We start from the raw sequence: 69,972 nt of genomic DNA, 5'->3' as shown, positions 1-69,972 counted from the left end.
AGACCGGGATCCCAGGGAACATCAGGTAGAATATTTGCCCCATAGGTTGGACACGTTACTGCTAACTCATGACTCAAAGGATAGAAGTAGTACTGGGCACAATTACTGCTTCTATTACAGTAGGTCTGGAGAGCTATCTTTCCGGCCACCAACAGCCACCATTTATGTAGCCAAGACTTTTGCCCCAGCTACTTGCAACAACTCAGGGTGACATTGCACTGCACTAGAGGAGGCCTCTTGCTGCAGTTTTTCTTTCTAATCAGAGTTCTCCACAAAGTGTAGATCAAACACATAAAGGAAGTTTCCCCTTTATATATCTTCAGATTCCCACAATTAGTTTGGGGTTTTGGGGGGTTTTTTTCTTTGTTTTTTTGGTTTGTTTTTTTGTTTTGTTTTTTAATTTTAGTGGTGAGCACATTCAGACAATCTCATTAATTTATGATGGGTGGTAGTAGAGCGATTGAGGAATCCTATTTCCAGCTACACAAATTACTATCCATATCATGTTTTAATCTGCCATTTTTTGCAGAAGTAACAGCACACCAGATTTTTCTCTTTATTGTCACATTAGAGTACTTATCCACCAAAAAAAAAAAAAAATACACCAAAAAACAACCCCCTTCCTGCAGATGTCTGTACACGCAAAATCTATTGCAAAACTATTTCCTAGACAGAAAGCTATGAGATTCATAAAATCAACAAAAGAACAAATAAGTTCTTAGTATATGAAAGCAAAAATGTCAGTATCCCTCCTCCATAATAATAGTAATTTCATAAATTGTAGGGTATATGAGTTATACAGACAATTAATACATTTCTGAAAAAATTTTAGCCAGAGGAAGGAAAAAAGAAAATTAAGAGAAAAACCACAAATAAACTGAAAGTCCCTCAACACCACCACTACCTTGCATGCAATAATTATGTTGTCATTTGTGCTCAGGGAGAACAAACAAGAAAAAGACACACATCTCCAACTCCTCCAAAGAAAATGTTTGTTCAAGAAACACCAAGTAGAAAACATTTTCACAAATCTTATTGTGCCCAAGAGAAGCTGTAAGCGGCACGGCAGACATTTACACTTGCCAGAACTCCAATCTAAACGACCTATTCAATACAAATGACTGTCTGGCATCGTAATTGCTGCACTGCTCATGTGCTTGTGTTTATCTTCTTAAAACATATGCATGGCAAACTTTTCAAAATGAAATTATCACAGATAAAGTTTGTTCTTTCTGTCATGTAACTAGTGTCCTGGATACTTTCATGGAGCAAATGAGACTGAAATCCCTAAATTTTACTGCATTTTGCTGAAAAAGTTGAGCGCTTCCTGGTAGCTTAAGGTAAATGACAGATCTTGAAGCCTTGGTATAATTAAACGTGAAAAGAAACAGCATGCTGATGAATCAAGCATATGGTATTTATTTTGTACAGCATTCCTCTCAATCTAATTTTTGCTTCTGAATTAGCAATCTGTTAAAATACATGGGGTTGTTCATACCTACAGCTTATTTCAGCTCCTCTCAAACCCAAAATGGTAATAATGCATCAGTGTAGGTTTGGGGTGATTTTTATGTAGCCATCTCTCTGACTGAGGCTGCTAGATTTAACTTTTTTTTTTTTACTTCTTTTAAATGAAAAGTGAAAAGTTAATGCACAATTGTGCAACAAGCAGGAGGGGAAGTGCTGTAGCAAAATCCATACCCACCAACCCGTGAAATACATGAAGCTTTCTTCACGTCCACTGTTTAAACAGAACCCCCACAACGACTTCACTTAAGAGTCTGCATAAGAACAAATGGCACAATATCTCAAACTTTAAAAGATACAATATGTTTGCAAATTATTTCCATAAGTTAGTAAATGGAAGGAAAAAAAAAAAAAAAAAAAAAGCTTAAATCAAAGCAGAGGAAAGAGTGGGAGTTCTTCACAAAACAGCTTGTCTCCCAGTAGAAATAATGTTTTCAGGTTCATATAAGCAAAAAATCATTTTAAACTCTAAAGCTGTACCCAGTGCTACCAGGTGGATATATCTGGAATGTTATTGCTCATGGGAAACACTTGGATGACAACTAAATTCCAGGGAAGAGCACTGTAGAATTATGTTCTGCTTTCCATTAGAAAAAGCTCCCTCCATATTTCTCACCACCCCTTGCACACTTCCTCCAATACATTGAGAAAACAAGGTCCAAGATAACACTCTGTTTTTTTCCTCAGCCCTCAGTTAAGAAGAAACTATTTGTTTGATTTCAGAGACATGCAGGTGTAAAAATCAGTTGAATTTTCAACACTGGGGCATGTGCTGAATCTTGTCCCTAGGGGTATGGTGGGTAGAAGAATTAAAATTAAGAGGCCTGAACATTTCAAATTGAAGTGCACTGAATTCAGATATGTTAGTAGCCACACTGATTTCAAAAGTTAGATCCTTACTTGCTTTGGGAAAATTGTCACTTCCACAGTAAAAGGGTTTCTTAAGTTAAAAACACCTCTGCACCTCCGGACATGGTCCAAAACAACCTCAGCGGTGCACACATTAGTTGGGAACCCCATAACTCCAGCTCCTAATTGGAGTTGCAGTACTCAGTTGTCCCACCTTGCAAAGTTCACACTTTCACTTGGCTTGTCCTTTATTACTTAATATAAATACATAATTAAATACTTAAAATACTCCTTCTGTTGCTAAAGCCTGACTTAATATCCTCAAAGCTGGTCCCACTTGCTGGGAGCAATGTCAGAGGAACCATACACAGTCTGAGCCTCTTCCCCATGAGCATACTGATGCTACAAGATGGAGTTCTTTGACTTTGTTTTTCTTTAGTGCCGAACCTGATATTTCTTTTAACTAAAATATTTAGGATATAGCTAGATAAACTGAATAATGACTCGTCTGCCTCAAGGCAGAATTTCTGTACTCACGTCATCCCTGTCAGAGGCTCATCTGGCTTCTCCACCATGCATGGAGACCCCAAAAGCTCCCTAGGTCGGTTCCAGCACTCAGCTCTTCTTGCAAGTGGAGACCTCTGCCCCAAATCCCCTTTGCTGCAATTAAGCCCACTCTTCTGCTGTCTACTGTGGAGAAAAAAAAAAAAAACAGTTCAGTCCTCTTCCTTACAAATAATCTTTTATATATTCAGATATTCTTCTAAGCTTTAGTCCTCTCCACACTAGATATTTTTTATGCTATCTTTCCTCACAAATCATGCCCTAGAGCTGTGACCAAACTTACTGCTTTCTTGTACAATTTCCTAATTTAACCTTTATTTATAGCCCAGGTCTACAACTACCTACCAGTAACTTTCCAGCTGTCTCACGTCCCTTAGCAGGAGCATTCAAAATAAAAAAAAAAAAAAAAAAAAAAAAGTGGTGTGCCCTCATATATATAGCCATGGCCCAGACCCACAGGTGATTGAAATTGGCACAGGTCTGTACCTAATTAAATAGTCATGTAAATTCAGAGAAGCTGTGATAGTTTTCTTTGTTGTTGCCTTAGGAAATATGCGGCAGAGAGAAAGACTAGGTCTTCCCTTTTATTTGTTTCTGTATGAGAAGTTTGGGGGGAAGCACTGTTTAGGAGATTTTCGTGTTGTTGAATTAAAGAATCCCTGAGAGGCTCTCCTGGGTGTGCAGAGGACAATTTAGTATTGTCTGCCTGCTCTGATGAGTTTCTTAAAGTAAAACAAACAGCACTGTGTAACGTCCCCCTGGAAAAGGGGCTGCTTTCCCCCGCAGAGAACGGCTTCTTGGCTAAAGGGGGCTGCCCCCGCCCGGCAACATTTAAGGAGGGGGCAGAGGGTCACTCCTGGGAAAAAAAAGCCACTGCAACCGGTGCTGCGCCAGTGCGCTCCAAAAGCCATTAGAAACAAAAAGCCGAATACTGCTTAGCGTGCTTAACTGGTGCTGCTCAGCCCCGAGAGCGCTGGGCGGGCGGGGGGGTGTCTCGCCGCCGGGGCTGCCCGCAGTGTCTCTGCGTGGCCGCGGTGGATCCGCGGTGGATCCGCGGGCAGCCGGCGCGGGAAGGACCGCGATGGGCGAGGATAAAATCCGAGGAAAAGCGCGTGTCTCTCCTCGCTTACAAAAAGTTGACATCAACTCAGTTGAAAAGTAGGTTAATTAGTAGTGTCTGACAGAGCTCCCCAGCAGTGACTTACTTCAGGTACCGCACATTACTGCTACTCTGCTGAAAAAGGCTTTGTTTTCACCTAGCTTTGTAGCCTCGAGTATCTGAATATTGATTAACTCTGGGTATTTGATTTCTTTGAAACACACTCACATTATTCCAATAAACTGCATCCTTTAATCGAGCTACTTTTTTACTGTAATTAAAATATTAACAGCGCTTTGCTACTAGAAAAGTGACCCTTGGCAATGAAGTCATTTCTCCTTTTGCTATCGGAGCTCGAGGATGTCCCTTAGCGAGGGGATGTGGCTGCGGGGAGGGACTGGATGTGGTCAACAAACTCCCGCGCAGGGACTTCCCCCGGGCAGGATTTTTTTTCTCATAGGAACGACTGAAATATTTACATTCCTGAAAGGGTCTTGGCGAGTTCGGCCGAGCCCCAGCCCCAGATCTGGCCGTGCGAAGCCAGAAACCTTCCCTCTTCCGAGGATGGCGGGGGAATCGCCCTGAACCGGAGTACTCTCTAGCCTCCCCCCTTGGCCGCTCTGGCGGGGCCCGACTCGTGTCGCGATAGACGTAGTATGGGGGTGGTGTTGACAGGCGCTGCCAGCGCGGCCGCTGCGTCCCGCGGAGCGCTCCGCGCTGCCCTTCCGCGGGCGCGCCCAGCGGTCGAGCCGCGCCGGCCCCAGCCCGGGCGAGCAACGCGGCGCGAAGCGTTGTGCCTAACGCCAACCCCTGGATGCGCTCAACTTTTCAAAGGCCTCTGGTACAGTTATTTTTTTTTTCTTTTTTTCTTTTTTTTTTTTCTTTTATTAATTGAGTGCGGACACGCAGGGGAAGGCATGCCGGGGTGATTGTAATCGTGGGATTAAGCACGAGAGAAATAAAGCCTAAATTGCTGCGCGTTCATCCCGCTGCTCAGGCGCTGCCGCACAGAGCTACCCAGTACTGAATGTCCTACGCAGCAAGTTTCTCCCTTCTCCTGTGGTTTCTCTGAAAGTCTGCTGAGAAGGGACACCCCTCCTTGTGATCCCCAGCAGCCAGAGAAACCCTGCCCCTTCCAGTCGCCTGTATTTCAACCTGCCGTTATCTCCCCTAACGGGCTCTGCCAGTTTGCCGTTTCGTTCTCCCCTTGTAACGACCCTTGGCAGGGCGCAGCTCCTCTCGGAGGAGGAAACCTCGCGGCGAGGTCCCCCTGCACCAGATGGGATTGCTATTTCGGGGCGAGCAGGCAGGGGCCGGGGCCGGCGGAAACCCCCGCAGAAGTACAACCTTTGAAGCTCCGCGGGAGGGGGCGGAAGAGGGGTCGGGACACAGGGGCCACTCGTGGCCCCCAGAGAGCCGGGGGGGTGAGTGCGCCTCTTTTAGCAAAGAGATCCGCAGCCCGGTCAGAGACCTCCTGCTCCTCCTCCTCTTCCTCCTCCTCCTTCTCCTCCGGTATTGGCATGTGGCGCGAAAGCCAGGAGCAGGGCTGAGCTGTACCTGCCTCTTCTGCTTTGCGTAAGGCACCGCGCTGGCGCGGAGAGAAGCGCTCATCAGCTGCTCACTTCTGAAGCCCTGGGCCCCACCTTGATGCGGTTTTCTCTTCCTAGTGTTCCCTGTAAAGCCAAGCAAAATCAAACCCAGTTGTCTTGATCTGATCCAAAAGATGTACCAGACCAACTCCGATCTCAGCAGAAATGTCCTTGTTTCAATTTCCTCTTAAGTCTATTGCTTTTTCTTCTCAGGCAGGCAGCCGTGCAGCCACTGTTTTAATGTGCGGGGTGAATTGTAAGGTCATCAATGCTTTCCTGTGCTCTAGGAAACTTTTTATTTTTTGTTTGCAAGGGGGTGAACGAAAGAGGTCCCCAGCCAATCCCTCTCCCATTAAAACATTTGTAATTTAGACCCTGCCAGTTGACTTTACCTAGCTGTGATGGGGCGGGGTTACGGGAAAGTGCCTCTCCAAAAAAAAAAAAAAAAAAAAAAAAAATACAAACCCTCGGGGAAGGAAAAAAAAAAAAAGTTTAAAAGAGCTCCAAGCCTCCAAGCCCTCCCTCCCCCGCTCCCGAAAAAAAAAAAAAAAAAAAAAAAAAAAATCCAAATACTCCTTCAAATGGCCAGGTTGGGAGGGCTGGGGTCTGCTCTGCTGCAATTAGAGGCTTGTCCGCGCTATTTATACCGTACTCTCCAAAGCTTGCAGGCTTCATGGATAAGAAGCAGAGTGTTGCTGGAATCGGTTCAGAACGCGTTCTGATGCACAGATAAACTTCTGGAAAGTATCTGATGACTGTGCCCGAGTGCGCTGACCCGCCTCCCATCGATGGGAATAAAGTGATAGCATTCGACTTAAAGAAAGCCGCAGAACTTAATTAATTCGATGCTTTAATGGTTATAGAATCTGCAAAACACTAGTACTAATTTAGACGCTGGCATCTGGTTTCACTGAAGTTCATGTCGAATGCGCAAACTACCCCAGCGCTCCCCGGGCGGGAAGGGGGGAGCGGGCCAAGCGCCAGGGAAGGTCCCTCGCCCCGGCCCGGCCGCGCTCGGGAGTACGAGGCGAGTTCACGACGGGCTGAGCGCGGGTGGGAGCTGACCTCGGCGCCCACGCAGGCGCGCCCCCGCACACGCGGCGGTCCCACGGCCGCCGGATGGGCGGCGGCCGCCCCCGGGGCTCGCCGCTGGGCAGGGCGGGGGGCCCGTACCCCCACCCGGGCCCGCGCCACGCGTGTCTCATCGGCAGGCTTTTGGCGCGAGGTATGCGCACCCCCGGGGCCGCTTGTCCACGCTTCCAAAATCACGCAGCAACGTGACTCGGGTTGGCTTTTTCCGATTGTGAAATCTTTGCTTTAAGACAAAGAGTCTCCTTAAATCACGAGAATGACAGACTTGAGAGAGAAAATTGATAATGTTAATAAATGGAGTTTACTGGGAAGATGACATTTAGAAAAGGGTGAGATGTCCCAAATTTCATTTTCGCTGGTGAAACAAGACAATTCTAAAAGGCCACAGATGAGACGATTTTTATTAAACATTTGTACTATTTTGGAAGCTAAGCCATAACTCATCCACACTAAAATTTAACGACTTCGATTCATCAGAAAAGTTTGCGCTTGGACTCTGCTTCAAAGACAGAACAACAACTCCAGTGACAGGCTATAATGATTTTCCCCCTCTGATTTGCAGTGGGTTGGTGTGTTCTTGTGCCCAGACCTAAGATTCATATTCAAATCCCGAAGTCATAAAATTTAGGCTTTCGCATTTGTCTCTTCCAAACCGAAACTTGACTAAACCAGAGTCCAGGATCAAAAGCGCGCAAGAGCTATCAATTTCTCAGGGAACTGCAAAAGCCAATTGCCGCAAAGTTACTCTGACAGGATTGCGGACGGTTTGGGCAACATTGGGCAACACGTGTTGTCCCTGGGATCTGAGTTATATTGTTTCTCCTGAGGTTTCCCTGTCAGCTCCGGTTTAACAGTTGTGCTCCAAGGTTTCTCGGGAAAGGCGAGCGAGGCTCAATATTGGCCATAGAGGAAGAGCAGAGTTAGGGAGGGGGTGTGTTTGCTCGACCGGGGGCTTTGTTGCTGCTCCCGGCTTGACTTTGTTTCCCCCCCTTTTTAACTTTTTTTTTTTTTTTTCTCCAATGGCATTAAAGCAAACCAGACAAGTGCAGAACTAAAAGCGAGTTCAAGGTGGCGGTGCCGGAGCTTTGCCTGGGTGAGAAGTGCATCATCATTCCCTCGATGTGCACCCTTTCCTTGGAAAGGGGTGGCAGGAGAAAGTGATATTTTTTCACACGACAATATCTGATTTTCCCGAGGGAGAAAAACACCTCGATGATAGCCCCGAGCCCCCAGCCCGACTGACCGGCCGGGGCAGCTCGGCCCTGGCACCTCACCTCGTCCTCCATAAAAAGTTTGGTTTATTTTACTGAGCGGGGTGTTCCCAGCCCCATCCTGCAGCACTCACACCCAGTGCCTGTGTGCGCAGGGGGGGCCGAGCCGGCAGAAAACAGCCCGGCCAATGTTTATTCTCCAGATTTGAAATGAAAAGAAACCGGCTCGTTGCTTCTTGATCTTTTCATTTCCTTTCCTTAGCCTGGGAGGAATCCCCCTGCCCGCCCCGCACGTTTTAAGCCATGTCTGCGGGACTCCGACTAACCCTAGATCTGTTTTTTAAAACGTATTTAAGCTGCAGAATTTGCTGACACATAAATAAGCCATCAAGGCTCTCGGAAGCTCATGAATCTTTGACTGAAGTATGTGTGGGGATTTACACACTTGTTCCACGTCGTGATACTTTAAAAACTTTCACAAAGACGACTCTGGACAAAAAGCACCTCTGTTTAACAAGATAATTCTTGCTTTCAGTTTTATTTCTATTTCCAACTTCCTATTCTTTTGTCCCGTGACATGGCGCTTTTTTCCCCCTCGGGGACTCCTTTCTCTTCTTTCTCCCCTCCTATTCTGAACTGTTTTACAGCCCTGCTTTGTTACTGTCAGGAAAAAAATGTCTGGAGAGCCCTGTCTCCTAAAGAAGGAACAGAAAAGGGAGGACTGGAGCTGCAATGTTGCCTATGCATGCAGAACATCCCAATCTGTTTTTGTGCATTGAGTTGGGGAGAGGGCAGCAGGGAGCGTGCACCCAGCCTCAGCCCGGACAAAGGGAGGCCGGACAGCTGCGCACCCGCCACAAAAGATTCACTCTTCTGTCAACTCTGTTTACTTAGTGTTGTTTCTGACCTCTGTGCTACACTTGTTGCTAACACATATGCTTATCAAACCATTTTAATTGGCTTTCTTCATAACATTAGTCCCAGCGCGCTTTTTTTCCTACATGTGTTTCCAAACAACTTAATTGACTTCTCTAATATTCATCTTCTTGGGCTCTGAACAACGGGTGTCTCCCCCCACGCTTCCCAGGCTCCGGGAGAAAGGCCGCGGGGTGTCTGCACGGAGGGAGCTTCGCCTTTGGGAAGGAGTGGCTGCGCAGGGAGATGGGGACGCGGGGGTAACCCGCGCCCGGAGGGGACAGCCGTGTCGCCGGCGTCGCTCCGGCTGGCACAGCGCACCCGGGCCGAGCGTGATGAAGCGGCTGCTGGTAGATAGGCGAGCTCACTCTCCCCGGCATGTTTTAAATGTGGTTTTGCTTTGTTTTGTGGCGCTCGGTGGACTGGTGCCAGCCCGAGGAGACCCGGCACCACCCTCGGAGCTGCCCATCGATCAAGAGTGCAGCGCCCTGACCGTGAGCGCCGAGTTGAGCGGGCGCGCACGGCCCGCGGAGCCCCTGCGCGGGCAGAGCCTCCCCGCCCGCCGCAGGTAGAGCCGGGGGGGTCGAGGCCACCCCGCTCCGCAGCCCCGCACCGAAACCCCGTGTCCAGGGCAGCCCGGACCCCCGCACCGCGAGAGACAGAGAGCGCGAGGGGGCGCCGGGGGGGGGGGATGCAGGAGGTGGCAGACACCAGCCCCCCCCAAGCCACCGAGCCCCAAGCACTGCCTTTACCATCTATATTAATCGCTTCACTTGAGCCTCTCCCCCCTCCTCCTTTTTTTTTTTTTTTTTTTCACAATTTCGTAATTAATTGTTGCACTCGGGTTTGTAATGGAAACAATCCTGCAAGGCCGGATGGTTGTTATGATTTGCTTTCTTTAGCGTTTCTCCCCCTTCCCGAGCATTGTTCGTGGTGACTGTCTGGGCTCAGATATGATGTTGGGACAGCGCCTCCCTTGAAATGGAAACAGAGGCCTGAATAAAGAAGGGTGGAAAAAAAGTACTTTGTAGTCTGCATCGTCCATCTTTAATTCAGAGACGCATCTATACTCCTGGGAGCGCCGCCTTTGATCTCTTTGATTTTTACACCAGATCTGTTATGGACTAAAATTCCTAGGTTTTCCATAGAAACATCTCCATTCCTTCGGGATATTGATGTTTTCTTCTTCCTAGGGGTTATGATATGGTAAATCAGATTCAGAAAAGCATGGACAATGCCAGCATTCATGGGTCGGGGGGTGGAGGTGGGGGGGCGGGAGCCTCTCTCTCTTCTCCCAATGAATCAAAATATTGTTTATTCTGTTGCTCTTTAAGCCCAGTCACTTCAGCTGCCTTTCAGTGCCTTCAACTCTGGAAGAGGGGCAGCAGCAGCAGCAGCAGCAGGTTGCGTTGCCATGGGGACCCTACTGTATGGCAGCAGCGCCAGCCCCAAAGACAATGCCTCGCAAAGGGGCTTGAAAAGTGAGGTTTCTCCCTTTGCCACGCAGCCACTTCCGATGGAGCAAGCATTCTCCTTTCGGGACCCTCATCTTGTCACTAGAACAATGTCTATCTTCGCCTGCCAATTTTTTTTCTTTTTTTTTCTCTATCCTGCCTTTGATCTATAAAAAATCAAAAGAACAAAGTCAGGGGAGAATAGGGGGCTTTTTTTTTGTTGTTGATGCACAGAACAGGCTTTTATAATTTGGGTCTACTTTTGTGCCTGAGGATTGCAGGGGTAAGGAAGGAGGGTAGTTTATTCGTGTGTTGGGCTCTCTCCAGCCCTGCCGACCCCAGGCACGGCGTGTGCCAAAGGCCCCCCTCCCTTTCCCCTCCTCCTCCTCCCCAAAGCAGCCAGGAATAAGGACGGGTGCTGCCCAGCCCGGGTGTCCCCCACACCCCGGTCTTGGCCCTGAGAGCTCTTATGCAGGCTGGGGCCTTCCCACCTGCAAGGGCCCAGGCCATGGCTGAGGTGGCACTCACCCTTGCCCAGGGCCAAGATACAATCACCCAAGCCTGCTAATTAATGCTGGTGTTAATAACAGAGGTGCGTGCAAATAACAGCATGCCCATCACAGCATATTCTAATGCATGATGCAAAATGATGCTGTTTTCCAAGTCATGATTTTCTGTAAACATTAGAGGAGTGAACGTGAGACTAACACCCTTTTCTTAGAAATCAAACAAATCTGGACAGCGTAAGGCCCTAAGATGCTGAAATTTATGTGCTAGCAAAGAAAAGAAACGGGAATGTCCATGCAAATATGCAAGTGTGCATTTGACTTCTTTGTTTGTAAGTGGCAACAGGCATTGTCATGCATGTGTAGGACAGGCTATAAATAATCCTAGATGGAAAACTGGGTCTAGTTCTGGTTCTTTCCATGAGGACAAGTGGCTGGTTGGGTTCACATGTGACTCTATGCACGTAACCCTCCTGGAATTAACCCTAATCACTCGAGCTCAGCTCAGTTCCTTGCCTCGCTTCGAACAGCGGGAAGTGTTGATTTCTCCAAAAGGATTGCATTACAGCTACTTCCTTTTCATTAAAATGCCAGCAAAGGAAACAAGAGAAATGACTGGTCTGTGCTGTATCGGTTACACTGGCTTTGGTGCCCTGGCTAAAACGTGTTCCCACACGATTCAGTGATTAACTCCATCACAGACTGGTTTCCTTCTTTGGAGGAGTCAATTTCTGGGCAAGAAAATACAGTAGGTTGGGGAGAGAGTGGAATTTAGAGGAAGGCTTATTAGAGAAACTCATACATCCTTGGTGAGAGCTTGTTCTGACTCTGGCTGCCTTTTCTTAGTTATTTTTGAAAAAAAAAAAAATCACCAGTTTCAAAATGCCTAGTTAAAGGCAATTAATTTAGACAAGGGCATTTGACCCCCTGTCTGGGTTTGCACTACTGGGGAACATTTGCTGTGAGCTGCAAATGGAGACAGAGGCACCCTTCACTGAAAGGCTGTGAGCAGGGGCTGGGACTGAGATGGCTTCACGGGGATCAGGGCCCTCGCTCCTGCCTTTATGTCAGACAGACATGAAACAGGGGTGATGCTCAGGCCTTTTCCCAGCATGGGAGACTCGTGGGTGGGCACCAGGGTGTTAGGGCATCACATGTCCCAGCAGCATGCCTTGGCAGTTTCAGGTTTGTCTGTAGGTTACAACTGGGTTGCTCTGGGTGCACCATCCAGTATCTGGAGACAGCCAGGTCTCCACTGATGCATCTGCCTGGCATCACTTCACTCTTACAAATGTCTCCTAGCAATTGCCTATGACTTATATGGGATTTCTGGACCCTGGTCCTATGCCAAGCCCACAAAGATCGTCAGCTCAGTGCCCAGGAGCTGACATTTTACCATCTGAGGCATCCCCATGCCTTAGAGCCTGTGCTCAGGGACTGAAAAGGTGTGCCTATGATAAAAATGGTTATTGAGGCAGCAGGTTTGCATGGCACTGGGAAGGCTTGGGGACCACAGCACCCACTGACAGGCAGTATCTGAGCCCTGGGGAGAAAGAGAAGGGACGGGGGAGGACTGTATTTCACCTGTCTGGAAGATAACTACTGGGAGATGATGTAACAGGCCTGGGGCCCAAGATCAATCCCCCTTCCCTCCTCCTCCTCCTGTCCTCCCTCCCCCCTCCCCCCCCCCCGCCCCCTCCCGATTCCCCGGGGAACTGGCTTCCCACCCTATCTGGTCACATTCTCTTCCCAAGATTAATTGTTGGGTCAGGGCGGATTCACCATTGTGTCAGCCTGCAAGTGCCTTTCTCTTCTTTCCTTTTTTTAAGAGAGCCTTAGTCAAACTTCAAGCCTCCCTCTCTTCCCTCCCCCGCTATCTTTTAGGGCGGGGGACTGCTACCCCGATCCGACCTTCTGGGCTGAGAGGCATCAGCCATGCCTTTTAACTGTACAATTATGCACACTCCCTAAATGTTGTTTTAATAACAGCGTTTGAAAAAAAAGCCGCAGCGGGTTGGTGTTTAGAAAAGCAGTGAGATGCCTGGAGCAGCTCGCTCTTTCCCCGACACACACACTCCGAACAGCTTTGGCGGGGGGGAACGGTGAAAACGCACCTAGCTGTGTGCCCCCTGCTCCAGGTGACCCTCCCCCAGCTCCCCGGGAGCCCCCGGGTCCCCTCCGGGCAGCGGCAGCCCTGGAAGGCGCAGGCGGGAGGAGGGCGCCGGGCGGGGGTCGGGGACAGCGGCGCGGCCGTGGGGCCAGGAGCCAGCGCGGAGAGTCACGCACGGCCCCGAGCGGGACCGGGGGCACAGGGAGGTGGTGTAGCCACGCTTGCTCCGGGGGCAGGGGACGGGACCGCGGAACACGGCTGAGGCCGGCCGGGCTGGAGGCATCGCCCGGCTCTCGGCTCGCCCGCCCCGGGGCTGGCGGAGCCGCGCAGCGCGGGCGGGACGCGGGCACGGGGCTTCCGTGCGGTTCACCCAGCCCCCCGCCGCCGCCCTTCCACTCCACTCCGCTCCGCGGAGCGCGAAGGCGGCGGGGGCAGCTCCCGGCCCCACGCGGGGCAGCAGCGGCCCCCTCGGGAGGTACGCTCCGGAGGGTCCCGCCGCCAGCCGGGGCGGGGGGACCCCCTCGGTGCGCCCCGATCCCGGCGGGTCCCCCGGCCGCGCCGCTCTCGGGGCGCTGCCCCGCGGGAAACTCCCACCCGGTTCTCGCTCCCGTGAGAAACCACGGAGCCCGGCACCCATTTTCCTTCCAAAGCCGCTGTGTAAGAGGTGCTGTAAAGGAGACCCAGACACCTTCATATCTCAATTTTTCTTCTTTGGATAGGAAATGTGCGTGAAGGGAGGGTGTCGAGATCGTAAATTTCTTTGATTACTTGCAGATTGTACAGAGTATATTCAAGCTTTCATGACAGCTTCTGGAGACATAACGACTGGACAATATTGCCCGAACAGTACAAACTCTCTTTAACTACTACAAAGAAATCAGCAGGTAATTATAGGCTTAATTGTATACATAATAGGCATCGGAAATCGGAGAATAACTGTAGGCAGCGATCCTGAACCAGAAGAGGAACTGTCGTGCCTCAAACTCTCATACAATAGCTGCTTATTGTGCTGGGTGTCTTATTCTAATTAGAGATACCTGAGCAGCATAGCAAATATAGAAGAGAGACACATCCTTGATCCTTCTGCCAGTAAAAATCATCCTTTTAAAATTAAAGGTATAAAGGCAAAGCAAGCCATGTGGGTATTCCTGAAACAGGTGACGATGCTGATCTGTGCCCTCTGCCTCTGGAAGAGCGCTTTACTGGGCAGAACGAGCAGAATTTCTGCCCGGAATGGGACTGCTGGCAAAAAAACTTTTCTCAAGGTGCCCAGAGAATTACCTTTTCCACAGAGAAAGCTAATAAATGGACAAGAGTGCCTGGCCAAAATTAACCGGAAACAACAATCACTTCGGGAACATACCAAGCCCTTATTTAATATTGAGCTTACAATATTTTAAATTATCTTTTTCTTGACTCTAGGGGGGAAAAATACAAGCTTACTTTTCTATACCTAAAGGAATATAAATACATATTTCTGATACAGAGATTGTTCCTTTTTTTAACAAATGGGTTTGTTTTTAAATCATTATTGGCACTCCCTGTACAGAATCGTCTGTCCCCCCTTTAACTGGTGATTCCTCCTTCCAACAGACTCTAACTCCCAGCAAAATCACGGAAAACACTCCTAAAAACTCTCCTGGTGTCGATGCCCGTTCCAGTCGAGGGCTTCCTCAATTCCCGTTTCTTTCAGGTGAAGTTTTCCAACGAGTTCCTTCGCGACAAGCCGAGGCGGTGCCTGGCATGTGCCGCTCTGCGTGGGTGAAGCCACGCACCTCCTGTCCCCGCGGGTCTGGTCCCTCTTCTCCCCGGCTGAAACGAGCCCCAGCGGTTTCTACCCAACTTCGCTTTGAATATCATCTGGCCTTAAACTTCACTTCGGTTGTTTTGCCTCTAGGGGTACGTGCTATGTTATTCTAGGTCACTAGTGACCTGGAAGCCTGAGTGAACATGTGTCCACATCAAAAACCAGCCACACAGAAGCAAATAACCCCAGGTATCATTTCAGCCTACGGGGAAGGTTGTTTCCACCAGGTCAAGTTTGACTCTATCAAAAAGGCGAGGCGGAGCCGGGAAGTGCCGAAGCCAGGGCTCCCCACGCGCGGCAGTGCCAGGGAAAGGCGCTCATCGGGGCTCCTACCTGGGCAGGGAATTTGGCTTTGGCACCAGCCGCGGGTGAGCACGGAGCCGCCGCTCCCCGGCAGCTCCCACCAGGAGCGCGGGGCGGGCAGCAGTGGGCACACACCTCACGCGTGTCCGTGTGATCGGAAATAAACCCGCCGGGGAGCAGCCAGGCTCTGAATAAGCTAGATTTGGATTCCTTTCATTTACAAATATCTTATCTGTGAGATCCGATCGCTATTTTTCTAAACATCATTTGCCACATCGTTGTAAACGAGATAATATAACTGTTGGTTAAAAAATTGAAATGATTCATATAAATAAATTCTATGTGTAACTGGCAACGAGTAACAGCTCAATATTTCACTCGATGCGTTGCCACCCCGCTCCTGTAACCACCGTTTCGTCTAAACTACATTGCTAGCTTCTGCCTATCTATTTGGGTTTAATGCCAAGTTAACGTTAGATTTAAAGTAGGATGTTCGTATAAATATGAATCAACTTTTTCAAAATGCTCCTGACCGTGTCATACCGTGAAAATAAAACAATGAGGGAGAGAAGGAGGGGGAGTTGTGTTTCTCAAAACTGAAAGACAGTAAAAAATTGGTCATCAAAAAAAAAAAATCTCCAGATGAAGACAGTAAAGGTAAATCAAAGTAGAACAACTGTTTGCAATATCACTTGTACTTTTCCTGTTGGACTGCACAGTGTTTTACCCAGTGGAAGTACTAGCAAGATGTGCAGGTATCCGCTTACACTATAAACTCCAATGGTAAAAATATTCTCTTCCAGAGAACAGCTTTATCACATGCTTCCAAATAATAAAGTAGCTTTTCAAACAAAAGCCATACATCAGGTGGCGTTTTATTAATGAATGATGCTCTGCCTGATAAACACGAAGGGTGGCTGGTTTCTGCTCCGCTCCCCCCGCCGCCGCCCGCCCCGTCCCGTCCCGTCCCGTCCCGCCGCCCCCGGGCAGGAGCGCGGAGCCGCGGCCGCCGCCCCCCCTCCCAGCAGCCCCCCCCCCCGAGTGCCGCCCTGCCTGCGGCGGGCTCCAGCCCGGCTCCAGGTCTCTTCCGTGCAGTCTTTAGGGGGCTGCCTGGGACTGCAGCGATCAAATTCACGTTCAGAACGCTCCCGCCAAATGGCAAGTTAATTTCCTCCTCTCCCCCGAAAGTTTTGTGGTGTTTGCCCAATTTCGGCAAGACAATCCTCCGTGGGACGAAGGATAGGTCATATTTATATCAGGGTAACCTGCCTGCCTCCATCCCTTCGCCTGTGTCACCTATGAATTTCTAAGGTGCATCTCACCCCGCACGTCCCCCGCCAGGAGCGGTCCCCGGGCAGTGCCCGCACTCCGCCTCTCCCGGAGCCGGTCCCAAACCGAATCTGTTCGCGCAGCTCGACGAGCCGCTCTTTGAGCGGGGCAGGGTAAGAATCTGTTGATCGCCCTGGCCACAAGTCCACTTTTCTGACCTTATATCCTAGCCCGGACGGTTGTCGGGTTTGGTCTGGTTTAGGCTATTTTAAGCCGACTCTTATTCTACGTGTTAAATGGTCGGCTCTTTAACCAGCAACTAGCAATCATCAGACATTAATTTATACGGCTTTTACAAATACCTAAACTATTTAAAATGCTGAACTGGGTTGTGTGTGGCAGGGAACATCTATCTATTGAATAGGCAGTGTCACACGGTAGCATGCTCTCTTGTCAAGGGTGATTGTGTTTTAGGCAAACATTTGAGCAAACATAAAGGCAAAGGTCAAGTACTGTTCAGTTGCAGTGTGTGCTAATTCACCTAGCTAACCAATGGGGCAAAAGTTGCATTTTCTGCGAGCACCGCAGACCAAACCTCTGCGAAGGGCATTATTAGCTGTGAGCCGGCAGTGATCGCTCCCAGACAGCTCCCGGGTGGAAGGGCTGGAGGCTCCGAGGGTGCCCGGGGTGCAGCTCCTGCGCCATCACCCTTTGCTAAAAAGCGCCTCCCAATAATCTGGTGCTTTTTGCACTGCTCTGCTCCCCAGTCCCCTCTTTCACTCCCCCCCCCTCCCTTTTCCGTATTACTAATTTATTTCCCTTCATTTTCTTCCTCTCCCTCCCCATTCTCTGAGCAAACGAAGCTGGGCTGCCCATCGCCGGCCGGCTCAGGGCGCTGAGCAACTCCGGAGAAATTGGGCGAGCGGAGACCAGTGGCAGGAAAGTGCAGTTTGACTCCTCATTGAAAGTGTGTGGGGAGGAGGGGGGAGGAGGAACCGAGTTATTTTATTATCTTCATTCCTCCCCACGTCGTCGCAATAAACTAAAGCCATGTTTTGAATAGGAAAGGCTGGAATTTGTCTCTGAGGGTGATCTGCCTGCAGAATTTCCCAAGCAAACCTTATTATTTCTCATAGGGAAATTCTTCCTGCCACCCCAAAAAATAGAGAAGAATCAAAGGACTGGGTGGTGGTTGTCACACTCGCAGCTTAGAAGTCGCTCTCTTTTAAGGGAGATGAAAAAAAAAAAAAAAAAAAAAAAAAAGTAAAAACCAACACAACAAAACAAACCCCGGCGACCCATTCCTTCCTCCTCGGTTCAGCCTGGAGGGCTCGCACTTTTGAATCAATAGTCATTTTGTTTGAGCCAATGGCTGTGCTTCCATCCAGGCTGTACCTACAGTAGTTTTCATAATAAACCGGGGGTTCACAGTTGTGGTCTTAAAGCACTCAGGTTTGAGGGTTGCACGTGCAGAATAAATACATGAATAAATAAATAAGTACATGGCAGTGGGATTAAAAAAAAAAAAAAAAAAAAAAACAAACAAAAACAACAACTCAACTAAAACCCCCACCAAACCACTAAATAAAAACGATTATTCTGAACCCAGGCGAAAGCTAGGGAAATTCTTACTTGTTGCCTTGTGCTATAGAGGCAGTCGCCTCCCAGTCCCGCACCGTGGGGTCTGGCTGCTGCCTGCCTCTGCTGCTGGGAGAAGCGGGATGGTTGTTTTTTTTTTTTTGTTTTTTTTTTTTGACAAAATTCCAGGAGGAACATCAACAACGTTAGAGACGTGATTGTAAGCACAAAACTGGTTTATGGCTAAAATGACATTAAAATCACAAGGGCATGTTTTCTTTTCAGCGCAGACCTTAAACACAAACATACCCGCATGAGAAAACACGGTTTAAAAAAAAATAAATAAATAAACTTACCCCCGCCTGCCAAACCATCACAATTTGTGGGACTCTTCTTTAGTCCTGCAGACAACTTGGTCCTTCAAGCCCTACATTAAACACGGTGAATACAGTGGGACAGGAATAAAATTAAAAAAAAAAAAAATGTTTTGTCATATATTTCTAAATAGTCTAATCTCCTTCAAATGTCTCGGATTTCTTTACAACCCACTGGCTACGATCCTATAAACACCACCTGGGCAGTTTCACAAGCTTTAAAGTTTTGTGTGAGTGTGTGTGTGTGTGTGTGTGCGCGTGTGTGTGCGTGTGTGTGCGTGCGTGTGTGCAGTAAGTTGTTTAAAAGGCATCGTTACCATTCAGAGGTATAAAAGTATTGCCCTGATCTTTGGCGTGATGAGGTTTGTTTTTTGGATTTGGAAGGGGTTTTTTCACATTCACCTCTCATTTTTCTTAACTTTTTAAAGATGGGAAAAGCTGGAAGCTTTAGTTTTCGAGAGACTTTTCTCGTTATTCATCTGTTTGGTCGCCTTAGCTGCACAAAAGCGTATCAGCTGCGTTATGAAAAATGGCCTAAGCCCAGAGAATGTCACAGTGGTCGACTTATTATTTTAGCCCTTCTTAAAAAAAAAAAAAAAAAAAAAAAAAAAAAAACTCGGGGAAAGTTTGCTTTTGATGAATTCAATAAAAGCGGCACTGCAACGGAAGAGATTTTAAGCTAAAATCATACAGCATGGGGGCAAAAGCTTAAACCAGCCAGATGGCCAAAGGTAGCCAGAGTCTGCCCGCTTCAAACCCATCCACTGAAGTTACAGTCCTCCAGGCTTTTAGCTTTCAGCTTTTTTCATGTTTATCGTGCTTTGTTTCCCCCCCTTAAAAATATCTGAACAAACAAATAAACAGAAGTGAACTTTTACAATTCATGTGTCACGAACCGTTTTTCTTTCAGTCTCTGAAACAAGGGCAAGGCAGAATTTTTTTGCTTTTGGTTTTAGAAAAGACACGGCATCTCAAAGCCCCTGGGCAAGGTGTACTTTTTAATTTACCAGCACCTCATCTCTCGTCCCCAAGGAGGGCTTCCCGGCCGTAACCAGAAAGGACATGTCAAAAGGACTGCAGGGATTTCAGCTGAAGGCTGTGCTGTGAATCAGGTCCTGAGTAATAAATAGATCTAAATAATAACAGCGATTAATAATAATAACAACAATAATAAATACCCCAGACCAGACACTCAGTGGGGCAGGGCGTTGAATTCGGTGTGGGTTTTGTTGTTAGGAAACGTACATAAACATCCCCAAACCCACTAGTAAACTCTATTCTCTCCTGGCGTAAAAACCTTTGCAATTCTTGTGATTTCAGTGGCACTCGGAGGCAGTTATTGGCTTCCAGGAAGTTGTCTCGACTGTAAGGGAGGGCAAAGACCTGGCGCCTCAGCCTTGATCTGCGCCTGTGCCCACCTGCTTTGACAACAGGACGGAGCTTTCGGTGCTGCGGGTGCGGGGAGATGTCAGTGCTGGCTGTGCAGAGGGGACGCTCATTTTCAGGAGGAGTACGGGCTAAAAGCGCCCTGCCCGGGCTCGCCTCTAGCCCCGTTTTCCAGTTATTCCCACCCTGCAAAACCAGTGTCCCCGCCGCCCCGCGGGCGGGGGGCTGCATCCAGCCCGCAAGTGCCCATCGCCGAGATAAACCTCCCCCGCGTCACCTCTGCCCCCCGCGCCGCGGGAGCGGGACCCGGCGGGCCGGACCCGGCCCCTCTGCCCGCGGGCCGGGCCGCGCAGGGCCGCGCAGGGCGCGCACGGAGGGGCTGGGATCGGGCGCGGCACCTTCCGCGCAGCGCGGCCAGAGCTGCTGAGCGAAGCCACCTGTGCCCCGGTGGGCACGGACGCTCCCGCCGCAGGTAGCGCGATGGCCGGTGCGTGGGTCCCCGCAGGAGAGCTGCCGTGCCCACGCGTGGGGGCGGCAGGTGCTGCCCGCGCACCGGCGGGGTGGAAGGTGCTGCCCGGGGCGGAGGACGCTGCGGACAGCCCCGGGGAGCCGAAGAGAGAAGGGGATCCCAGCGAGCCGGCAGTTTCCCGAGGGTGGTGGGGATTTAAAATCCATCATTGGGCTCAATTTCTAAACGGTTAAACGAAATGGAAGGAGAATAACGCGCAACTCTGCGGAAAGGCAGACACGGAGCAGAGGAAGGAGCGTGTGTTGCGTGTCTATACGAGTGTTCTAGTAGCGCACTGTGCACGGTCATCTTTCAAAGAGCAGATTTACTGTGCAGTTTCCTAACGCTTAATGACCTCCGCGCCCGGGGCTGGTTCCCCGACAGGCGCTGCCGGGGTGACCACGGCACCAGCCACGCCAGTGGTCAGGAGCAGAAACCGGTTTGCAGTCGTTTCCGCCGCTGGCGCAGCAGCTTGCGAGAAGCGCTGAAACAAGAGTGAAAAGGAGCTGGCTGGGAAAACTACGGAAGAAACCAGCTCCGGAGCACTCCCCCCACTCGTGTGTGTACGGGGCTGAGCAGCGCCGGCCACCGGGGTGGGAGCGGACACGTATGTCCCGCTTGGCACCCCTTGCCCTGCTGCAGCCCCGCTGCTGTCCAGCGCACGGCTCTCACCCCTGTTCCTGCCTGCACCCGGGGCTGCCCTTAACGGGTCACCTCGACGTGGGCAGGAGAGACGTGTGGGGGAATCCTGGTTACCTTCTGCACGCCTTTTTCCCAAAACGCTTCAGAAATCCGTTAAATCGAAGACCTCGCGAGGTTGGATATCGCCCTTTGCGTCCCCAAAGAGCACAGGCTGGGGAAACTTGAAGAGACTTCATTCCGGTGGGGATGGTAGCGCACCATCGAGGGGCGTTAAGAAAATTTGGAGGAGGCTGTTAAATCGGTCAAACAAAAAGGTTTTGGTTTTGATTTGGGGATAATTTGTTCCCCAGCAAACAATATCGATTGTGAGCGGTTTTGCAGAGAAGGGGGTAAATCAGACAATAAAGGAGTACGTCTCAGCCGCATGCTCCCAGAAGCGTACCTGCGTCTGCTTACACAAGCGACCCGGACAGCCGTCTGCAAGGACAGAGCCCCGCTGTTCCCCCCAGAGCTGCTCCCTGGGCGCTGCTCCCTTCGTGGGGCATGTCCCCCCGGCTCTCCCAGAGCCGGCTCATCCCCGGTTCTATAGCCTGTGCAGTGTCCTTGGGTATCCCCCGGGGACACGGGAAGTTGTGAGCACCACTGGACTTAGCTTCACCCTCGGGGATCCCACGGGGGGCCACCCCGAGTGGGAGCACCGCAGTTTGGGGTGACGAGGGGGCCGGCCGGCCCATCGCGGGGTGCTGAGTGCTGCCGGCCGGGCTGGGTGTCCCCAGGCTGGCCACCGGCTGGGCGATGCCGACACTTCTTTCGTTGTGCCCGGCTCCGCCGGGGTGCGGGCGCAGCGGGGCAGCTCTGCCCCTCGGGGCACGGCGGGCCCGCAGCTACCCCGGGGTCGCGCCCCGGGATGCAGTCTCGGCGCTCCCCTGGGCGAAGTACCGGCATGTGGTCACGTTCACGAGTGTGCAACCTATTAGACGGGCTGGTGTGTCCCCCCAGCTCCAGTCTGCCCGTGAAACGCTAGAGTTTAACACCACACACACACCCGGCATGTCACCCCTTCTCAACCCTGCGGGGAAACTCTTTCTGGCTCTGAGCCCCCTTGCTCTGGACTTCACACCCTCTGAGGACCGATCCGGGAGCTCCCATCAAGCCCAAACTTCCCTGGAGTCAAGAGAAGTGAGCGGGCTCGGCTCTCGGCGTGTTTTCGCCAGTCAGGACACAGCTAAGGAACTGCGAATCGCGGAGATCTTTCCGTCCGGCTGGCCAAAGCGCCTGCTAAGCACGGGCTTGGGAACAGGAGGCATCCTCGGAAGTCCTCGCAGTTCTCGGAAGGTTGTGCCTCGTTTCAATATTTACTCCCCGTGCTGCAAATGTCACCAGAATGCAACTTTAGTGCTTTGCGGTTAATATTTTTTGCCCGAGGTCTATCACTAGCATTAATTGTCCCAATAAATTGAGATATAGTGTGCATAATGCAATGTAACAATATGGTTATATTCCACGTGTATGACTTAATTAAGCTATTTGCAGCCTGATGCTGCAAGTCAACGGGTGTGCAAGTGGATTAACAATGTACTGTTCTCGTATCCTCAGGATGGTGCATAATTACTTTACTGGCGGTACATATCAATTTTTGATGATTGCAGAACACATGCTCGCTTTACCAACAAGCGCTTTAATAACTCTCCATTGTGTTTTAAAAAAGCGTTGTTTGGAAATATTTGGAAGCCTCTGCAAACAACGTTCGAGGTTCGTAGCGCGAGGTTTAGACCTGATCTATATTTGATGAAGCGCAAAGGCGAGGAGGAGGAAGCGCCCGTCCCCGTCTGCCCGCTCCCCGCTCCCGGGGCCGGCGGAGGGCAGCGGAGCCGGGCGGGCCGGGCGTCGAGGCACCCGGCGGGCTCCGGGCGGTCCCCGGGGAGGGAGGCGTGCGGAAAGGGCGGGGGACCATGCCCCAACACATGCTCCTGACATTTGCGAGAGGTGTAATGCAATTAGGAAACTCGATTACAGGGCGGCGGCGAAGCTGGGGGGAGCCCCGGGTCTTTGTTCCCAGGAAGATGGCGGCAGGGTTTGGCCGGCGGGATTCAGCGTGCGTCTCTCCAGGCAAAGGTGGAGGGGGACGAGTGCCGACTTTTGTGGGGGCAACTTAATTTCTGCCGCCTAATCGTGTTGGGGAGGCAGATACTATCCATCACAGCGAGTTCCCTGCACGGCGCCGAGTGGGGCCAGGCTGCCCGCCCGCCCGGGCGAGCGCCCGGGCCAGCGCTGTGGGGCACCAAGCACGCTCGGCCAAAAAAAAAAAAAAAAAAAAAAAAATTAAAAAAAAATAAAAGAAACAAACTCCAATGTAATAAAAGCTGCCGCTTGTCCTTGACACGCTCAGGCGTGGCCCAGGACTCCAACCAGGAGGGCCTCGAGGGGCCGGGAGCCCCGGGTGGGTGGGTGGGTGGGTGCGCGGTCTGCCCGGGCGCGGGCTCCAGCGTAATCAAACGCACATGGGCTTCTTGGCTTGGAGGGCAGGCGGTAACTCCCCGCCGCCGGGCCCGGCTGGGGACCGGGCTGCCAGCCCCGCCGGGGCGGCGAGCAGCCTGCAGGCGCCGGGCGAGCCCAGCTCCGCGCGGCCTGCGCGGCCCCCGGCGGCCCGCTACGCGCCGCTCCGCACCCGCCCCGCGCCCAGGAGTGGTGGCGCTGCAGATCCGGAGCCTTCCTGGAAAAAGTCGATTTGTTCTTGTACCTGAAGCAGGTGATGTTTATGCAGAGACATCTGAATGACAGCAGGAGTGAAGGACAAATCTAATAAAGCCTAATAAACCGTGAGAGTCTAAATGTCATTAAACTTACAAAGATGAGACTCCAAATCACCAAAAAGGTAAATGTCTTCATTAGTCTGATCTCTGAAGACTGTCGAACATTTCATTAATTTATAATTTATGATTGTTTGACAAATATTGAAAAGTATGTAAATATGAGGGGGATAATGTCTTTTCTGCGGGAGATAAGGAAATGACCCAAACTGTACGTGCCTGCTAGATTACACACGAGGTTCCATCTATCTGTTATCAAACTGTGCTTTCCCTTTATACAACATATTGTGCAACTGACAAGTGAAATAGTGCAGATAAACCAATGGTTTAAAACGTAATAAAGACAACAGCCATTTGCATTTTTTACATTTTATTACAAAGGTAATTTACTATGACACATTTCTGAATGTAATTTATGAAAACATTTTAAAGCAATTATATAATGTATACAGCACTCGGAGACACAGAAAATCAGATAAATAATAATCTTATGGATCTTCAGAGACTTTCTATAACGCTGAAAATATAGACTTTCACAGGAACAGCAGTAAAACATAAAATCATAGAAATAAAATGCGGAATGATGTAATAAAGAGGAAATGGGTATACTTCGAACTGGAATTACAACATTAGATATTCAAGGAAACAATCTCATCTATTCCAAAGAACTAGATCATCTCAGAATATTTTTTTTCCTTCCTCTGCGTTGTGAAATAGGCTCCTTAAAGAAAAGAGGATTGCTGAGGAAAACGTCTTACACCCCAGCCCTCTTAGGTGGGCCAAGAAGTGGACCTTCTAGAGAGGATCCTGGGGAGGCAAGGATCAGCGTCAGCCTCCCTTCGGTCTCCTGTGACAAAGGGGAATTACGAGTTTAATATCACTCTTCATCTCGGGGGGAGAGGGGGCCGGAGGCGCTGCTTTGCGCGTCCGCGTGCGGAAGCCGCTGCGCGGGGCCGGGGCCCCGGGGGCGCGGACAGACGCGGAGGCAGTCACGGACACGCGCAGGCCCCCGCCCGGCGGCACCCGGGGGAGCCCGCCAGAGTCCCCCCGCTTCTCCGCACAGCGCACACTTGCTCACTCCCCACGGAAGCCCACGGCGAGGTTGCCACTCTTTTCGGTGGGCGAGGGGCACAGGGAGGCTCCCTGGCGTGGGGTCCTGCGCCCCCTCCGCTCGCCCGCTCCGCGGCTCTCCGCAGCTGGCGCAGGAGCACTTCGCTGCTTACCGTGAGCAGGAGACGCCCAGAAACCGAGAGGGGACAGCATCGCCTGATAAATGTCTCCAGGTGCCTCCAACAAGGTATTTGCACCCAGAGGGTCAGCAAACCCATGGCGTGCAACTGCCTGGCTTTTTTTGTGGTTTTTTTTGTTTGTTTGTTTGTTCCCCCCCCCCCCCCCCCCCCCCCCAAAGCCACCCAGGAGACAATAAGCCACGGAGCAGAGTTTTGTAAAAGCCCCGCATTCCCCAGAACGGTCTCAGTGTCTTTGTCTTTACATAAAACAGTGCCCTTTGGCCAAATGCGCCTGTAACGAGCTTGTAAAACAAACCAGAAATCTCAGCTCTTCCTCGAGTCTACAAGCAAGTCGCTTTATTCCCAAATCTTGCAAATATGTTAGTGTTAGAAGTGGGACTAAAAAGCCCCCTAGCAGAGCTGGTTACCTGCTGTGAGCCTCACTGCCACAGTCCCTTTCACCAGACATATTAAATCTCTTACCCTAAGAAAACAGGCACTTGTCACAATTGAAACCCGACGTATCGGGGCAGCGGGATGTAACAGTTTAGGGAACTTTATATTTTCCCCCGGAGGCCCTTCCGAGTGGAGGTCCCTAACATGCCTCCCCCGAGAGGCCTGAAGGCTCTGCCCTGGCTTCAACGCCCCCGAGGGCCACGTCCGGAGAGATGCCCCTCACCGCCTCCCCCTGCCCACCGCCGGCACCCTGCCTCTGGCCTGACGATCAGGTATTTACGGGGCGAAAGACATTGCGACCAGTTGGCAGGTGATTTTCCCCCAGAACCCCGGTTTTCATGCTCCCCTCTGCCCCAGCGGTTGTCCCGGCGGTTTGCCCCGACGGCAGGTCCGGGTGCCAGCCCCAAGACCAAGCCCAAACCCGGGCGGGAGAGGCGGCAGCGCTGCCCGGCGCTGGAAATTGCCATCCCGGCCCCCCAGCAGCCGGGGCCGGGTGTCGCCAGCTATCCCCCCCCTCCCCCCCCCGCCCTCCGACAACATGCTGGCATTCTTTCCCAACTCTGAAGTATGTGTTTTATTACAGATTATTTAATCTGATGAGCAACATTCCCACCGCCCTGAGCACAGACTAAGTGGAAAAAGGTTTGCTTGGCATTGCGAAGCAATTTCAATAATAATAATTTAAAAATAAAAAGAAGACAACGCGGCGCACACAAGCAAAAAAAAGCTCTCCAAATATTGCCAAAGGGGCTGAGCCGGCTTCCACCGACCTGGGTTGCAAGGTTTTCCACCCAAACGAGCCCTCATCTCTTTTTTTCTAATGGAGACAAGGACCAAGAGGTGTCCTGTCCTCCCATCCCACATCTGCTGCCAGGGCAGGTCCTCCCCGTCCAGTCCTCACACAGCTGTTTGTGAGCATCTTGGCTAGTGACTGGCAATTGTTGAGAACTGGCAAAATGTCATTTAAGTTCAATATATGTCAGGCGACGGAAAGATACTGGCAACTCATTTTTAGGGCGTAAATGATTTCTTACAACACTCGCGGGCTTGTAACTTGCAACGAGAGGAGGAGAAAAGGCAGAAGCGGCCGGAGGCTGGGCTGGGAGAAGCCCACCGATCCCTTAGTCATAAAAGTGTACAATGGAAGGGCTTTATTGTCTCTCGTTAAGCAGTTCATAAGTGACCCCGTTTATTTCTGAATAGCCATGTTTTGATGACTTATAGTATATGCAAAAACAAACTTTCCCGCGGTGTTTTTTTTCTCCGTCATGCTTTTCTTTTCAAACAGCCAGATGATTTTAAAAAGAAAAACACCCAGAAATGATAAATCGCGTCGCATAGCTAATGGCTGGAGGGCGCGTTTACCAATTCATAATCATTTATTCTTGGTGATGTATGACCCTTACTCTTAAATCTCAAAAGCTTCTATTTGAAGGTGTAAATAGCTTTTTTCCCCCTTGCAGTAAACCTTACTGCATTAGCAGTGATTGATCTCCTGTACAATTCGTCCCAGAGTGCTATTTTAGAGGGGGAACACTGGCTTTTGGAGATTAACTGGGGAGTCTGTTACATATTAATGAACCTAGGAGATATACTAACGTTTTGGTAATTTAGTTATTTGTGTCTATAGCTTTCGCCGTTATTTTCTCTTAGACCCCCGCGGTTGTTATACATCGAATTAAAAAGTGGTCCTTCAGCATCATTTTTTTCAGTGGCAACTAAACGCCATTTAATGTGAAAAACAAATGTTGACTTGTCTCTTGAAGGAAGTGTGTTTCTTGGCAAGACATCAAAGTGTTTTAAACTGTAGTAGAAGGGTTTGTTAGTTTTCTTACCCGGAGCCTACGGTAATATAAGAAAATAGCCTCTCGGTGGAGGCAGCCCGTCGGAGGGGGAGCGGGAGCTGCGCAGCGCTGAGCTGCGCGTAGATGCACGCTGGAGAGGCGGTTTTGGCTGCAGCAGGAATGCACGGGCACCTCTTCTCTGGGATTACAGCCTTGATTAACGCGCTAATGAATAGGGATGTTAAAGAGTCGTCCGGAAACCCGTCTGTGAGAAGGAGGAGTGAGAAACTCCTAGGTTGGGTTTAGCCTGCAGAGAGACCAACTTAACTAAAATGCCATTAACCTACTGCTCCTCAGCAGACACCCGGGCAAAACACCTCGGCATTGCCTGAGACGGGGCCGAGGCGGAGGCAGGAGGTGGGCTCCCCGCTGGGATCCGGCCTCTGCCCCTGCGCGGCCGCGGAGCTGCGGAGCGGGCAGGGCAGCCCGCGGCCGGGCACCGCGCACCCGGCGCCTCGGCGCAAAAACCGCGTCGGGGGGTTGGGGGGGGGGGGGGAGGAAAAGGAGCCCGGCGCGGTTTTTTGCAGCGATTCCGCTCCCTATTAACTTTGACATCTTGCGCGGATTTATAAATTAGAGTTCATTATCCTCGAAGGTCGTTAAAGTAGGCAGCTCAGCTAAGAATTAATGCGTGCAATCCCCCTCGCTACAGCTGGCTTCGCCCTGAGCTGGCTGGTGGGCTCCGAAGGCAGGCGGAGGCTACAGTCACTCCAGTGGGCTTGGAGAGACCCCGGTCCCTCCTGTCCTCCTCCACGCCATTTATCGCCGGTGCCGAAAAGGTTGGAGCGCAGCTGGCCACCAGCCTGAAGAGAGCAGAGAGAGGATCCCTAAGTCAAATGGAGCTGCCCTTATTTTTGAAGGGAACAAACATGTGTCTCCCCCCTCGTCCCGTCCCAAAGTTAAACGTTTGTTTAGGACAAACTCGAGAAGCAACAGTCTTTGCGAGAATCTTGTTTTCCCCTTCTCTTTCTTGAATAACAAAGTGATCATAGGCTACTCGGCCAGTTGGCGAGGAGAGAACTTTTGTTTTCTGGGTCGATTTATGTTCTTTATAAATATGTGGTTTGGAAAATAAAAAGAGACTTGAAAACGTTGTTACAATGAAAAAGGACAAATTAGAAGACATTTTCTGTGATCAAAGGAGGAAGAGAAAGCGAGTAGGGGTATTCAAAAAGCTTGACTTATTCACACAACTCCTTTGGAGCCCAGGGGCAACAAGCGTGTCTTACATTGAAAAGGCGGCTCTATTCAGAGTGCAGGTGCGAAGTGGTGTGGCACATTCTGCCACATTATGTAAAGGTTGTTGGAGATTAGTGTTCAGACTTAATAACTAAAGCGCTTGATTTACATTGGAAAAAAGCCCCCTCATCCGTGAAAGCAAAATAATTTAACGCGTGATCATTTCGAGTGCTGCTGATATCCTAATACTTGTATTGTTCTCGGCCAAGTACTAGAGGAGCGCGGATTGATGCTTTTGGGAACCTATCATTTACAGCCACTGAACTCTGCTCAGAACTGGAGGTCTGGAGGGGAGATAAAAGAGGGACACAAGAGAAAAGTTTCACATTAGGGATAAAAAAAAAAAAAAAAAAAAAAAAAAAAAAAAAAAAGAGAGAGAGAGAAAAAACAATATAAATGTGACAGTTCCCCTCCTCCCCGCAGACGACTCCACGCCTCCTGCTCGGTGCCAGGGCGAAGCAGCCCCCAGGTCTGCGTAGCCGAAAATTGGGCTCAGGTCTCAGGCACTGCTCTCCTCCGCCTTCCCCTGTCAGAGCAGAATTACTTACCTTACTAATTATTCATATTTATGTAAATGTCATTAGTTAATGTAACTTTCTATAAAAAGATAATCAGGCGAGAACGGAGCATAGGTATTACCTTAAGTGCATTGGCTCTGGTTGTTTCATTCATATGTTAATACACGTGATGCAGTAGTGCCAGGCGTGGGGAGGGGGGAGAGGAGGGGAGAGGAGGAAGGCAAGGGAAAGAAATTAAATAATAATAACAAAGCTCCACAAAGGCTTTAACTTCGCATCGCGGGATCAGGGAGCACGACGCCTTCTGATGCGCGGAACAAAGGGGCACCCGGTGTCGTCCCGGCTGCGGCGGCTTCTCGGGCATTCCGGCAACTTTGGGTGGCTTGTTTGTTTGTTTGTGTCCCCTCCTCTCCAGGAGGAGAATTTTATGCTTCAAATCGTTTCGATCTGCCCAAATCCTCTGCCGAGCTAAGACCCTCTGTTCCCGAACGACCCGAATGAAAGTATCTTTGTACGGGACACGCACCAATTAAAATTGCAGTATCTTTTTTCATCCCTCTTTAGTGTAAGCATTTTAGGGCCATTTCCATAAATTCTCCGCGAGAATAAAGGCTATAATGGGAACAAGGTGAGAAAGCTGTTAACCATTGTTTCAGCAAGAAAAGGTCGTAAGTCAGGCAATTGGTGTCTGACCTGTCAGGATAAGGTATAAAGGCTTTATTCATGCAGTCGCTCACGATTTTCTCAGCTCTCACAAAAGTGTTTTTATGATTCTGTTTTCTTACCTCGTTCCTTAATTAAAAAGCTGAATGATTAGAATAGCACCTGCATAATGTCTGGACGACGCCTGCATACTAATTCGCGAGTCTTTACATCTAGTAATTATAACATAAAATCAGATTGAATAAAACAGAAGGATTTTGCCCCTAAAGCCCTGCTAATCCCCTTTTAAAAGAGTCTGCTGAAATAATTCAGAACAGTTTCCGGAAGTTGGATTACCGACTCTTTTTTGACTATTTACAATGAAATGATATTTCACACTTAAAGGAGTCTCTGTATTTCTACAACAGGTTTTTAAAGGTGGCCTGTTTTCTAGACAATAACAATCCAGTGACTCCTTCTTTCTTTCCCTACCCATTTCCCCCCTGCTCCCCCCCGCCCCCCGCCCCTTCCTCCCAGCAAGATCTTCATCTTTATCAAGTATATGCGAGGATTAATCTGTCCTCAGGTAGGGAGAACAAAACCTCCCCCCTTGAAACCTCCCATTGACTCCCCACTCCGGGACTCCCACCCTGGCCACCTCTGGCCCGGGGGGGCGAGAGAAGAGGACTGCGTGGGGGCAGCCAGGTTTTGCCCAAGTTCAGATGCACCCTGTTTCCCAGCCGCTCGCAGGAGCAGGCGGTGGAGCAAGGAGCTCCCATTGCTTCACTATTGCCCCCCCAGGGCAGAGGATAATTTAAGCCAGCAGCGACTAGTCAAAAGTTGGAGAATAAATTTTTGTGTGTGTGTCTTCCCAAAACAGCTGGGGGGGGGGGGGGGGGGGGGAGGGGGAAGCGGAGGGGGGAGAGGGAAAGGGGGGATCCGCGCTTTTGTCTGGCTTTCAGGGCGGGCTGGAGCAGGTATCCTCATGAGCAGCAGTGAGGCGGGGGGGGCAGGAGGGAGCCCCTGGCCGCGGGCAGCGCGGGACCCCCGGCGCACCCAGGCTCCCGCTCCCCGGGTGCTTAGCCCGGCCCCCCGGGGTGGCTTCCCCAGCCCGCACATCCCAACGCCATGACCCGGAGACAGGTTTTGAAGCAGTAATGAGCCGATCCTCTGGGTACCATTGACTTGAGGGGGAATTAAAAAATAAGAAAAAAAAAAAAATAGCCGATTTGTTAGGGAGTCCTGTTTATTTTAGGAGAAAAGGTTTCCTCGTAGCCCAGCGTGCTCCAGCCCGGCCGTGGGGTTGACTGCCGCGGTTGAAGAAGAAAACGAAGCTGATGCGCGGATTTCCAAGCGCGGAGGCTGGTGCGCGAAGCCGCGGGGTCTCGTCGCCCAATCCAGGCGATCTAGTGCGGTCCTCGCTTGGAGCAGAGTAGCTCCAAATGCAGAAGTTGAGCACAAATTCAGCCTCACGGGAAAGCTGCAGACATTTCTCTGAGCTGTTGCCATCATTAGGAACACCTTAATCTGTTGTGCCTTCCCTTTTTTTATTTTTATTTTTTTAACTGTTAAAAGGTTGTTTTTGCGGTGACTTTTGTCGTTTCCCCTCCTCCTCCCCCAGTGTAATCTTGCAAAAACTCTAAATCATCTACAAGAAAATGGAGTCAATGTGTCATTCAGCATTAAAAATCTGAGGGTTTTAACTAAAAGCTTTAATTGCTATTCTGGCCCCATTATAACCATGGGAACGACGTGCTCTGTTGGGATCTCAGAAATGTTACATATCCCTTAAGCAGGCGCTCCCCTTGTTTGTTTACTCTAGCTTACTTTCATTTATATCCCAGGAATATTCTTTCACCAGGCGACACACGAAAAGACAAAGGGTGTAAATAAACCAACATATGGCCCAGAGGTTTTAGAGAAGCTGGAGCCGCTTAGCGAGTCATGTGGGTGATACTGGGAATGCGACTTCTCTCCTTCCCCCACTCCCGCATAACCTCCGCTTCCCTGCGCTCTCCTTCAACCTTCTCACGATAAGTCACGCTCGTGTCGCGACCGGCTTTGGGGAACCAGCTGTTTTTCCCTCCGAACTGGAAAAACCTAGGCAGCGAAGGGATGGGGAGGGATGGGAGCACGTCTGCGTCTGTGCCTCTACGTACAGCTGGAAAAAACCCGTTGACATAGCAAACGTGCGTGGGGATGTGTGTACACACGCAGACCAGCCCCGGGTGGGGGGGTCCGGCCCCGGGAAGCGGCGGCGGCGCGGAGTGGGGCGGACCGGCCCCTCGGAGCGGAGGCGCAGGGGGTCTGAGCCACCCGACTCACGCACTCACACAGAGACACTTGACAACAACCTTTCCATCCCCCACCCCTCAATTGTAATCCATTTCGGGGTTTCTGTCCCCAAAAGCCGAAATGGTGGCTAGGCCCCCCCCCGGGCCGGGGACGTGCGGTGTGCTGCGCCTCCTTCCCTCCGCTTCTCCCGATAAGGCGGCGGAAACGGGTCTCGGTTACTGATTCATATTTCTAATCTTCCTTTCCTGAACATACAATGTTCTTTTGTTAAATGAATGGTCTTTAATTAATGCACTTGCACAATGCAGGGGCTTGCATGGGGATCGATGATAGGAAGCAACAGGGGATGGTTCCCTCCAAAATGGTTTGTCAGCATTGAGAAAGAAAAGGCAATGTCTATAAAAGGACCACTAATAATGCCCACACGTCTCTCACCATGTTGTCTGAGGGGACATTCCTTCCCTTGTTGACAGTCAAGTGTAATAAGTACATGTCTTCGCTCAATCATTATAGACCATAGAATTGTATTCTTTAATTAGCATGTACTGTTAGCCCTCCTTTCCTTTATGGGCCATTTTTTTTGTCTTTTAGAGACCAGCAAAAATGTTTTCCTTCGGTTCTTTTTCTTGAATTCTTTTATTTCTTTAATGATTTTCTTTCTCTTTCTGTAGTCAGATGTATTCTTTATTGACAATATTCCTACCAGCCAAAGCCAACTTTTTGTCATCTCTCTATGTTAGGCAACTTCTTTCAAGTTTTCCTTTTTTTAAAGGAGTCAAGGCAGCGCGCATGCGCACGATGCCCGCCGGGATTAGGACCACTCTGTGCCCAAGGCTGCTTCATCCCTCTAAATTGCAAAACTGAGGTTTAAAAAGTCATGTGAAGAAAACACTGATCGTGTTCGGGCTCTTCGAAACCTTGCAACGCATTAAAATCGGGTAGGGGAATATGCAAGGCGAAGAAGGCTTGCCTTCAGATTACTTCAGTTTACGAATAGGTTTCCTCCCTTACAAAGAATTAAAGTGCTCTAAATCCTCCTAGGAACCTTATAAAAAGTGTTACTGTGACAGGGACTCATTTTGGGGGGGAAAATTCTTCAAACAAATGGGTTCAACCCTCGCCCGCCTTGCCAAAACAATAACCCTTCGGGGGCGGAGGGGAGCAGCAGCCTTTTGGGGGCCGCTCCGCCTGGAAACTCTCTACAATATTGAGAGTATTAGGGACCCCGGAACTGCATCGGTGACCCCAGAACCGCAAACTGCCCGTGCAGGAGTCAGGGTGCCAGTGCAGAAGTAACCGGAGGGGACAACAAAGGGACAGTGCTCCACTTGGGTGACCCTAGGCTCTGTTTTCACACTCTCTACTTCGGTCAATATTGAAAGTACAATTCATTTGAAGTCTCCGATCTGAAAAATGTTATCTCAGAAATTAAGCCAAAGTAGTGGTTTGTTTTGTTATTTTAATGCAAATGCCAACCTAAAACGATTAACATTAAAAGAGGTTAAAGACCAATAAAAACCACGCATCAGTACTTGATTGTACACCACATTAATAGTACACCGGTTCGGGGAAATTTTTTTTCAACTAATATAAAAACCAACAGAAAGACGAGGTTGATTACACAGTGTTTTAGGAATAGCTCGGTATCATCAATACAAACACATATTTTAAAAGTGCACATTTGTAAAAATAACCATAGAATTGAAACGTTTATAAATATTTATTGTAAAAAAATCCAAATATTAAAAATAAATAATATGTTCAAACACACAACAGAACATTCCTTCATTACCAAACATGTGATGAAGGAAAATATGGAATATAAGAAGTCTGGAAAGAGATACAACATATCAACATTGCTAAAGTTTGGGGTTGTTTTTTTGTGAACTACATTTTCAGAGGGGTCTTCTCTGTACAGTTCACAAGGAATGTGGTAGATTTTCCCATAAATATGACAAGATCCAGAATTAATAATAACAATAGTAATAATAATACCCACTCCACTGCATTTTGACTCAGTCTTTACTCAGGAAAAGTCCTATTAAATTAATGGGGTGGCTTAGAATGACAGGATTGGGCTCAGATCATTCTGTAGCAACTAAAACAGAAGCACACTGATGAGTTACAACTTCAAGGAATTCGCATTACGAACAGAGCATTGCATGATCTCCAATGAGAAACTACTAAATAAACGTTGATCAGGGAATCATTTCAGTATACACCATGATGTTTATAAAATGAAGATATAAAAGGGATGCAGTTTGTCTATCTTTACACTTACAGACAATAAAACATGAGAGCATATGGAAGCCATCGCTTTGAATGCGTTAACAACTTCGATACATTGCAGTATATACATGCTTAATAGGTATTCGGACTGTTAAAATGATCAAAGCCTTTACTCTTATGTCTACATTCTTGCTTTCACTCTACTGGAAAGAAAACGTTTGTTGGTCACATACTGGTGTTAATGAAAGCCAACATTTCTGCCTTCTCCCAAGAATCGCATTCTGTGCAGCATATGTGTAGGAATAATTTATTAGATGGAAAAGTTCAGAGGATAAAATGCAAAAAAATGGACATCATTTCAACTTTCGAACAGTAAGGTCATACAGACATCTATGGAGATCTGTACACAGACAGAGTTTCACACAGACACAGCCACATATATCCAGATGTATGTCTATACACAGGATTCGATAGTTTGGTATTTTCTGCACCCTCTGGGCCCCTAAAGTTATCTTTAAAAGTTTGATTTTATCTCTTTAGAAACGGTTTAAAGCTAACGGGCAGGGTGAGTTTGACAGAGAGGAGAACAAATCGCTGACAAAGAACCTTTTACGTTTCATCAGCGTTGTTAGGACGACGAGCAGGAATTTCTCAGATAATAACTCCCACTTCAAAGATTTCTCAGCTCAATAGAAATTGGACCATCCTTTTTATTCAACCACAAGGGCTGGCACTAAAGACGACTCAACTGTTTGAATTTTTTTTCATCGTGTTTATTTTTCCCCTATTCACTAGGGTACTTGGATAAAATAAACAACAAGACAATTACTGGAACATGGACTTCTAACTTTCCCGGGCCCATGGCCCAGGGCCCATGGCCCCAGCCATGCCAGTGTCAAGTTCCCTGGCCCCACGGAGCCTCCGCTTGCCGACACATAGCGCTGGCCAGCCGGGGCGGACAGGGAGGGGAAGGGAGGGGGTCATGGGCAGCTCCCCCTGGCCCTCACCCCCTTTCCCGGGTCCTGGGGGACTCCCATCAGCACACCTACTCCCTGGGGCCCAGGCAGCCCAAGGAGGGGTCTTTCGGGCCCCAGCCTCTCTTCCCCTGTGAGGGGTGGCAGGGAGGAGAGGGAAGCACTTCTCAGACTTTGGGGCTGGGTTTGGGTGTGAGAAGCCGGTCAGAAATGCTGGGGAGAGGGGTCAGGAGCTCGCCCCAAGCCTGGCTGGCAGCCCCTTACTTTGGGGAGGAGAGTGGGGCTATGAGGCCGAAGCGGGGCCTGGCTGGGGGGAAGGTGAAGCCCAGCAAACCCCAATTCCGCCAAAGTGCATTAGGTGGAGGAAGTATATCTCTAGCGGGGAGCAGATTGAGTGTATTAAGCTAGCATGAAACCAAAGGTCAGTGCAAATGTATCTTAATAGACTGTCTCAAATGGAGTGTGCCTCCTTTGAAGGCCGCTTGCTATTGCTCTCCTCATTACCATAGCGATCCTAACGTGGCATGCTGATGCACCATAAAACTCACACTTTCAACCCCAAAATCAGGCCCTTTGAACAACCCGAGCCTGATTAGACCTTTCTCCTTTTCTTTTCCCCCTTAAAAACCATTTCCTTGCCTTTAGAAACTCGCCCTCAAATCCCAAATGCATTCTCTGATCCCGGCAGAAAGCAGAAACAAAAGTGAGCTGAGGCGACGGTTCAAGCGGGCCTTTTCTTCCTGACAGTCTTATCCATTTTTATTATGGTCTGGAACAAGTGCCCTGTTCGCGTGGGTTTTGTTTACCGGAAATTAAATGAAAATGATTTAGTTCGCGTCAAACAAAAATATATACTTGTATACACAAGAAAAAGGGCCTGTTAGACGTAAATATTATGTCCTTAATGAAAAGACTGGACGGGCTCCAGACTTCGCCTTTCACTATTTAAGTATGACTTGCCTATTGCCATAGAAATCCTAACTTACCATGAAGATTCACCGTTGTGAAGAAATACTTCTTTGTGCGAGCTTGCTTTGATGTCTAAGGCATAAGATTCAGGCTTTCAGCTGTGTCTGTCTAGATTACCTTGAGAGCAACGGGGTAGACATCTGTAACAAGCAAATGAAAAATTAAAGGTGATTAGCCTGCACATCCAAATACTTCTGTAAATAGAGAAATAAAGAAATAAACAGATCTTGGGACACGATGGAAATATCCTCCCTGCCTGCAGCTGGCTTCTGTACCTCTCGATTGACACGACACAAGTTTCATGGGCTGCAGGGAGACACAATTCTCCCTTAGTTTGGGCTCCTCTCCTGCACATTTGTCTCGCCTAGGTAATTTCCTACATGTATTCTCAGTAATCACACGCTCTTGTCACTGTTCGAGGTGTTTAAATATAAAAGTTGTTGAGTTTGGGCGAGTGAAGAAGGGAACCCCGGCTTGGTGCCTTGGGAGGAAAATAAAGCTGCATCAGCAGGGGAGGTGCTGGGCGTGGGGGTGTTTTTAGCCACTGACCAGCCATTTATTTTCCCGTAGCTTTTACATTTATAGACATATACATATACGTATGTGTGCGCATGTGTGTACAGTTGCACACACACACTAATTCCAGTCACCTGGGTGCAGAGGTGATGTATCAGACACGAGAAGATGGGGTTACAGCAGCCTTCTGTCTGCGCTCAGCAAGCCATGGAAACCTCTTCCAGCAGCCCATGCTATTTATTTGCCTATACTATCTGGTATTCTTAAACATCATTAAAGTAATTAAAACGGCACCATTCGGCAGTTTCAAGCTACCCCAGCGGAGGGGTTTGTTTATCTATCTTTTTTTTTTTTTTTTTTTTTTTTTTTCCCTTCCTTCTTTCTCTGAACCAGAGGAGTGAACCCTGTGGGTTTGAGTCGGGGCTGGTCTGAAGCTCCGGGGCGGTGTGAAGATGCTGAAGCCGCGTTGCCGGGCCGGTACAAGCATTTATCATCGGGACTATTGGCCAGGCAGACGCGGTGGAGCAGCGGCCCCGGGCCCCCGCGCTGCCGGGGGGGCTGCCCGGCCCCAGCCCCGGCCGTGACGTCACCGGGCGGGCTCTGCGCCCCCCTCCGGGAGCCCCAGCGCCCACGGTTCAACAGGAGCAACACTCTGGGTGGGGACGGGCATGTTTGGGTATTAGAAGTCATTACCAGTGGGAGCTAGAATGGACAGTCAATCATCGCACCCCCTCTGGGCCCTCCTTTAGTAGCGACTCCTTGGGGGTGAAATATATATATATATATATATATATATATATATATATATATGTATTTATATACAGCGAGAGGGGAAAGTAAGGAGAATCTTTACAGAAACGTCCATCGAACTGGTTAATTAATCAAAGAATTTAATGTATCCATTTTGTACAATTCGGTAACAAATAATAGTTTATATATATATATTTCTTAAAAAAAAAACACACTCTCACAGAAGATCGTGGGCGAACAGAACACTGCCAAGACAAGAGAAAATCCGTACAGCCAAAATCTGTGTGCAGCCACTTTGGTCCTTCGGGGAAGGGGATGCAAACCAGCGGGCTTGTAAACAAACTGGAGCACGGCGGGGGGGGGGGGGGCGGGGGGTGTGTGGCACGGAGGGAGGTGTCGGCAGCACCCTGGCCGAGGCGAGGGCAGCCCCTCCGGGGACGAGGTGCCGGGAGCGGAGGCCGGGGCCCACCCACGGGCCCACCCGCGGGCCCCGCGCCGCGCCGCCTCTCCCTCAGCCCAACGCCTGCCTCCGCCTCTCCCGCTCGGCTTCCCCGAACCCCGAAGCGGCGCTCCCGGCCCCGGCCGCTCACCGGGCCCTAGCAGCGGGGCCGAGGCTGGCCGGGGGGGCGCGGGGGGGAGGCGAGGGGCGCGGGGGGGCGGCGGAGCCCCGCGCCCTGACACACGTACCATTCGCTCAGGTTGGCGGCGGGCTGCGCGGGCGCGGAGGGCTCGGCGTGGGAACAGGAGGCGGGGGGCTCGCGGCCGGAGTCCGAGGAGGGGGACACCAAGGAGGGCGTGGAGGACTCGTAGCCGGAGCTGGGAGGAGGGGATTTGCAGTGCACTTTCATGTGTTTTCTCAGGGAGCTGGGGTGGGTGTAGGACTTGTCGCAGCCTCTCACTTTGCAGTTGTAGGGCTTGTCGCTGGTGTGGACGTGCGAGTGCTTCTTCCTGTCGCTGCTGTTGGCGAAGCGTCTGTCACAGCCCTCGAATTCACATTTGAACGGCTTCTCCCCTGCAGGAGGCAATGGGCGAGCACAGCCATTAAGCGCCGGCGGCCGCGGGGCAGGGAGCGGCGCACTCCGGCCCCCCCCCCCCGCGCCCCCAGCCTCCCCGAGCCCCTGTCCCCGGCCCTGGCACGGCTCCTCTCCCTGGGGCAGCTCCCCTCCGGTCTCCGCCTGGCCCCGCTCCGCCGGCCCCGCCGTTCCGCGCCCGCCCCGCCGCGCTCCCCCGTCGCCCCGGGCCCGCCCGGCTGCGCGGCCGCTCCGCACCGGGAGCTCCCTGCCCGGCCGGCTTCTCCTCCCCGCTTCCCCTGCCCTGCGTGTCGGCGCGGGGTTTTGTAGAAAAGACAAAGCCCAGAGATAGGGAAAACTTAGAGGCCAAGCGCTCGTTCCGAGCAAACAACGTGTGTTGTCCCCGCAGACTCCGATGTCCTGCAGAAAGAGCGGTCAGTGGTTTATCCCTGGGAAGGTTTTTACGTTAAATACATTTCTCACACTCCCCCAGGTGCACGTGGAAATATTATTCATAACCTGGCTAGATCACATCCCATCCACTCCATTCTTGTACTGATTACAATCCCGTGGAAGAGCCGCATCCCCCCTCCTTTCCCCACTCTCCGGCTTGCTGATGCCTTGTGTTAGGGCACAAAATCTTTCAAAAGAACATTGATTGTGGGGGGCAAAACGATAGAGATTCAGCAGAAGGATGACTAGGCCCGTGCACGGCACTGTCGGGAGGGTAGGATTCCCTTTTCATTTTAACCTACTCAGTCATGGAAGGAACTGCAATCGGGATTAATTTGTCTGGTAATATGATAAGTGACGTTAAGCGTAATAGAAATATAATCGTGTTGCTGGAGTCGTGTGAAAGTTTAACCTCGGATCGTGTGGACCAGGCATGGCACACGATATATAGGAAGCTTTCAAGGAAACACGCCATAGACAGCTTCGGGGTGAAATGATGATTACATTATAGTCACTGATAATAGCAAACTGCAAATCCCTGCTCGCCAAGGAGTACCCAGGCCCTGCACCACGGAGTATGAAAATAACCTCCTCATCCGTCAAAAGCGAAAAAGTACCAGGGTGCCGGGGACATCAAAAAAGATATAGCCGAATCTTAAACGTGAAGAGCAAACAAAGCCACTGTGTTCACCATCATGGCGTATGTGGTCGAAAGGACTTCCAATATTTGTAAAAGCTTCCAGGTTTTGGGGTTTTTTTCGAATTTGTTATGGTTTTGGTTTGGTTTTTGGTTTGTCTTTCCTCCCCCCCCCCCCCCCCCCCCCCCCTCAGTTCGCCACGATTAAATTTCGGAGGGACGCAGCCCATCTCGTGCTTGGCTGCGGGCAGAGGCACATAAAGGAAGGCATTCCAAATATTTCACATGAATGCACTTTATGCAAGGTGGGTGGGAAAAAGCCCATGGCTGCGCGTTTAAAGTATGTCCTTTCCTCACCGTAATAATAAATGAGGAGCTCTCACATCCTCCACCGCTAACATTTGCACAGACGATGGGTAAATACCTGGCGTTAGAGGCAAGGGGGGAAGAGGTTAAAAATAGGGTCTTTTTGAAAACGGTGCGGGCCCTGAAACCAAATACTGTCGACATAAAGCGGTGCATATGCATAGACACACGCACGCATATAATCTAATTACAGTTTCACGTAAGGAAACAATTTGACCTTCAGCATCCAAGTTGAGACAACAAATCAAGGATATTAGTCTAGTACAAGCAAGCAGTAAGTTAGGAGACCCCAGGGAAAGCCATCCTCATAAGCACTCTGCTTGTGCAAAGTGAGTTACATTCAGGTAAAAGCGGGCTGCGGCGCGTTCCGCTTTCCCTAGAGTTGAAAAATGTTCAACTTCGCTTAACCCCCTGAAAGAGCCACGGAAAAGTCTCTCCGTCCAGTCAGGTTTCAAGTGGGAAGAGGGCAGCAGTTTCTCAGCTGCCCGGTTTGCATTCTCGGAACGCCTCGATAAAGAGGAGCCACCCGAGCCATTTGCAAGTATTCCTTTCGCGAGAGCAGGTTTTCTTACGTGGAAATCCCTACCCGGCAGGGAGAGGACATTTTACAGGTCCCGGCTGCCGCAGCCCGGGCACGGAGATGCAGTCACGCAGAAAGTTCCCCGAGCGATGGAGAAGCGCAGGATCTCAACCGCCATTTTACCCCCACACTTGTAGCTGGGCAAAAGTGTTCAGTGAAATTCAGCTTGGAAATTGTGGCATAACCCACCCCCCCACCCCCCGTCTCCGGGAGTGGATGAAGGTATTTACCAACTTCTCCGGGGGGAGTGATGGGGGCGGGGGGGGGTGGTGGTGGGGGGGATCCGGAGGTGACGGCCCCCGGGCTGCGGGCGAGGCGTGGGGGCGGCGGGGGCCGCGCGGGGGGGAGCGGGGCTCCGTCCCACGCCTCGCACCATTGTTCGTGGCCCGCTGGGAAGGCGGCGAAGTGATCCCTGCCCGGCCTGCTCGTCCCGCTGCCGCCGCCTCAACGGCGTGATCCGCCAACCTGGAAAATTCGCACATCGCCAGAAATCCCTTTGCCTGCTCCCCAGCCTCGGAGAAATCAGAAGTCATTAATATTTGAGGAGGCAATAATTTTCCTGTTGAATCTAGAACTGTCTTCATGAATAATTCGTAGCGAGTTCTATTAGGGTTTCAGAAACATTGCGTTTTTGACAACTTCTGGGTGTTTAATAGAAACGGTGGAACCATAAAGGCCCTGCAGGAGTTTTCACAATACAGCAATTAATCACCAGGAAAGTTAAAGCGAAAAGTACAGACGCGCGGAATGATGTTTAATAAACGCAAACCTCCGATCTCGGGTTTGCCCTGAACCTGCCTCTCCGATGTAGGTCAGTTTTCCCAAGAATTTAACCATTTTCTGCTTCAGAGACTTCAAACAGTGAGGCCGTTAAAGAGCAGTAAAAGTTTGTTTACTTAAGAAAAACACTGTCATTAAGGGATGAGCTCTCACGGTTAATGGGTGTACCTGTGCTGATCCGACAAGGAGCTGGCTCGGATACAAGTTATGCGACCTGGGGATACCCTCCTCCTCGTAAAAGGGGGCCGAGAAAGCAGCAGAGGAACACAACTTTGCTATCGTCGTCGTCGTTCTTTCCCCCCCCCTCCCCCCCCCCTCCCAACACAGACGAGCTATTCATAGAGCGATGGAAAAATAATTAGGTGACGAGTGACGGTCGCTGTAAAATCTCTGTGCTATGTTTAGACGATAGCTATACGGAATTAGTATACGTATACGTTCTGCATATTATATCACGACGAGTTATATCATAAAAATGCAACTCCTGGAAGGTCAAACCCTGCACAGAGCATGGAGGAAGGGGGAGTTTTATGAACTGGGAGGCGAAAAAGAAAAAAAAAAAAAAACAAAAACAAAAAAAAAAAAGCTTGGCTGTAAGCAGATCTTACAATAGGATTATGTAGTTTCCCTCGCAGTGCATAAGGCTGTACAGAAGGGGGTGGGAGGTGGAAAACCCTACACTGGAACAGATTAAATGTTCCAAAAAGAGCTTATTTCTTATCTTCTTCAGAGGAAAAAAAAAAAAAAAAAGACAGGGAAAAAAAAAAAAAAAAGCCAGCGCTACAGAGTACAAACACCGGCTGCTAAACTAATTAATGCAACTTCACAAGATGCTCTTGGAAGTGTGAAAACTTTCTACGTGCAATTTCATTAATTATAAATGCTTTCCTGTCCGGGAGAGTTCAAACGTAGTTTTTCTTGATTGTCCATTGAGTTACTTTATTTTCTGTTAACTAGAACTAACAGATGTTTCTGACACATGTCCCAATTTCGCTTAACAGATCTACAAATGACATTTCAAAATGTACAGGCCGAAACAATACCGGGTTTTCTTCTCCTTTTTTTTTTTTTTTTTTTTTTTCCCCTCCCGAGAATCAGAACTTGCAGCTCCCCATATCTGAGAATGTAAAGAGTCATTGGAAGGCAATGCTCATTAAAAATGTCAGTGTTATTCAGATCAAACATTTGAAACTCCCTCTGCCCAAAACAAAACTGTTGAACGAAAAGGTCGCAGCTGTGTTATTCTCACAATGTTCGAGCAGCAGCATCTCAGCGACATCAGTCAAAACTGACTAGACAAGTTGTAACTTCTATTGTTCACTTTTAATTTGTGAGCTTGCACAATGATTTCATTTTTTCCCCCAACTATTTTAAATTGCCAACAACAAAAAAAAAAATCCTCGCCTGTGTGAATAAGCAGAAATAGTAGCTATATCACTCGATATTTACACAGATCTACCCGCATAAACATTACAGCAACCTCTCCGCACAACCAGGAAAAAATATGGACGAGAATTCTAAGATTTGTTCTCGCTTTCCCTTTCCCCCCCTTTTCTCCCCCCTCCTCCAAACGGTAAAGAAGCAAACAAATCTGAGAATTTATTTTCCAGCAGTACTTGGCGTGCATTCAATAACAACGCAAAGGATACATTAAAAACAAAACAAAGCGAAACATTATGTTGAATAACACAGAGATAGAGTAAAGAGAGCTTTACATACTGACCTGTATGAGTTCTTTTGTGTATTTTGAGATTCTCTGATCTGGCAAACACTTTGCCACAGCCTGGGAAAGGGCAGGGGAAAGGTTTTTCACCTGTGTGGACTCTGATGTGATTTACAAGTTTATATTTGGCCTTGAAAGGTTTCCCTTCTCTTGGACACTCTTCCCAGAAACATATGTGATTGGACTGCTCGGGTCCTCCAACGTGCTCCACCGTGACATGAGTCACCAGCTCGTGCATCGTGCTGAAAGTTTTCGAGCATAATTTTTTGGGAGTCTGGTCCAACTCAATCCACTTACAGATGAGTTCCTGTTTGATGGGCTGCCTCATGTAACGAAAGAAGGCACCCGGGCCGTGGTGTGGAGCCAGATTCACGTTCAGATTCATGCCACTGTAGCTATGAAGCGAAGAAGCAGCAAAAGGATCTGTCCTGGAGGCTGGTACTTGAGTGAAATGTTCAGACCTGGCGTACATTTCTCCAGGTAACCCCAGTCTTATCTGTCCGTTTAGATGGCCACCTGGAGCTGCATGGGGAGGCTGCTCATGGAGTCCAGTGAACAGAGAGGGATTCCCAGCTTCTGAGTGGTGGTGGTGGTGACCATGGTGTCCGGGGTAGCTACCTGTTGTTGAGACAAACAGTCCGTGGTGAGAACTTGCAGCGGGGTGCTGCTCGGTCAGCCCTGGCATGAGTGGGGCCGGCAGGTCTCTGCGTATGAAGAAGTCCCTACCTGCTGCCAGAGCCTGGGCTGGGTGACTGACGGGGTAAGGGGCTGCTGGTGACTGCGCCGGGCCAAACGCTCCCGTTTGACTAGAGACCACCTCGGCTTGGCCTGCCATATGATGATGATGATGATGATGATGATGATGGTGGTGGTGGTGGTGGAGCTGGTGGTGGGGATGAGGGGCAGGGCTGAGCTTAAGGGCCGCGGGGTGATGCTGAGGAGGAGGATGAGGAGGAGGATGGTGGCGGTGCCCCATGTGTTCTGGCCGGAGCGGGTGCGGCCCGAGGCGGGACTCGGCGGCGTGCTCCCCCGGCTGCGTGGGCGCTGTGGCGTGGGGGTGCCCGGTGAAGCCCGGGAAGCCTGTCATGCTCTGAGGGGGGTGGTGGTGGTGGTGCTGAGGAGTCCCCGCCAAGTCTACTAATCTCAGCGCCGTGTTCCGCCTGGAGAGAGCAGCAGGGTCCATCACTGGGAGCCCCCGAGCATCCACGCTCATTAGATTCTAAAGCTAAAGAGTCACCTGACAGCGGGAGGAGAGAGACACGAAGGGGGCTGGGGTGGGGGACACGGGAAAAAAAAAAAACAAAAACCAAAAAACCAAAAAACAAAAAACCAGAAACTTTTTTTTTTTTTCTCCCCCCAAAAAGTTTCCTGTTTCCGCTGCCCCGGCGGTGGGGCGCGCGGGCGGGCTCGGCGGGGTCTCGCTCTGGGCGGCGGCGGACCGGGGCGGTCCCCCCGCGCGGCCCGTCCTCCCGCGGGGCCGGCGGGGAGCCCCACGCGGCGCGGCGCGGCAGCGGGACGGGACGCGGGGCGCGGGCGGCCGCGCGCCGCCTCCGGGCCGCGGCGCCGGCCCCGCCGGCCAAACAATCGCCGCGCTTTCCCATTGGCTGCCGGCGGGGTGACGTCACCGATGACAGGTCCCGCCGCTGACTGAAAGGGTTATCGATCGGTGCGGCGGGGGGAGAGGGGCGGGGGGGGAGGAATGCGCATGCGCCGCCGGCGGGCGTCCCCCTGCCCCCGGGCACCCCCCGGCACCCCCCGCCCCGCGGAGCCCCTCGGAGCCCCTCGGCCCGGCCCCGGGCCACGGCGGAGCCCACGGCCGCGGCCCGGCGGAGGGAGGGCCTGACCACGGTCTTCCCCCGGGGCCGCGCCGCGCCGTCGGGCCGTTGCCGAGCTGCCGCCGCCGGGGCCGTGGCCGTGGGGGAACAAAGCCAAGGCGGACGCAGGGGGAGGGGGGCTCGGGAGGGAGCGCCCTGGCCGCCCGCCCCGGCCCTTTGTCCGTTCCTGCCCCGAGACGGGGAGCATCCCGCGGGGCTTCCCCCTCCGGGAGAGCCCCAGCAGCCCCGGCGGTCCCCGCCGCCGGGCCGGAGCGGCTGGCGGCGAGGCGGCCCCACGCCCCCCCGCGGAAGCGGCCCCGGGGCCGCCGGCGGGTCCCTGACACTTGTTGGCGGGGCGGGGAGCGGGCCCGTCCCCGTCCCCAGCATCGGCGGGAGCGGCACCGCAGCTCGCCGGCTGGGCGTACGTCTGGCCTGCTGCTCGGGCTGCTGCACCGCCGCCTGAGCCCTGACAAAGGATTCCTGGGAGACTCCCCGTCCCCTTCTCCTCCTTTGGCAAGTTTTAGCAGTTATCTGGTTATTGGCTGCCGGAGCAAGGCGAGAGAGCATGATGTTCAGACTGAATCTGTTTAACCCAGAAGAGGGAGTCTCTCTCCCTTTCCCTGTCTCACACATTTACAGGGTAGTTCCACGTAAAACCCCCATCCTTGGCTCGAAGGAAAAGCACTGCAAAACATTAATAACCGACTCAGTTCTGATGCTTCTCACCTGAAGGAAATAAAATGGTGTGCAGCATTTGCATCGCTAGTGATGAAAGTGTAGGTTAGAGTTTCAGCTCTATACACAGAGGCCTTATAGGTTCAGAAAGGCTTAGGGCTTCAGCACAGAAGGAAGCACCTACTTAAGTTTTTAAGGGGATTGTGAACTTAAAAAAAGTAAATGAAACACGGGAAAAAAAAAAATCTTCTGTTTCAGGAAAGAAAAACACAGCTGTAAATATCTGCCTGCTGTATTACCACAGAACTCAGATCCTGGCACAAAAATGCTTCCACCAATAAACGCGCAGTCTTACGAAATAAAGCAACAATTCATTATCCATCCTTCCTGTCAAACTCTCAGCATTTTAATACACTGACTTGCTGTTAACTTGCCAGTGGACACTTAACTGCATGCACGCCAGGTAAAGGTCCCAGCGCGGAATTTTGCATCTCCATAAAAATGTAACATTATTGGCAATCGATAGGTCTTATGTTAAGTAGTAAAACAAGAAACTGGCAATGTCAACCCAGCTACTCTCACAAAAGAAGCTACCAGCCAATGATCGAAAACCGTAAGATTAAAGTGTAGTACATACATAACCACATTAGGGATATTTTTGTCACAGCCTCACGTACTCTGGGCTGGCTGCAGCTATGAATTTTGGCTCTGCTTGACTTTCACCATATTTCCCCTGTAACACAAGGCTGGTTTTTAGGCAGCTCGCTATAGATACATCCTTGTGTACATCTTTCTGAGTGGAGATGATGAAAAGTGACAAATGATGCAATTAGCTCTCCATCCTTACATAACATGTTTACGCAGGCATTTTAAACCACACACCATCCTCACAATATCTCAACTTTCAAGTCTACTTGCTCTACGAAATGGATTTGACAGTCCTATTCATGACCATCTCAATAGGAGTGCACAGAAGAGACAAACGTTAGGAAGGATGAATCTGTTACTTACAAATGTACTGAGAGTGTGAATTCCAAATAAAGCTGCTTTCCTCATACCTCCTTAAAACACTGCATCTCTACATACTTGTTATCCATCAATTCTGACACTTCTCAGTCAAGGGAGAAAACATCTGGAACAGTTTATCAATTAAAAAAAATGTCATAACCCGTTTGCCCTAAGCTCATTTCAAATATTGTGATGGTTTCTCGTCAGACACTCATGGCTCTCAGCTCGCCCCTCACTCAGGGCTCTCTCTCACTCCCTTTTCCATGCAGTGCAGGAGAACCTGGCCCTCGGTGTCCCTCACTCTTAGGTGAAGTTGGTGTGAGCCCCGGTTGCGTGCGTGGGGGGAGCGGGGCGGGGGGCGGGCGGGGGCCGCCACATGACTGCAGGGAGGCGGAGAAACGGGGAAGAGGAGGGGAGCGGGGCCAGACCCGGCCGAGCTCCGAGCATCTCCCAGAATGTTTTGAAAACTTGAATGCCTGTTTGTGCAGCCCTTTGGCAGCTTGAGATCGCACGGCTGCCACTCGAGGGCTGACCGAGGTCTCTTGCTTCTTGGCAGCGGCCTGAGTCATGTTTGAGCAGATAAGCCGGGATCTCGACAAACTCTCGAATGTGTCAACATCAGCTTGTACGGGGCCAATTTTTTTTTTTTTTTTAATTATCATTATTTCCTTTCCAACCCACCTGGCTGTGGTAAGGGCATCCCCTTCTAGACTACCCTCGGGACTCATGAGCTGGATGAAGCCGGAGCCAGGGAGAAACCAAGATTGCTCAAGCAGCAGAACAGAAATATCCTGACTTGAAGCTGAAGCTCAGATGCCTGGGCAGGTCCATAGGACCTTATAAAAATAATATTTTTATGAGATGTATAGCATAGATCTTATCTTAAGGGAAGTGAAGTTCAGCGGGACCGCGGTGCTCTCTTGAGTGCCAAACCAATCCGAATAGACAGGCAGCTTGATGCCTGGTACAAATTTTCTAGTGGCTGCTGTGTTTCTGCCACCCCGCCCGCAGCCCCCAGCCCCAAAGCCCGCCCGTGCTGGAGGTCTGCTCTAGAAAGGTGATATGTCGTAAAGACGAGTCACAAGCACTTTTTCTCCTCGCTCTCCCCGTCCGATGTTGCCCGGCTCTCTCGGGGAAGAAGTAAGTTGTCCGAGGAGCCCCGCATGTCGAAGCTGTGCCCTGGTAGGGGGGGCAGAGCTGCCCCCCTGCCTCCCGCCCCGCCGTGCGAGACCCAGAGCTCCGCCTGCCCACACCTTGGGGGTTGGGGGCAACCCCAACCCTCCGGCCTCTGCCTGCACCCCCACGCCGGGCATCTGCCGGGGCCTACGGGATGGAAACTGCTCCTTACACCCCTTTGGGGTAACCCCCGAGGATGGGGATATCCCCAGCTGCCGAACGGCTCTACTGGTCCACCACCCTTTGCCTTGTTTTGGGTAGGAATCTACCTATACAGCAAGGCACTTACAGGTATTTCTACCTTTGTCAGGAAAGGGCTTGCTGTGAAGTTGAGGTGCAAAGTCCCAGAAAAATCAAGGGCTGCTCGTCTTGTGCTCTTTGACTAGGGGTCAAATCCTGCTCACCCTTGGAGTTGCGCTCCGCGCAAGGAGCAGCTCCTGCCCCGGGAAGCATCGGGGGGAGCAAAATCTGACCTTCGCCCACCCCCGTGCTCTCCCACTCCCGCCTCTGCGGAAACTTCCCTTCCCCACGAGGCAGCTGGAAACTTTCCAGCCGGTGCCCGGGGGCTGGGATGGGATGGGATGCCCTGAACTCTTCAGACAGCATGTTCCAAGGCGTTACCTTCAGGCTCCAGCTCCCGGAGGAGAGGAAGGGGACGATTTCATCTGAAAATCTTAACATTTACTATGAGAAAGGGAAAAGAGCGAGGAAGAGAAACAGAGAGGACCGAGAAGTCACCCCGAGCCATTCCTGAGCCCCCAAGCTCGCAGTGGGCAGGGAGGGATGAGGGCAGCAGCGAGTGAGAGGGGCAGGCGCAGGAGCTGAGCCCGGGCCCCTGCCCGCCCCGGCAGAAGGCACTGCTGCTTAGGAAGAGGTAGCTCAAGAAAGCCTTTCGGTAATGCCAGCTTCTGCTCGGAGGGAAGAGAGGGTACCGAGTGCTCGGGAGCACACTCTGCCTTTGTTTCTACTCCCTCGACCCATTCCCACTTACGGGGACTTCTTTATTTCGGGGTTCCCGGATAACGGGAACTCAGCTAGCGGGCACACAACGGCTTGTGCCTATGTTTGCCTCTCAATTTTTGCAACCTGGAGCTACCCTAGGACAAGCAAATCATATGCTTATTTTAAATAGAATATTTCATTCAGTACCTCAAGATTAAGGTATTCCTGTCAGATAAGCTGTCAGTCACTAACTACTTAGACACCACATTGTGGAAGCCTGGTATCCCTGGTAAAGATGATACATATCATGTAAACCCCATCAACAAGATCAAAGTCTTCTTCTTTAATAGGATCCAATACATGTCAAACCTCATTCCAATCAAATCGTCCGTAAATGAATTCAAGATGAATATGTCATAGAATAATGTGACAGTGCAATCACATGGGGTCAGGGGTTGTTGTTTCAATGAGAGAGTCGTCAAATATTAATTCTAGAACCTCCAAATGAATAGGCATTGAGCAGGATTAGGCAGCTGCTGGTGGGAAGTTGTGTCACTGATTTGTGTTTATGCAAGTACGTTAAACACTAAGCTGAAAAAAAAAATTGTCTCCTTTGAACTGAAAAAAAAAAAAAAAAAACCCAAACCAAAACCCCACCATATTTCAACTTACTTGACTTTTCCAGGATGTTTCGGTAAAGTCGTTTTCTTTTCCTCATTACAAGGGGAGTCTTGTGCCTCATTTCCTGACTTTGTTCCTGTTTGGGGAGAGAGGTGCAAAGTTAAGAGCAAACCCATTTGTATGTGATATGAAATGAGTAAGGCACAATATGACTCGGGCATCATGGATTCAAAAAGAAAAGAGAAAACAAAACAAAACGCTAAAGAGGAGAGGGGGGGGGGGTGGGGAAGAGAAGCTTTCTCCGAGGGGAAACTGGAAGCTCTCTCCCCAGCAAAGCAGCACATGTTTTATGGAGTCATGAAGTTTCCATGGCTGATTTAGGGGAAAAAAAAATATGAAAGGACATCTTTTCAGTTCTCCTTTGATCTGACATTCACCTTCTGGCAGGCTATTGTAAGGCAGGTTTTTACCAACTCGATTATATTGTTTACAGATCCTTCCCTCCCGAAATTAAATTTCGGACTCTCTGCGAGCCTCCAACGCAAGTTGTTGTCTCAGCAAGGATTAGTATAGTACCACCCTGGCACTTCTTCCTGCCTATAATTTTCAGCTTGCTCTTTGCACTCTGCAAGGCAGAGCACTGCCACTACTGCAGGCAAAACTTTGTACAGCTCGGTTTGAGCGACAGAGAGCAGATCTGGGGTTTGATGCAGTGTCCGAGTCTGAATTTTTGCAGATACCTTTGAAATTCTCAGGTTTGTGGGTTTTGTTTTGTGTTTTTTTGTTTTTTGGTTTGTTTTTTTTTTTTTTTTTTTGGTGTGTGTGTATGTGTTTTGTATGTGTGGGGTTTTTTTGTTGGTCGGTTGGTTTTTCTGTTTCTTTGTTTGTTTGTTTTTTGTTGTTGCTGTTTTTGTTTTTTTGTTCCCCAAATAAAGAAAAGCACACTAGAATCTGGAATCAGTTACTTCAAAAGAGGTTATTATTATTATTGCTCTTGCTACTATTATTATAGGGACTCCAGGCTAGTAAATAAAAATCTATACTAACACAAATAATTGATGATACTAATTATGAAACTTCATCAGAGTATCACAGTCCTACTCTATCACAAATAATTTGATGTTCTCAATATTTTCACCGCTGTGATGAAAATTACTGCCGAAATAAAAAGAACTAGAGGAACCCCTTAAGAATTATATCTTCTAGTCAACTTCTCTTCATCCTCACACTTTTATTAAGTCAGAACAGCAAACACTGCCCCGCTAGCGAGAGGTTTACAGGAGTTGTGCTTTATTGGTTAGGATGGGAAGTTGGAGGAGTGCTCAGTTCCCAAGCGTTCGCCAAAACTTGTTGAAACTGGACAAAAAAAAAAAAAATCGCTGCATTTAATATTTCAAATGATTACCAGATGACAAAACACGAAGGCAAAAACAGTTGTGGATTTCAGAGTAAATATTGGCTAAAACTCTGGCTCGACCTCGCACGCCTTTCTCACCTACGCGGTGCCACCGGCGGGGCAGGAGGGGGAGGACGCCCCACTGCCCGAGCCGAGCCCCGGGGCTCCGATGCGGGCTCCCAGTCCCGCCCCGCCGCGGGTCCCACGCTGGGGCTGGGGGTGCGAGGGGCTGCAGCCAGCGCAGACGGGACCCTGCCCCCCCTTCCCCAAAAGCTCCCTTCTACATCCGGCCGAAGGTGCGCCGGCGGAGCGGGATGGGGGGCAGCCGCCGCCCCCGCGGGAGCCCGATGCTCCGGACGGCTTTGGCGGCGTTGCCCCGGGATGTGTGAGCCGGTATGGGCGTGGGGTGGAGGGGACGGCGTGTGCCCCGTCGCCACCGGCTTGTCACGCAACCTGCGCTTTCCGCGGCCGCGCAGGGGGAAGGGAGCGCTCGCCGGGAAGGTCTCGGGGCAGAAAGAAAAGTTCCTCGGCTCCGGGCGGAGCGAGCCCCGACCCCAGCCCGGCAAACGGGCTCGCCGCCCGGCCGGGCTCCCCGGGGCTGAGGGACCGTGCGTGACAAAGGAGCAGCGGGGCGGGGACCCGCGGGGGGCTCGGCGAGGAGCCCCCGCCCGTCCCCGTTCGATCCGGCGCTGTGCCGGTGCCCCAGGCTGGCACATGGAGCCAGGCTCGGGTCAGAGGTCACCCTCGAGGACATCACCCTCGGCGAGGATTTGGGAGCATCTCCCCTTCCTCAGCCGGCACCGGGCGGTCCCTCGGGGCTGGGACCGGGGTCTCAGCCCCTTCGCGGGCTCTGCGCGAAGTTGGCGGCGGCACCCAGATCCTTTGGCAGCTCCCCCGGCCCTGCCCGCGGGGGGGAGGGTGGGAGGAGGGGGGCGGAGGGGGACGGCCGGGCTCCAGGGCTCCATCCCTCCTGCGCCTGCCTATAAAGAAGGGTGTGCGGTGCCGGAGCGCCGGCTCCCCCGGCGCGCCCCCACGGCACCGGGCGCGGCGGTGGGCGAGGCGCTGGGCGGGGAGCGCGTCCCCCGGGAGACCTCCCCACGGGGCTCGCCATTGTCATCGCTCCTCGCCCTCTGCCCGCCGCCCCAGCCTCCCGGCCCCGCCCGGGCGGCCGCAGGACCCGACCGGCCCCGCCGCCTGCCCGGCCCCGCCGCCCCCGGCCGCTGTCGAGGCTGGCAGCTCCTCCGCCCCGCTCCGCGGATCCCCGCCACCCCTCCTTGCGCGGACCGCCGGGTCGGGCTCCCCCCCACCCTCGGACTCAGGGGGGGCAGGCGCGGGGCCCGGCGTCCGGCGGAGGGTGCCGGAGCCCCTCTCGACGGCGCCCGGCCGCTTCTCCCTCCGCCCGCCCCCGCCCGCCGAGGTGCCGGCCCCACGTGGGTGCGGGACAGCCGAGGCACTGCCCCCCCCCGCGCCGCGGGACTCCAGCCCTTCTCCCCCGGGGTGGTCAAACCTCCTCCCGCCGGGCCCCCGAGAGGGCCGGGAGATCTCGTCCAGCCCTTGGGGCAGGCGGTGGGGCTAGCCAGCTGCCCGGGCACCCCCCGCCCCCAGGCACTTACCCCTGCGACCTGTTGAGGTTTCCCCTCATTTCTGAACTGGCAAAAATAAAAGTGGGGGTGGAGGGGAAGGGAAGAGAAAGAAAGAATGAAAGAAGAAAACAATAACCCCCCCCTAAGAACCCACCACCTCTTTGGCGCTTCCATCGAGGCGGTCATCCTTCATTTCTTCTTTTCTTGCTTTCTGGAAGCAGTTAGGGAATGTATGATGAAGCAGAAATGAGCCGTCAGGATGATATTTTAATGGCTTATATGTCACGTTGGTGCATGTGGCTTTGAACTGGAGCAGCTTTCGTTTCCTGCAGAGAGCGCGCCGCAAATCCCACTTGATAACTTCTACAACCCACAACATTTTTTTTTTTTTTACATTCACTCTTACACTGTATATTTAGATACGCTTCCTAAAAATATCCTCTCGTCTGCCTTCTCGTATATTTTGCACCAACCTGGAATGATCACTGGGTTCCTCCTGCACTGGGAGGCAGGCTAGCACTGGACTGCCTAACTTTCTGAATTTCCTATATCGCCCTGAAGACTTCACAGTAACGCTGACAACTCTGCCCTTTGCTTAATTCTAGCACTAAATACAGAAAGTAATGTAACACCCACCTACAGACCACGTCCACACACAGGCGCGCTACTAGAGCGGGTATACCTGTTGCTATGAGCTGCTGCAATTCCTTTGAATAGATTTGGCAGAATAAATGCAAACGTGTAGATTCAGCCCAGCATTATTCTGGGGAAAAAAAAAAAAAAACAACAAAACAACAAAACAACAAAAACCAACAAAACAAAACAAAAAAACCCCAACCCAACTGTAAAGCCTCCCAAGATCCAAGGGAAATTACATAATACATCTGCTTTGAAAGAGATCTCCATGCACCGAGCACAGGCAAACTGCATCTGCAGATAAACTGCAGCGAAACATCCCTTCAAGGCGTATCAAAGTTTATTTGTTGTTTGTTTGTTTTCTAGGCTCAATGGCCATTTTTATACCTCTGGAAATGAGGCAGTTCTCACCCGAGAAGGGTTCGCGCAGCAGCGCTGCTGGTCTCATTCCCCAGTACCTGCGCTGCGGATTGCTTACCAGCGCCTTTAATTAGAGAGGATGAGTTTAAAGTTTCTTTGTTTGGCACTAGGAATTGGAGGGGCTCGGACTGAGCTGCGAAGGAGGCAAGTGAAGGGCTGAACAAAGGCGAAATGGAAGGAGTCCGACACTTAGCGAGCTTTTGGTGTTTTCGTTACCAGAAAATAATTAGAGCTAATGAATATGCAGACGACTGAGTAAATAAATAATTTGCAGGTTTTATATATGTACACACACACATGGACATATACCTAAGTGTATATATACATACATACACACAAAGACGTCTATATTTTAAAGTTTCACGAGCTTTCTTTTTTTTTTTTTTTTTAATGCCGAAGCATCGTTTAAAATATTGTAAAAATGTTGCTTAGCTTAACTGATAAAGCCACAATGGTTTTCTGCTTTTAAATACCATACTTATACCTTTCAACAATCATTTTAATATATAGTCCATGGCTCTTTGTAGCGAGAACAAAACAGAACTATCCACAGTTTTTCAATAGACTTTGAGCTGGGGAAAGACAGGTTAATCGAGGGTTGCATCTAGAAAACAACCAAGTGTTGTATGTTTGCACTGAATCCAAATGTCTGCATTTTTCTAACTAAATCAAAGGGAGTGTTATTTCTTTTTCTGCTCACTCATCTGAAGGTAAGTAAATTTTCTCTGGCGATCAAAAGCCTGGTCAGCAACAAAGACACCGCCTGCTTTTTCCACCGTCCTGGTGTGGCAAGTTGAGGAATTTCAATAACTGTGACAAGGGTGACTGATTTGTGAACTAGAAAAGGTTTGAATGTCAGAAAATTTACATTGCTTCTATCTAGGATTTAAAATAAATTTTTACACACACACACACACACCCCCAAAAAAAAAGAAAAAAAAAAAAAAAAAAAAAGAGAAGTATCCGGGAGTTTCATGCAGCAGGAGGAGAAACAATGTAGGTTTGGGAAATTTACAGTTTTACCTGAATGAAAGAGATTCCGTAAAAAGAGAGAGTGAGAGAAAGGGAGAGCGAGAGAGAAAGAATAAAGAAAATAACAAAAAAGAGGCGAAACAACAACAACAAAAGTAGAAAGTTAAGAGTTCTCACCCACCTGCGTTTTGATGGGTGCAGAAAACAAGATTTATTTCAGAAACCTGATGGAGGGATAGAGTCAGCTACCCAGAGAAATCACGCCTTGTGTTTAAAAATAAAATCAAATGCACCCAGCACCTACTCTCGGAGAGCTTCAGTTTTAAACAAGCGGAAAACAACTTCAAAAGAAGCGAGTCCCTACAGGGCTTCTCTTTTCAAAGCCTAAAAAGTTGCTCAGTGATCTTAAAAATTCTGGATCACCAAGAAATCATCATTGCCATCATTATCAGAGTGCTGGAGAGAGAGGGACAGAGAGAGGGAGAGAGGGGGAGAAAATAACCCTAATAATAATCAAATAATTTTTTTTTTTGTCCTTAGCACACATACACACACAAAAAGATGCTCTGGAAATATTTTCGTACCAAAAAAAAAAAAAAAAAAAAAAGGCTTTATATATTAAAAAAAAAAAAAAAAGTTGCTACTCCTGCAGCCCTGTTTGTCAGAAGGGCTGTCAGGGCGCTCACAATACCTGCGATTGATGAGGCGGAGGGGCCAATCAGCGGCGGGAGGCGGCCGTGCGCGCCCCTCGTTGGCGGGGCCGGGGGGAGTTACGTGGGGAAGGGGGAGCCGGCGGCGGCCAATGAGCGCCCACGTCCGCCCGCACGTCGCTCCGCCCCCGGCTCCCATTCATCAAGGGGGGGGACGGTGTCGTCTTTTCAATTCATTTATCTGCAGGAATGATTGCCGCTATCAGTCTCGCGTTCACCGCCCGGCTGAGGAGGTGAAAGTTTCTCCCCAGGAAGATAAACCGCAAAAGACAATATTGTGCATGATTTGCGCCTTTTTTTGCAAAGCGAAAAAAAAAAAAAAAAAGGGCCCCAAAAAAAAAAAATCGGGGAGAGTGTGGGGAAGCTCGAAGAGGAGAGAGAAACAATCTCTCGGCCACTTTGCAACATTCCTATAGCCAAAAAAATCACTGAAGGAAGTTTCTTTTTTGTTTTGTTTTTTTGCTGCCCGTGTTGATCTCTCTCCGTTATTGTTATTTGCAGCCAGTTTATTTTTGAGCCCACCCAACCCCCCCCTCCCCACTTAAACCTCCCTGAAAAGTCAAAGCAGAGAGACAGTGAATATTTTTGGGGCACATTTTTATTATTGTTATTTGCAACTGCGAAGATATCTTCTTCCCCCTTCCGCACCTGCCTCTTTTTTTTTTTTTTTTTTTTTTTTTTTTTTCCTTCTCCCCCCCTTTTTTTTTTCCCTTCCCCCTGCGCTGATGCCGAAGGGGGTGTTTTTGATGTGGTTGCTTTGGTGGTGATCGTCGCTGACTTTCCAAAGAGGGTGTTTTCGCCGCTGCTGCTGCTGCTGCTTCTCTCCGCGTTGTGTGTGTGCGCGCGTGCTTTTTTTTTGGTTGCTGCATCGACGCTGGGAAGATGCTTCTGGATGCTGGACCGCAGTATCCCGCCATAGGAGTCACTACCTTCGGATCCTCTCGCCACCACTCCACGGCCGATGTCACGGACAGAGAAGTGGGGCTGGGGATCAACCCCTTCGCCGACGGCATGGGCGCCTTCAAAATCAACCCCAGCACCCACGAGCTGGCCTCGGCCGGCCAGACCGCCTTCACCTCGCAGGCGCCCGGCTACGCGGCGGCGGCCCTGGGGCACCACCACCACCCGACCCATGTCAGCTCCTACTCCAGCGCCGCCTTCAACTCCACCCGGGACTTTCTGTTCCGCAACCGCGGCTTCGGGGAGGCGGCGGCCGCCAGCGCCCAGCACAGCCTCTTCGCCTCCGCCGCCGGCAGCTTCGCCGGACCCCACGGACACACCGATGCCGCGGGACATATACTTTTCCCGGGGCTGCACGAACAAGCCACCAGCCACGCGTCGCCTAACGTGGTGAACGGGCAGATGCGCCTGGGCTTCTCCGGAGACATGTACGGCAGACCCGACCAGTACGGCCAGGTCACCAGCCCCCGCTCCGAGCACTACGCCTCGACCCAGCTGCACGGCTACGGCCACATGAACATGAACATGGCAGCCCACCACGGGGCAGGGGCCTTCTTTCGTTACATGAGGCAGCCCATCAAACAGGAACTCATCTGTAAGTGGATTGAGCCCGAGCAATTGTCAAACCCCAAAAAGTCCTGCAACAAAACTTTCAGCACGATGCACGAGCTGGTGACTCATGTCACGGTGGAGCACGTTGGAGGACCCGAGCAGTCCAATCACATATGTTTCTGGGAAGAGTGTCCAAGAGAAGGGAAACCTTTCAAGGCCAAATATAAACTTGTAAATCACATCAGAGTCCACACAGGTGAAAAACCTTTCCCCTGCCCTTTCCCAGGCTGTGGCAAAGTGTTTGCCAGATCAGAGAATCTCAAAATACACAAAAGAACTCACACAGGTACGGTACCTTCGCGGTAGCTTTTCTCTCTGTGAATGGAAGCGCCCAGCGCCGGGGCCGGGGGGGATGGGGTGGGGGGTCGGGTGGGGGGGGGCCGGAGCGCTGCTTGGTTGATGGTCGGGCTGGTGCGGGCGTGGGGGGGGTTATGGTTCATGGCCACTGATTTTTCCGGGCGAGGCAGGCTCAGAGCTCCGCTGCAAAACGAGCTCGGTCACAGCCACTCCAGCAGCAGCAACAAAAAGAAAATTATCCCTGCCGAGGCGGAGGGGGAGAAAGGCAGGGTTTGCTGCTGGGATTGTTAGGGCGGGGAGGGGGGGGTTGAGAATCCCAGCAACCTGTCCTGTTTAAATTTATAGGTTTTAATTAATTGTTGTTCGGCAGTTTTGACTGTGGCACGATGAGAAATTGTGCTAAATATTGCAGGCAGCTCATCCGTCTCCCCTCTGCAATTCAGGGCTTGGTAAATATTTAATTCCGAGGAGGGATTTTAAATAAACCGAGCCCGGCGCGTTAGTGTGTTATTGTTGTGCGGAGGGCAGGCGCCGGGATCCTTGAGAACTTTTCCCCATCACGGGAGGTGGAAAACCAGCAGCCCCTGCCTGGGAGAGCTCTCTCCCCCCTCTCCCACCCCCGAGCGCCGAAAGCCGGAGCCGCTTTCCCGAGAGCTTTTGCAGAGGGTTTGTGGGGCTGCCCTCGCATTGTATTCCCCGGCCGGATAATTTTCAATATTGGAAGAAAATACGGGGGAGGGGGCTGGGGTGGGTGGGAGCGTAAAATATCACGAGAATGAGCTATAAAAACGGAAACTAGACACTGAGGATCGTGTGTAAGTACCACCACGCTTGCTCTCTTGCTTGGAGCATTGCGAGGAGGGAGAGGTGCCCAGGGCTGGGGCTGCAAATGAAACTCGCTCCTCCAAAGGGGGAAAAAAACCCCCAAAAGTTATTTAGCTCCCTCCACCCCCAACCCCCACCCCCACCCCCTGAAATGGGCGCTGAGCAGAGGTCGGAGGTGTGGAAAGGACAGAGAAGAGAAGCAAGGTTTTGGGATTTGAGCCTCGCTGAAGTTAGAAAGTTGCAAGTGTTTGAAATGGAGCCCTGGGCTTCCCGTCCGGCGGTGCGACGGGGACAATGAGCGATCCGGCCGGCCCTGCTTAATCAGATCCGTTTTCCCCCCCTTCCGTCTGCAATAGGTGAAAAACCATTTAAGTGTGAATTCGAGGGCTGTGACAGGCGCTTTGCAAACAGCAGCGACCGCAAAAAGCACATGCATGTGCACACTTCCGACAAGCCCTATCTCTGCAAAATGTGTGACAAGTCCTACACGCACCCCAGCTCCCTCAGAAAGCACATGAAGGTAAATGGAAGGCGCCCGGTGTGCGGGGCTCGGACGCCGCCTCGGGCCTGGCCTGGGGAAAGGGCTGCGGGGCCGGCGGGCAGGAGCGCCCGGGCCGTGGGGCGGCAGGGCCGTGGGGCGGAGCGCGGCCCGGGGCCGGCCGGCTGCGGGGCTCCCCGCTGCTGCGGGGCTCCGCGCTGCTGCGGACCGGGCCCGGCCCCGGCCCCGGAGTCCGGCCCGGGCCCGCCGTGCCGTGCCGTGCCGTGCCGTGCCGTGCCGTGCCGTGCCGTGCCACCTCCCGCCCGGCCGCGCTCAGCCCCGGCCCCTCAGGCAGGGCCTTTTGTCGGTGCGTTTTATCCGGGGAAAGGGGGGTGGGGGGGCAGTGCGAGGAGGCAGCCGGTGGGCCGGGGCCGGGGGGGGGGGGCGGCTCCGGGGCCGGGGCCGGCGGGGAGCGCCGCGGGGATGCCCGAGCCCGGGGCTCGGCGCGCTGGGTCCCGTTGTCTGGCGCATCCCCCGCCGAAGGCAACCGCCGCCAGGGCCTCCGTCCTCCGCCGCTCTCTATTTCTGCCCGGGTTTTCTCTTGCAGGTCCATGAATCATCCTCGCAGGGGTCCCAGCCTTCTCCCGCCGCCAGCTCAGGCTACGAGTCATCCACCCCTCCAACCATCGTGTCTCCATCCACAGAAAACCAGACCGCCAGCTCCTTATCCCCTTCCTCCTCCGCAGTCCACCACACGTCCAGCCACAGCACGCTTACATCAAATTTTAACGAATGGTACGTCTAAAACGCTAAAACAAAACAACAAAAAAACACAAAACGAAACAAAACAAAAAAGCCCCAAGCGAGCAAACAAATATCCTATTTAAAGACTCCAAAAATAATGAACACTTTGAAATCAGAATTTAAATGAGCAAACAAAAATAAAATGCTGCCAGTAGACCCAGGACTGAGTAAAATGAAGACTTCATTTTAAATTTTTTTTTCTTTCTTTCTTTCTTCCCCCCCCCCTTTTATTTCTTGCCTTTTTTTTTTTCCCCTTTCTTTTTTTTTTTTTTTTTTTTTTTTTTTTTCCTTTTTCCTTTTTGGACTGTTCTGCTCTGTTCCAAGGCTTGGTAGGCGAAGGGGTTAGTAGAATGCATAAGAAGACAAGGTTACCAGGGCAAATGCCAACTGTGCAGGGCTTTACTGGAAACCACTGATTAGAGATCTCCAACTGCATGTCTGCTCGGGCAGCGGCCTTCCCCCCCATCCCCTCTTGTAAATACAGAATTATTAGCTTCAAAAACAAAACAACAAAAAAATGTACTGTTTGATTTTGTAAATAGTTATATCGCAAGTTGAATAAGGGGATATGTGGATTTGTGGTCTTTGCATATATGTGGGGGGAGGGGCGGGCGGGCGGGAGCGGCGACGGGGGGGGCGGAGGTGGTGGGGGGGCAGAGGGAAGAGGTAGAAATTCAACTATTTGTACTGAATGGCAAGAATGTTCTAGTAAATGTGTACCAAAATGTGAATTACTTTGTATTATTACAGTCTAAACGTCGATCTAACAAAATATTATTGGTATTAATGTGCTTTTTTGTATAAAGTGCAACATTTCGTCCCAAAGTCCAGTCTAAGTAGTGCAGTAAAATGTTGTTACACGTCCTGTCAAGAAATTCGTATAGTGAAAGCCTGGATCTGCGTGTCAAACTGTTACATTTGTTTATGTAAAGTGATATTAAAAAAAAAAAAAAAAGATATAAACTATATCTGTCCGTTGCTTTTGGCAAATACAAGAACATAATGTATATAAATCCTAATTTCCATATTTATCCGCATGTAAAGGTCCGGTTATACATGTTACAAGATATTCAATATTTATGGCTAGAAGAATTGGTATGTAAAATTTAGTTTACAGAACTGTTTGGTAACATTTCGTACCTTATTAAAGATTCTTAAATCCCATGAATTGTGGTAGGAATTCTTATTCGGTAAGTCAACCTGCTGCAACTCCAACTAGCTTTAGGATATTAGAATAAAACTGTCCCAGTTTTTCACTGCTTTCCATTATGTCATCACTAAAGCAGCGAAGGTGATATAAATGTGATAAATGAAAGGATCCCTGCTGGCATTACTATCGTGTGTAATTAGTATTTATATCAAAATTTATGAAACAAATTTTCGGCCGCAGTATAATTTAAATGACCTTTGCAGACATAGAATAACAACCATAAAAATAACAGAAATAGATTGCATATGCTACATAAATATTAATGTGGGGAATTGTTACATGAGAAGTGCTGCAATCCACTCCAACACTGCCCATGAATCTGCATAGACTGGGTCCCTAAATTAAATTAATTCGGATAACATATATTAGGAGATTTAAAACAGAGGAGATTTCGGTTGCTATTTTAATTTAAGGCATTTATGACCATAACTAATTCTCATGCAGTGGATTCATGACTTTCCTGGGCCTTTTACTCCAAGAAGTACAGCAGTACAGCACTGTTTCACGAAGGCCGTTGTTGCTGTTGATGGGTGTATTTTTTGGTTGTGTTTTTTTTTTTTTCTTTTCTTTCCTTTTTTTTTTTTTTTCTTTTGCTGATATTCCTTAAAACGTGATGTTAATTTAAATCAATTACTTCTTATGTTATGTTATTATTATTACTATAATTTTGCCAGTGCTAATAGCTTTTTAAAAAAGTAAATCTAGAGGATAAGAATTATTTTATGTAATTTGATTATCTTTCTATCTCTTTTATTTATTTCTCATTTACTTAAGAAATTCGTTCCATTGGCTGGCGTTGATACAGTAAATTTGTAAATGAGAAGACAATATAAAAAATCTAAATTACTTGTGCTTAATGACTGTAGCAGAACGCCTTTTCTCTAAATCAGATTGTCTTCCTTGCAGTTTAGTTTGATAGATTTGCAAGCTGTACTGCTTCCACTAACTTAGCTACGGTTGTTGGAACTGTTGGGCTTTGTTCCTGGTTGTAGCTTGCATGATCGCCCCATTAAGCAGACAACATATCAACAGACAACACAAATCATGAGGTTGGCTAAAGCTGCGAGGGCTTGTGATATGTCATAGAGTGAATTGCACAAACTGACCTTCCAGTAGACCAAGATGACACTTTAACAGCTTCTTTAAAGAAATATTATGTGTACAGCGAGTCAATAGCCATATTAACAGCCGGGGGGGGAGGGGGTGCCGGGGGAGCCGCTCTCTGCTCATACCCGGGCGGGCGCTCCGCGGCTCTGGCTGTGACCCGCCCCGAGCTCAGCCCGCCTGTCTCACAGCAAAGCCCCGCAAGTGTTGTTCTTTGCCCCTAACATTTGGGGGGATCTCTCTCGGAGATTTTTCACCGCCCCAAAGCACGCTCCCCATCCCCCCCCCCCCTTCCCCCCCCCCCCCCCCGAAAAAAAAAAAAAAAGTTTGCCTTGCTTAGATTGAAGCCCCACTCCTGCCAGCTCGGCATCGCCGTCTGCTCCCTGCAGCACCCGTGAGAAGGCTTCGCTTTAACTTTACTTTCTACAAAATGTTATTATTATAAGGCTAATATCAGTTTTCAGTGAAAAGAGCGCCACCTTGCAGGGTTTGGCGAGATAGAAAAAGTTGGAGCCCGGAGGGACCTAGACAGAAAGTGTTGGTACTTGAGGAAATGTAACCCACTGGGCAAAAGAGCCAGGGGAAAAAAATGTTTCATGCGCCGAAAATGTTGCTCTCTGCGAATCTTTCAGGTTAACTGTCCCGCCGACTTGAACAGATAGCGTTTTTTAAAAAATAACCTGAGCGTATCTACAAAAAAAAAAAAAAAAAAAAAAAAAAAAAAAGGAAACAAAGTCGTAGAGATAGTCTGAGACATCCCACTGTAAAATAAATCCGGAGAAACATGGTGGGGGTGATATATTTTAAAGATGTGTATTGCAAGTTTCTTTGAACTTCTGTAAAGTCCCTAGTGGTCGCTTAGCACAGATCTGTTACTCGTGTGTGCTGGAGCACTTGGTTAATGAGTATTCTTTTAAACTTTTGTTCTGAGGTTTGTTTGAGCGTCCTACAGCAGAAAGAATGAGTTTAGTGTTGTTGCTGCTGCTGTTGTTGGTTTTTTATCTGGGGTGGGGGGGAGCGTTGCGATACTGGGTGATCGCCATCCCGTATATGTTCTGAATTAGCGAGGATCGCTGGGGCTGGGATTGCTAATGCTGAATTCAAGTCCACGCCATGCTTGTGCTGCTCGCTTGGCTCTGGAGAGGGGAGCAGGGCTTTGAAATCCCCGGCCGAGAGAGGGGTATTTTCGTAGGGAGAACGGTTGTGAGGCGTCTCTCGGCTGTTTCTGCGCTCTTTAGGTCCCCAGAGCCAACTTTCCTCCAGCAAAGTGCCCTTTGCGGATTTACTTACGAAGGCTTGCGGGGAGAAACACGGGGTCTCCAGCCTCGACGGGGACCATGATTTTCTTTCTAATGCCTGGTGCTTGAGATGCTGTCGGGGTACTTTTCCTGCGTGGGTTATTATGTTTCGAAGGAGGCGGGGGGCTATCTGCGCGGGTTCGCGCCGAGCCCACGGCAGGCCGCGCCGGCAGCCCCCGCGCCGCTCCGCGCTGCCCGGTTCGTGGCAGCTAAAACGCTGGGGCCCGACGTCCGCAGGCTCCCGCACCCGCGGAAGCTCCCGCCGCCGAGGGGGAGCGATTGGAGATACCCCCGGCAGCACGGCAGCGCTGGCGGGAGGGGGTAGGAGGCTGTTTGGGGTGGGTAGGTGGCTGTGGGGGGGCTGTGTGTGCTGTCCCGTCTCGGGTGATGTACCCGCGGGGCTCACACAGCAACCCCTGGCCGTGCTTGTGCTGTTTGCACGCAGAAAGTTAAATGCAAAACAATAATCGGGCGCTTCCATTTCCCCCTCGAAAGACTCGCCTTTCAGGTCGCTTTAATGGCTTGTGAATGATCGCTTGAATTTTTTAAAAGGCGAGTCAGGCATTCATAAGACAAAGTTAGCTTCTTTAAAGGAGGCACTGCCTGAAATGGGGACACACGCTCCGCGCTGGCCTCGACTGCTTGTCGCCCTTGCTTTAGCCGTGAAGAAGTAGCAATCCCCGGACTGATGCACGTAGCATCGGGGCGTTTATTTACTGCTTTTCTGGCCACGCTGGTAAACGGCTCCGACTTTGCAAGTTTTCCCACGTCGAGAGCGCTTGCTCCTTTCCGAGCAACTTTTAAAGGGAGGAAGCGGCGGGCCGGGGCCGGGGCCGGGGCCGGGGCCGGGGCCGGGGCCGGGGCCGGGGCCGGGGCCGGGGCCGGGGCCGGGGCCGGGGCTGGTGTCGGGGCCGGCGGGCGCGCAGGCAGCCCCGGAGCGCGGCCGGGTCGGCGGGAGCCCCGGCGCCGAGCCGCAGCCCTGCCGCAAAGCCCACTTCCAGCGGGCGGGAGCGAAGAGGAGACCCCCCCCCTGGAAAGGGCTGCTGACACAGGGCAGAGTATTTCGAGTGACCCGGTGCCGACAGAGCCGGTGTGCGTTTTACCGCGAGAGCTCCGAGGGAAGGGACTTTGCGAGCGGAATCCCCGGGCTCCACCGCTTGCGAGGCACGCGTGTCCCCGTTACAAAATATACATACGCATATACAAGCGTACGCACCCCCGTTCACACTCGCACCACGTCTGTGTACCCGCACACGGGTGTGCCTGCCCGTGTCCGCGGGTGGGAAGCGCCCACGTGCGCGCTGTGCACCTCGAAATAAGGGATCGATCCCCGCGGCGCAGCGCGGCACTTCCGCGGGAAATCAGCAGGTTTTCCTCAAAACGTGGCGACTCTATCCTGAGCAGGAGGGGGTTGCTGCCGGGGAGAGGCCAGGGAGAGCTGGGAGGCCCGGCCGGGGCCCGGCGCGGCCGCGCAGACCGGCCCGCGGAGCGGCTATGCCGCACCCGTCCTCCGCGCCTGGCCGCGGGCCGCCACCGCGGGCGCGGGGGATCCCGAGGTGGGGACGGGCACTGCCTGTTTTGTGGGTATAATCCACAGGACACACCGTCATTGCTACACATGCACACACGCTCACCGGAGTCACCGTTCGCGTTACAGGTTTTATTACAAATATATGCAATATCTAGAAATGTACGTGCATCTCTTTATCTGTATTTGTATGTAAAGAAGGAGCGGTGTTTCTAGAAAGACACGTATTCATGTGTTTACATGGAAGTATATTTTTGAAGGCTCACGTAACCTCTATTATTTAATGCAAATGTCTATGTACAATGGATCGTGCTTGCAGCAGAACGGGTGTATTTTCCAAATTCACCCGGAGAGATTAATAATTGAGATTCCTACTTTGAACTAGGGGCAGGACAGATTTCTTCCACTTGCTGAACATACGAAGGTGGGTTCCGTTTCACCGCAAAGAGGCTGTGTTTTAGGATGCATTGTTTGTTAAAAATGGCCAAGGCTTTTATTTTGTATCAGATAATTCTTTTCGCTGCTAAACTCTGTGGGTCAGATTTGGTTCATCTTCGATAACAAGAAACACGATCCTGTGAAGCGGAGGGGCTATTTTTATCATGCAGCTGGAAGCTGTCATCAATTCGTAACATTTATTTCGGTTTTAGAACGATAGTATAAAATAGCATGAAGTTTCCAGATGACGCCCGTACTGCAGACAGGATTTTTCAAGTCTAATAAATCAAATTTATTATCTTTTAGATATATACGATCATACTACCTCTCTATGAAACTGCTATTAAAAAAATGCTCCGTGCGTGCATCTGTGATTGTGCATGTGTTTACATCTCGGGACCCAAACACAGAATTAGCTGTCTGGGGGTAGCTGGAGCGAAGCAGAGCACATGATCAACGATGCACGCCCAAGCCCACGTCCACACGCGCCCGTTCGCGAGACGTGAGCAAGGCTTTGCTTAGCAAAAATCTGGAAGTCGTGTATCGGCTCGGGTCAGGACTTTAGGATCCTTTCGGACCTTTCTCACTTCCCCAAATCCCGCGGAGAACACAGCCGACGGCTGTAGAAAAAAAGACGGGGAAAACCCCCCCAAACCCCCCATCAGCAACACCCCCCCGCCCCCCGCCCGCCGGGACATGTGTTTTGCGTTTGATATTGCCTCCTTCGAGGGGGGCTGCCGGGGCGGGGGGGGGTGCGGGGCTGCCGGCCTGGGGTCGGTTCCTAGAAATCGCGGCCGTGCGCGGGGGCGGTGTGTGTGCGCGCGCCCGCCCGCCCGCCCGCCGCGCGCCCCGGCGGCGCATGCGCACTCGCCGCCCGGCTCCACGTGCTGTTGAATATTTATGACTCTGACCGCCTCCCCCGCCGCCCGCGGAAGGTAACCGCGCCCGCCTCCGCGCCCGCGCAGGGGGAGCGCCGCCGCCGCACGTGCTGCCTGCCCGGCCCGGGGAGGGGGGGGGCGGCTCCCTCCGCGCCGCCCCCCCTGCGCGCATCGCTGCACCCAGCGGGGCACTTTCCCCCTTCCCTGCCTCCCCCGGCATGTCGGGCAAACGCGACCTCCTTAATTTAACGGGTGCTTTAGCAAATCGCCGGCGCCCTCCACGCAGCGATTCTCAGCTCCGCTGTCCGCCGGCCGAGTTGCTTTTCGTGGGCTTATGTGGGAAGACGTCGCGGGCTCAGTCGCCAGAAAAGTACAGTCTCGGGGGAAGGGAGCAAGGTTCTTGTAATGGATTCCTTTCTGCCTCGCTCCTCTTAGTAAAATCTCATTATACTGTATGGCCCATCATATTTTATTGCTGCTATATCGACATCGCATGATAGATCCGAGGAACAAACACAGGGTCTTGGCATTTATTCCGTTTGTAGGCTGCAGGGTTTTTTTAAACAAATAGTAATAATTCCCAGCACTCATTGTTCAGCGGCACAAAGTGATTTTAAAGCCTTTTGTACGGTGGCAAAATTACATCCCATGTTATCAGAAATGTGCTTCTCAATCTTGCTAATGAGGTGGGTTTTTCTTTCTCTCCGGAGCCCGGTAGGGAGTGGGCAGGACGGAGGCAGGAGCTCTCGGAGCCCGCCCGGGGCTCCCGGGCGCACATGGGCGCGTTGCCCCGGCGCAGGCACGGCCGCGGCCGCGCAGCCCGGCCCGGCCCCTCCGAAGTTCCCAGAAAGGCCCTTTCGGGTGGAGCGAGCCCGGCTGGAAATCGCCCAGCGACAATTCCCTCTCCGCAGCCTGCCTCTCCTTCTCCCCCTCCGCCACAGTCCACCCCTCTCCACCGCCTCCTCTCCCCTCCTCGCCCGGCGCCGCGGACAAACGCTCGCCCATCGGGGTGTGCGCAGGGGCTGGGATGTGAGAGCCTCTCTGACCAACACCTTGCATGCTTGTGCCCCCCTCCCCGCCCGGCTCAGGCTCCCTGAGCGCCCCAGACAACTACAAGAGGCGACAATAAAGCCGATGTCCGTCATGTCGCCTGTTCGTTTCAGAGAGGGCAGATCCTGACCTCAGTTCCCCAAGTGGAAGCTTGTTTCAGGCTCGCACTGTGGGCACCATTCACTCCAACCTTTCCACAGACTTATATGAACACTTTTTTTTTTTTTTTTTTCCCCTTCCAACCAGCCTTTTTTCTTTCTTCCATTTCCCCCTTCAGCCGGAGGGGAAGCTCCCCGGTATTTGCAGAGGGCACGGAGGACGTCCGGGGGGCCGGTGGCACCCGGGCACACACCTGAGCCATATGCCCCCGCCTTCGTGGGAACCCGCTCGCATCATTTAACTCCCAAGAAAACTGTTGATCTCCTCCAAATGTGAGGCTGAACCTTTGCATTTAGTGCTCATGGCTGCGTCTCTTCCTCCTTCCCCCAGCTTTTTTTTTTTTGCCTTTTTTTTTTTTTTTTCTCCCGCGTTCGTCCCTGTGTTGGGTTTCCAGAGATCCCCGGGTCCCCCCAGCAGGGCTGGGGCAGGGGCAGGGACAGGGACAGGGGCTCCGGGGCAGGGACAGGGCCAGGAACGGGGGCTCCGGCGCCGGGACGGGACCGCGGAGCCTTTGCTGAGGGGGCCGGGTGGGGGACACACACGTGCCCTCACTTTTTAGCCAACTGGACCAGGATGGGCTATATTATTATTTCTATTATTATTGTTATTGTTATATTCAATTTAAAATGATCCCTTTGTAACTTGCAAAGCGCCTGTAAATTCACCTTAAACCTGATTTCTTTCCTAGCCAATGGTGTCAGGGGCCGGCTAGCCTGTCCCTCCGGAGCATTAACCCTTGTCGCTAGCTGGAGTGAGTGAGAAGCTGAGGTTTGGCCCTGAGGAGCTGTGTGTGTAGATCTGGCACAGCTTTGCTCCCTTAACTCCTGGATCTTTGTTTTGGTGGCGACCAGGGAGAGCAGGGAGCGCTGTGCTCGCATTTCCCTCTGGCTTTTACACACGCACACACACGCACACACACACACACAAATCCCCCTTTCCAACTTTCTGCCTTTTGCGCTTCCCCTCCATTTTTTTTACTTCTCAGACCTACTGGCAGCATTTGCCGAGATCTAGATCCCCGCCGTGGTAAGTGATGCTTTTCTCCATTGCAAAACTTGCTCAGCTCTCGGCTCGCTGTCCCAGGGATGGGTGTAGAAGTTGTATTTGTTTGGAACAGAATTGCCCAACCCCAGTGGTTTCACGTCAAGCAGCACAGAGTAAAACTATTGTCGTGTATTAACTCTGAATGGGAGCAAACAGACCAAATAATCATTGCTGGCTCAAACAGTAGCATGGCACTAATGGCATTCTTTTTGAGTTTGCAAAGCAACTTTTTTTTTTTTTTTTTTTTTTTTTTTGGTTGTTACGGGGAGACCGAGACTGTGTTTTGGGTCTGATCTTTATATTTTCATTACACACCAGACCATAACAAACTATACAAAGAATGCAGCTGCCATATGTGCTTTGTGAACATACAATTATGATTGGGGGGTTCATGCATTCAATGTAAGTGTTGCAGACACACAGATACCACTCCGCAAGGTTCGTGCAGTACCTGAAAACACACTCCATGTTTGGGGGGAGGGGTTGGAGAGACGTTGCATTTTTAAAACCTCTGTATTTCTTAAAAAAATCAACTCCAGTAAATACCTTCTGGACATTTATTTTTAATGTATAGTCTGCAGCTCTGACTGGATCAAATTCACGATTATTCAGATGAGGTTGAATTTGAATAACTTGCTGGTTTCTCTCCCTCGCCCTCCCCCATCACTATCCCCCTCCTCTTTTTTTTTTTTTTTTTTTTGTTTGTTTGTTTGTTTGTTTGTTTTAAAAATTAAGAAAATGAAGAGTACCGCTGAGTCCGGCTGACCTTTGGCTGACATAATTTAGCAGGAGACCCTTCACAAATGAGGACTGGATAAATTAGACCCTCTAGTTCTCCGGGTAAAGCGACACTCAGCGCCCGGCTCCCTCCGACAGGAGCTAGGGCAGGGGCTGTCCCGCGGCCCGGGAGCCCCCAGGGCGGCGGCGGGAGGACGGTCCCGGCGGAGGGGCGCGGAGGGGCGCGGAGGGGCGCGGAGAGCCGCCGGGCACCGCCAAGTTCAGGGCACGTCCCCCTTGCTGAAAGCCGCCTCTGCGGCCGCTGAGAAACGAGCCCGATAACCGCATGCTAATGAGTCCCCTCCTGCAGGTCCCCGCTCCGCATCCGCGCAGAGGCCTCGGGTGCGCACGACTGGCCGGGCCGGGCCCGGCAGATTCAGTTCCGCTCTACGGCCGCGCCGCTCCGCGCCCGCGGGCTCTGCCCGGCCGCGGGGAGATGGAGCCGCTACGCGGCCTTCCCGCCGGCGCGGATATCGACCTCCTGCGGGGCTGGGCTACGCGGGCGGCGGCGGGGGCGCGGAGCCGGCCCCGGGGACGCGGGCCAGGGCGCGGGGAAGCGCGGCCCCCGCCCGGCCGGAGTAGCTCGTCAGAGTTTATCTCGTTAAGTCGTGCAGGACGTTACTCGTATGACAAGGCACGGGCAAACTCTGGAGAGGGCTTAATCCCCAAAAGTTGATGTCAAAACCACCCCAACAAACAATCAAACAAACAAACAAACAAAAAAAAAAAAAAAAAAGGAAAAAAAAAGAGAAGGAAACCGCGTTTCGTGTTTTAACCGATCATTTGTTGAGCATCTGCGGATACTGCTGCTCTGCTCACGCAGGCTTGCCAGGGGATTGCTGTTTTAGAGACAACGGAGCCTTTTCCAAGCGCAGGCTAATATCGTTTTTTTCCCCCCCTGGAAGAGGTGAGAGCCGATCCCTCCCTGCAGCGGGGCGGAGGGGGAAGGGGCACGGCAAGGGGCCGATCCTGAGCTCCGTAGGCAAAACTTCCAGCTGAAGCAGGACCGAGTTCTCAGCCGACAGCAATTTCCCCCCCTTTAATGAGTCGGCTCTGCTAATAAATGATGCCTCTGCTCAGGTTCCTCAGCGGTCTGCAGCTGAGTCCGAGAGAATTTGATCCTTTATTCGAAGATGTGTTTTAATAAAACTGCTGTAACGTTGGCATTTTATTAGGAGGTTATTGTTTCTAAATTAATACTTAATCTATGAAAAATGTCTATCCTATCAAACTAGATTCACCTCCATGCACTCCTTTCTTCATTTACATGCATTTTACAACTAAGAACCTAGCTCTACGTTTCCCTGAATCATCAGACCATTAATTTGCTGGAGAGCTGGCTGTTTCACCCAGATGGATATAATTCTGAATAAACTCAGAAGAAATGCAAAACCATATGCTTTTCTGTCATTTTTCCTCTCTTTCCCCCCCGCCCTCCCTCCTCCTTTTTTTTTTTTTTTTTTTTTTTTTTTTTGTCTTTCTTTCCTTCTTAGTTGGTCTGTGTTGAGCAACGCCTTCAGAAACTTCATTATCTGAAAGGCAGACCTAGAGGGCAGGGACTTTGGGAATAGTTCCCTTTTATTCTGAAACTTTCTAAACTTGGAGCAGGGTTGAACATGTCCTCAAATCTGCACCTTCCAGGAGGAAATGAATGATGTGCCAGACACTTCACTTCTAGTCAAAAAATATAAACCAAATGCAGTAAGGTTCGGAATTATTTCTCAGGCCCAATTTCTGTGCATATTTTACAGTCA

General features: G+C 50.9%; 2 protein-coding genes across 8 annotated transcripts; one reads left to right on the top strand and one right to left on the bottom strand.

The window, feature by feature from the left end:
• Positions 1–33,261: 33,261 nt before the first annotated feature.
• On the bottom strand, positions 33,262–52,459 carry ZIC4 (Zic family member 4). 7 transcript variants are annotated; one of them, XM_042800149.1, is made up of 4 exons: positions 42,804–44,039; positions 38,154–38,266; positions 37,942–38,070; positions 33,262–36,128 (listed from the first exon to the last, which is right to left on the bottom strand). In XM_042800149.1, the coding sequence occupies exons 1-4, from the start codon at positions 44,014–44,016 to the stop codon at positions 36,102–36,104; spliced, it is 1,482 nt and encodes a 493-aa protein (XP_042656083.1). In that variant the 5' UTR covers positions 44,017–44,039; the 3' UTR covers positions 33,262–36,101. The 7 variants fall into 7 exon arrangements, with proteins under 7 accessions (XP_042656083.1, XP_032861363.2, XP_042656057.1 ...); XM_042800123.1 differs by lacking the exon at positions 33,262–36,128 and having other exon boundaries at positions 37,381–38,070; positions 42,804–43,421; positions 43,530–44,039; XM_033005473.2 differs by lacking the exon at positions 33,262–36,128 and adding exons at positions 49,091–49,175; positions 52,173–52,459 and having other exon boundaries at positions 37,746–38,266; positions 42,804–43,421.
• A 2,486-nt stretch (positions 52,460–54,945) lies between these two features.
• LOC116960390 (zinc finger protein ZIC 1) lies at positions 54,946–59,900 on the top strand. The gene is made up of 3 exons (XM_042800158.1): positions 54,946–56,614; positions 57,807–57,970; positions 58,536–59,900. The coding sequence occupies exons 1-3, from the start codon at positions 55,639–55,641 to the stop codon at positions 58,731–58,733; spliced, it is 1,338 nt and encodes a 445-aa protein (XP_042656092.1). The 5' UTR covers positions 54,946–55,638; the 3' UTR covers positions 58,734–59,900.
• The last annotated feature ends 10,072 nt before the right edge of the window (positions 59,901–69,972 follow it).

Source organism: Tyto alba, unplaced genomic scaffold (assembly GCF_018691265.1).
Source record: "Tyto alba isolate M040663 unplaced genomic scaffold, T.alba_DEE_v4.0 Super-Scaffold_10, whole genome shotgun sequence".
Lineage (NCBI taxonomy): Eukaryota > Metazoa > Chordata > Aves > Strigiformes > Tytonidae > Tyto > Tyto alba.
This window is presented reverse-complemented; position numbering and strand designations above follow the sequence as displayed.

Coding starts and splice junctions, on each gene's coding strand:
- LOC116960390 (XM_042800158.1), top strand. CDS start 55,639: ATGCTTCTGGATGCTGGACCGCAGTATCCCGCCATAGGAGTCACTACC. Junction 56,615..57,806: donor ACACAAAAGAACTCACACAG/GTACGGTACCTT, acceptor CGTCTGCAATAG/GTGAAAAACCATTTAAGTGT. Junction 57,971..58,535: donor CCCTCAGAAAGCACATGAAG/GTAAATGGAAGG, acceptor TTTCTCTTGCAG/GTCCATGAATCATCCTCGCA.
- ZIC4 (XM_042800120.1), bottom strand. CDS start 44,016: ATGAGCGTGGATGCTCGGGGGCTCCCAGTGATGGACCCTGCTGCTCTC. Junction 38,267..42,803: donor ACACAAAAGAACTCATACAG/GTCAGTATGTAA, acceptor TGCCTCCTGCAG/GGGAGAAGCCGTTCAAATGT. Junction 38,071..38,153: donor ACAAGCCCTACAACTGCAAA/GTGAGAGGCTGC, acceptor CCCTCCTCCCAG/CTCCGGCTACGAGTCCTCCA.